The 72,089-nt window shown below is 37.4% G+C and overlaps 3 protein-coding genes across 5 annotated transcripts; 1 reads left to right on the top strand and 2 right to left on the bottom strand.

The window, feature by feature from the left end:
- Positions 1 to 13,654: 13,654 nt before the first annotated feature.
- Positions 13,655 to 14,536, bottom strand: LOC142180691 (uncharacterized). The gene is made up of 3 exons (XM_075252740.1): positions 14,113 to 14,536; positions 13,841 to 14,043; positions 13,655 to 13,726 (listed from the first exon to the last, which is right to left on the bottom strand). The coding sequence occupies exons 1-3, from the start codon at positions 14,534 to 14,536 to the stop codon at positions 13,655 to 13,657; spliced, it is 699 nt and encodes a 232-aa protein (XP_075108841.1).
- A 32,468-nt stretch (positions 14,537 to 47,004) lies between these two features.
- Positions 47,005 to 52,182, top strand: LOC107778083 (putative late blight resistance protein homolog R1A-3). Its single transcript, XM_016598269.2, has 4 exons — positions 47,005 to 49,979; positions 50,599 to 50,679; positions 50,767 to 50,832; positions 51,772 to 52,182. Exons 1-4 carry the CDS (start codon positions 47,348 to 47,350, stop codon positions 51,942 to 51,944), a joined length of 2,952 nt encoding a protein of 983 aa, XP_016453755.1. The 5' UTR covers positions 47,005 to 47,347; the 3' UTR covers positions 51,945 to 52,182.
- Positions 52,183 to 63,061: 10,879 nt separating this feature from the next.
- On the bottom strand, positions 63,062 to 70,344 carry LOC107778085 (putative late blight resistance protein homolog R1B-16). Of its 3 annotated transcripts, none has more exons than XM_016598271.2 (3): positions 68,810 to 70,344; positions 65,056 to 67,776; positions 63,062 to 64,292 (listed from the first exon to the last, which is right to left on the bottom strand). In XM_016598271.2, exons 2-3 carry the CDS (start codon positions 67,739 to 67,741, stop codon positions 64,276 to 64,278), a joined length of 2,703 nt encoding a protein of 900 aa, XP_016453757.2. In that variant the 5' UTR covers positions 67,742 to 67,776; positions 68,810 to 70,344; the 3' UTR covers positions 63,062 to 64,275. The 3 variants fall into 3 exon arrangements, with proteins under 3 accessions (XP_016453757.2, XP_016453758.2, XP_016453756.2); XM_016598272.2 differs by having other exon boundaries at positions 65,056 to 67,722; XM_016598270.2 differs by lacking the exon at positions 68,810 to 70,344 and having other exon boundaries at positions 63,068 to 64,292; positions 65,056 to 68,135.
- Between the last annotated feature and the right edge of the window lie 1,745 nt (positions 70,345 to 72,089).

Below are 72,089 nucleotides of genomic sequence, written 5' to 3'. Positions count from 1 at the left end.
AACGGGTGCGACATGTTTTAGAGGAAGACAACATTACATTCAATGACGCAGATGCAGATGGCGTATTAACCCCTCATAACGACGCACTGGTAATATCTTTAATTGTACATGATACTAATGTGAAACGAGTTTTGATTGATCCATGTAGTTTCGTGAACATTATTTTGCTAAGAGTATTACGTGAGATGCAAGCTGAAGATAAAGTGATACCAAAGGCGCATACTCTATCTGGATTTGATAATTCTAGTGTCCTCACGAAAGGAGAGGTAACACTCGCCACATTCGTTGAAGGAGTCGTCAAAGATACAAAGTTCCAGTGGTAGATATGGAGATGGCTTACAACATGATTCTTGGGAGACCATGGATCCACGAAATGGATGATGTTCCTTCAACCTTGCATCAAGTTATTAAATTTCCATCGCCATTGGGAATCTGTCAAATTCGCGGAGATCAACATACAGCCAGGGCTATCAACTCTGTTGCAGATACAAACACGAGAAATGAAGGTAAATAGGAATCACAGAAGGCAGTTGAGGACACCATAACACAAACCTCAACTGAACAAGGGCAAACAGATGTAGATTCAAGGCCCGATATCATTCAAGAACCAGAAGAGAATGAAAATATCAAAATAACAATAGAGGAATTAGAGTCTGTCGTGTTATTTGCTCAATAGCCTGATAAGAAAGTCTATGTTGGAGCCAATCTTAGCCAAGGTATGAGAGCTAAGTTAATTGAATTTTTGAAAACTAACGTGGACTGCTTTACTTGGTCCTACCCTGATATGACAAGAATACCACCGGAGGTGATGACTCATAAACTAAATGAAGATCCATCATACCCTCCTGTCAAGCAAAAGAAAAGAAAGCAAGGAACTTTTAAGAATCAGGTGATTCAAAAAGAAGTCCAAAAATTGCTAAAAATTGGTTCCATTCGTGAGGTAAAGTATTCTAACTGGTTAGCTAACACTGTTGTAGTTCAAAAGAAGAACGGTAAGAGACAGGTTTGTGTAGATTACACTGATCTTAATAAAGCCTGCCCTAAAGATTTTTTTCCACTACCACACATAGATCAATTGATTGATGCAACTGCAGGTCACACACTATTAAGTTTTTTAGATGCATATTCAGGTTATAATCAGATTAAAATGGATCCAGGAGATGAAGAAAAAACTTCATTCATAACAGACATGGGGACTTACTGTTATAAGGTAATGTCATTTGGTCTAAAGAATGCAGGTGCAACGTATCAGAGGTTAGTTACCAAAATGTTTCAAGAGCATTTAGGAAAGACTATGGAGGTATATATAGATGATATGCTTGTTAAAACTCAGTATTCAAAAGATCACATATCACATTTATCTGATACATTTTCAATTTTGCGCAAATTTAATATGAATTTATGTCTCGAAAATGTGCATTTGGCGTTGCATCAGGTAAGTTTTTGGGTTTTTTTGTTTCTAACCGTGGTATTGAAGTGAATTATGCACAGATTAAGGCCATTGAAGAAATCCCTGATATACTTTCAAACAAGAAAGAATTTCAAAGATTAACAGGGAGAATTACACCCTTGGGAAGATTCATTTCTAAATCATCAAAGAAGTGTTTTAAATTCTTCTCAACCCTTAAGAAGCAGTATCATTTTAAATGGAATAAGGAATGTCAATAGGCACTCAGGAATTTGAAAACGTATTTATCAAATCCACCTTTGCTGGCAAAACCAAAGGCTGGGGAAAGACTACTCATTTACCTTGTTGTTTCAGAAGTTGTGGTAAGTGTTGTTTTGGTCCGAGAAGAACAAGGTAAACAATCCTCTATCTATTATGTTAGTAAATCTTTGTTAGATGCGGATACGTGGTATCCTCAGTTAGAAAAACTTGCACTTGAATTAATCATGACATCTAGAAAGTTAAGACCTTACTTTCAATGTCATCCTATCGCTGTAGTAACTACCTACCCTTTACTTAATATATTACATAAGCATGAGTTATCAGGTAGGTTAGCTATGTAGGCAATAGAGTTAAGTGAATACGAAATCACATACCAACCTAGAACTGGTATAAAATCACAAATGTTAGCTGATTTCGTGGCTGATTTTAGCTAGGGGATGCAATTAGAAGCAGAAAAAGAATTATAGGTATTCAATGGAGCTAACCGGGGAACTTGGACTTTATTCACTGATGGCTCATCTAATGTAAAAGGTGCAGGTTTAGGGATTGTCTTGGTACCACCTACGGGTGAAACCATTCAACAAGCTATTAAATGTCACTCCATAACTAACAATGAAGCAGAGTATTAGGCTATGATTGCAGGTCTAGAATTGGCACGAGAGCTTGGCATAAATGAGATTATAATCAAGAGTGATTCACAAATCGTGGTTAATCAAATGTTGGGGACTTCTACAGCTAGGGAAGCAAGGATGCAACAATACTTAGAAAAGGTACGGGAATTGATAAAGCAATTTCAAACCTGGAAAGTTATACAAATACCAAGGGATGAAAATGTTGAAGCGGACGCCCTGGCTAATCGTGTATCTGCAGTTGATGTGGCAAGCGATGCAAATGCCTCAATTATATATTTATTTCATTAAGTTCTCGATCCTAATAAGAATGAGGTAAATTTTAATAATTTAACTTGGGATTGGAGGAACGAGATTGTTGTTTTTTTGCAGTATGGTACCGTCCCTGATGATAAGAAAAAAGCTCATGCTCTTTGAAAGAAGGCTGCTCGGTACTGCTTAAAGCAAGGCAATTTATATCGTAAAATGTTCGGTGGTCCCTTAGCAAGATGCATCGGACCTTCGCAAACGGAGTATGTAATGAAAGAAATACACGAGGGACATTGCGGGAATCATGCAGGAGGAAGGTCATTGGTAAGAACCTTAATTAGGACAGGTTATTACTGGCCTAAAATGGAAGAAGAAGCAGAAAGTTTTGTGGCCAAATGTGATAAATGTCAAAGGTACGGTAACAATATGCATAGACCTGCGAAGTTATTACATCCGGTCATTGCGCCATGACCATTTATGAAATGGGAAATGGATATCGTGGGTCCATTACCACAAGCAAAAGGACAGGTAAAGTTTTTGCTCGTACTCACTGATTATTTTACTAAATGGGTGGAGGCAGGAGCATTTAAACAGGTGCGAGAAAAGGAAGTCAAAGATTTATTTGGCGAAATATCATATGCCGATTCGGTATACCAAAGGAGATCGTGTTTGATAATGGCCCTCAATTTATTGGAGCTCAAATCACGGAATTCTTTCAAAGTTGGCAAATTAAAAGGATTACGTCTACACCTTATCATCCGGTGGGTAATGGGCAAGCAGAATCAATGAACAAGATTATTATCAATAATTTAAAGAAATGATTAGAGGAATCAAAAGGTAACTGTCCTGAAGTGTTACCTGGAGTTTTATGGGCATATCGCACAACTACAAAAATAAGTACAGGAGAAATACCGTTTTCATTAGTTTATGGAGCTGAGGCTTTAATTCCAGTTGAGATAGGGGAACCAAGTACACGGTTCACACAGTCGACACAAGAATCAAATGACGAGGAGATGTGGGTCAATCTAGATCTACTATAGGGGAGGAAAGAAGCTGCATTAATAAGAATGGCAACACAAAAGCAAGTCATAAAACGATATTACAATCGAAAAACACGCCTCAAATTCTTCAAAGTGGGGGACTTCGTGCTTAAAAAGGTTTTTCAATCTACAAAGGTAGCTAACGCGGGTAAATTAAGTCCAACATGGGAAGGACCCTATAGAGTTCGTGATATTGCAGGAAAGGGAGCATATGAACTGGAGACAATGGATGGCAAGATACTGCCTTCATATTGGAATGTTGTTCATTTGAAGAGATACTATTTCTAAGAAATACTCACGGTCAGGTATTACCATTTTAAATTTAATTTTTGAATTGTTAAAAATTTTCTAACGATTTTAGATGATAGGCAAAAAGCTAACCCGTACTAAATGATAAGTCACGACCTGTAAGGCACACGGAATAACCTAAAATTCCTGGCCTAGGGTTACAATTATTCTGATAGAAATTCAAACGGGTTAAGCAGTCTTCATCTATAACCGCACCTCCGAGTCCCATATGTTTTTCCTTTTCAGGAAAAGGACCAAATAAGAGAAACTATCAAGTGCTCGAGGCTTCATACTTCAACACTCAAACACTTGGGGGACTACATAATATACACAGATATATGTATAAATAAGGCAAAGAAGATTGAGGAAAAATCAAGCCTAAAAGAGTCAAGTGCAGAGTAAAAGTCACAAAGTCACGAGATGGAGCCACAAGCTAAGTCCAAAGAAAAACCTCACTATAGTTAGGGTAAAAGCTATGTACTAAAACGGGTTATAAGGAAAAACCCCGTGTCTATTATTCTTTTTTTGTAAAAATCTGTTACAAGAAAAACAGCTACGGGAAAGTTATAGATGCAATTCAAATACATGTAAAGTATTATTCAAAAATTGTCAAAGTTATTTCAAAGAAACATGTGTGTTCCTAATTCTTTTATCGTATGATAACACCATTATGAAGTTGAGACGTCTTCTTCATTAAGTGTCGAAATATAAAAGGGCCCTCTTTTATAAAACTCATGTTTAAATTAGTTAGTCATGAGATTAACAGAAGCATTTTCGAAGAACAAAAATGCAAATTATCCTATAAGTCCTTAAAAATAAAGGCAAGAATAAAGCAGACAGAAGTTTAAGATAATAACATGAAAAACTTCTTAACTTAGTCATAAAACTATGAAATTGTTTATACAAATTGCCCCATAAAAGACTTGGGGACTTGCGTTTCCAAAACCAACTCTCAAATGAAGCTAAGGGTTTGATTACAATTTTCCAAAATAAAACAAAAACAAAAATATTCAAATGATTAAAACTGGTCACTAAGAAGTTTGTGGAACTGAAGCATGAGCATCAATAGCAGCGGGATCAATTTGGGCAGGTGCATCAACAGATGCGGTTTCAACTTGGCTTGTAACAACAGGCTCGATTGGGCTTGAAAGAGTTGGGACACCCGTATCAGCTTCAACATTCACGGGAGCTTTAACCACGGGAGAAGGGAAGTCCTGAGTTTGCTGAACTTTTTCAATGGTTTTATTGATCTTAGCTAACTCCGACATTAGGTTGAAGTTTTCTTGGCCACCTTCAATTAGGGTATCACGACGTGAATTCAAAAATGTCCAACTTACCTCAACAACTTATTTTTCTTCAAGGATCTCATAATCCTTTTCCCAATCAGCAATCTCATTCTTTAGCTCTTCATTTTCAGCCAAGACGGAGTTATAAGAAGCTTGAAGAGAGGCATGGGAGCTCTCTAAAGCATGCACCTTATCATCAGAGACTCGAAGGTCTTCTTGTGATTGAGTTAATCTTTGCACGAGCTCCCCAGCGTAAACTTCTTTTTGACTCAAAAGAGCCTTCAAATCTCTGTTCTCTTCACTGGACTTAGATAGTTGCTCTGAGAAGAAGGATTCGAGACATTCTTTTTCTTTTTCTGTTTGGCTTGAAAAAGCTTTTACAACCGCTAACTCTGAAGTTAAAGCCCGCACCTGCTGCTCTAAGATACTCTTGCTCTCTTGTAAATCTTCCATATCAATTTGTGCACTCTCAAATTGTTCCTTCAAATTGATTGCCTCCAACTGAGAATCACTTGCTATCTTCTCTGAATCACGTGCTACTTTCTCCAAGAGGGGGATTCTGTTCATCATTTCTGTGCCGATAAGATTGGCCTAAAAAAGGAAGGGAAATAAGAATCCCAAAGATAAAAAAAAATTACAAAGTAAAGAAGGGAGAGAAGGAAAATACCTTCAAAGTGGCATGCACAATATCATTCATTAGAGTCAGGGAACTATGGCTCTCCAGCTTTGCTTTTTCAATTGGGCCAATTAAAGGCTCTAGCCATACATCTGCCTGACCTGACTTCCTCAAAAGGCTGCTATCAGCAGGAACTTCAATAGTTACCCTCCTCATAGCGACACTTCTACTTGAAGAGCCCACTTCCGTATAATGAACAATAGGAGGGGGAATTGTCAAAGGAGGAGCGATAGAAGAAGTGAAAACAGTAGAAGAAGGAACAAAAATAGCTGGGGCTGGTAAGGAAGGAATCATAGGCACGAGAGTTGAAAAAGAAGATAAGGGTATTTCATCTATATTTCATCTAAAACAGGCCCTAAACTTCCACTACCAAAACCACTTATGAAAAGTTGATCAATAGACTCACGGGTATCATGAGGAGTGACGTCATCGTCAGGAATTATTACTAGGGTTTCAACAGGTTTGGTAAGAGAAATAGAAAGACGAGGGGAAACTTCAGCTTCATCATCAGAGATGATGCGTCTCCTAGCTCATGGCCTCGTCACCAGGGAGCCCCCATCTTCCTCTTCTTTAGAGTCTTCCTCTTCAACAACTTTCCTTTTCGCAGAAGAAGAACCCAAGACTACTTCTCGGGCTTTTTCTAAAGAGATACGGGTCCCCGAAGGAGTACGGGTTCCCGAATAGACACGAGAGGCCGCAACTGCTTCAGCAAGTAACTCCTCGAATAGCAAATCCTGATAAAAAGAAGGATGAGAGTTAGAGCAATAAAGAAAAATATATATATATGCGTGAAAGATGAAATAAAAACTCCGTGAAAGATGAAATAAAAACTCTTACCATGAGTCTTTACTTTCCAACCGTAACAGTTAGAAAGTGTTCTCCAAGACCTACCATCTATTGGTGCGGTCTTTAGCAATTTATCTACCCAACCATGAAAATTGGGAATATCCTCCACAACTCCCATGGTTGCTAAAAAAAGGGGCAAAATTAGAGAAGTTGATAAACTTGAAGAAGAAAGGCACAAGAAGGATAAAAGACTTGTGTTCAAAATTCCACTTCTCAGGGAAGGGAACGTTATATTCACCCACTAAGCCAATAGTGGGGGTAGCCACAAACCGAGCATACCAGCCATGGTCCTTGTCATCTTCAGGGCTCACCAAAACCCTCTTACTCCTGGCCACTAGGGTAAAAACGCCATTACAGAAAAGCCTAGGGGAGTAAAGATGAATCAGGTGAGGGAAAGTAAAGCAAACGTCAGCCATATTGGTTAAATGCCTCAAACAGGCAACAACCCTCCATATAATTGGGCCCATTTGACCCAAACAGACATTAAAGAAACGGCAAAATTCAAGAATGACTGTGTCAATAGCTGGTTTGAACCCTAAAGTGAAATGGTATATATAAACAAAAGAGAACCCAGTCAAGTAAGAAGTAATTCTCTGATTTGGATTAGGGATAATAATGGTAAAATCATTACTTCAATGGCAGTCTTTGCAAACTACAGGAGTCAAAACTTTTGTAATTTGAGTGGGGTAAGCATCAACACGATCTAAAGCGAAAACCTGATTTCTAAGAGATTCCCTATCATGGTAAAAAGATAGTTCTGTAGGGACTATATCCTCTACTAAAGGATCACGTAATGGTTCAAAAGGTTCTTTAACCCTAGAAGAAGATTTGTGAGATAGGGAACCTCTGGTTCTAGAAGAAGGACCAGAACTAGGAGAAGGTATAGACGAACCACCACCACGAGTAGACCCTAAGCTACGAAGCCTACCTCCCCTTATATGCCTAATGGGAGCATTGGGGAAGGTATCAACAATGGAAGCTCTCCTAGGGTTAGAGTTTGGTGAAGACATGGCGAAGAAGAATAATGTGAGGAAGAAGTGAACTGAGATTTGAGGAATTAAGTGTTCAATAAGCTTTATGTGGTAAAAGACAAGGAAAGAAGTTATATTTATATTAATAAGCAACCGCCAAAGGTAAAAATGTTGTGATGGAAGGACCATAATAATGATAACTGGCACTTCGTGAATAATGGAGCCGTAAAAAAGCCTTGAAAAGGGCTGCAAACTGCAGAACCAACGGAAAAATGACATGGGTATGGAACATTAAATGGAAGCGACAATTAAAGCTTCAATTTTGTCATAGCATTGATGGTGACAAAAATTCTCTTTTAATGAAATCCACTTCCCAAATATTCAACTGATGAATAAATGGAAAGTGGAGGGACTATCTGTATTGAGAAAAATTGTATTTAAATATAAAGGTGACGTGTCGAGACACGTAGACTGGTCAAATGGTCAAAGAATTACAACTAGCCAAGAGGCACGAGTAGCAATAGATACAATCAAACGGTAGAGGAAGAGGCAAGGCAGTTATTCAAATAACTCAGCACCCGTACCTATCTAAGTCATTTATGTCCGAGAATCAAAAGGAATGAATCTGACAATAGAAAAGAGTGCAGATACGTCATTTAATAGGCATTAAATGTGGAATACGTTAGAGAATTTGTATTGAATGTAATGATTATGTAACGTAGCATTCAATGTCTTTAATTACTCATAATAGCCTCATTATGATTTGGGCAAAAGGTATATCTCCTAGATATCTATAAAAGGGAGATATCTGATCAATTGTAAGGACAGGAAACACTACTGGAATATACTTTGGTTTACTTGTTTTTCTCTTGATTATATTCTTGCTACCCAAATTACTCTCTTTTACATATTTTTTCGATTATCAGTAACTCGTGTTCTTCTAAATTTTAGCTTTGACTAAAATTCCATTTTTGGTTAAATAATAGTAACGACAGTCGGGTATTGTTGACTACTCGAGACATGAAGGTCGCTCAATATGCTAGTTTTCCGAAAGATCCTTTTCCAATGCGTTTTCTGGAGTTAGAGGAAAAGGCGTTTGGCCAAAAAGATTGTCCAACTGAATTTGAGAATATTACGAAGGCAATTATATATAGAAAGTTGCAAAGGACTACCACTGATGATTTCTGTGGTTGCAGGAACTCTCTCTAGCAAGAGGACACTGGACGAGTGGAGGAAAGTATCTCAAAGCGTGAACTCTTTGGTCGGCCTTGATGATTATCAATGTTGCTCAGGAGTGATCGCTTTGACCTACAATCATCTTCCTTCACATTTGAAAGCTTGCTTTCTGTATTTTGGAGTTTTCCCAAAAGCTAGTGAGATTTCTGTGAAGAGGTTGATTAGATTATAGCTTGCAGAAGGACTAGATCTTAGAGCTAAAAAGATTTGAGGGATCGGAAGTAATGGCTGCTAATCTTTTGCATGATCTTATTGATAAAAGTCTAGTTGCTGTTAGCAAGCGAAGCTTGGATCGCAAAATCCAGACGTGTAGGATCTCCTCCATGATTTATGCTTGAGAGAAGCTGAAATGTTAGGCAATGGGTATTAACCAAAATCAACACTGTTAAGGAAAAAACAAGAGAAAGAAGAAATAGAATATATAAACTATAAGAAATATTCCGAATCCACAATTTGCTTGTGCGTCCTTAAGGAATTTTAACCCCCTCACACGTTGCCAAGGTAATGGATTAAATCCTCCGAGGATGAAATGGAATAAACATTCCTGCAACAGTGGCAATACAAACTGCAGGATACCAACGAACTCAAAGAACAGAGCAAAATCACACTTACGAATTTGAAAGAGAGAGACTGCGAATTAGAATGTAGTATTTTCAGAAAGAAGGAAGTTCTGTAATGTTTTTGGTATATTAAAACCGAAGCCATGCCTTAGAATTTATAGGCAATTATTGGAAGAGGTGAGATGTTTGTTCTGGAAAAGGTGCCCGCGGCCAGACTATACTTCTGAATCTTCAGCAGTGATCTGGCATTTAATTAATTATTAAATAATTAAATAAATTTTGTCCAAAAAATAATCTTATCGATCGATCATTTGACAAATCCAAATCCAAATCCAAAGCCAAAGACGAGCTGAGCGAGCGACGACGACGGCGCGAGGGTTCATTCTCTTCAACTCCTTTTAAGAGCTGTAAGAAGTGATCCTATATTTATACACACAAGTGTAGTTGTCTTTCACCAATGTGGTACAAAGTTCATGACAAAAGCTCACTTGATTCAAATTTTCATTTCCCTCCATTTTATTTCCCACCATTTCCCAATTCACACTCTTAGACTTTAAAGCCCAATGCATAAAGTCTTTAAAGCCCAACAATCCCCCACATGAATGGGAATGACTGTAACAAGAATGATCATCGATGAAAGCTGTGTGATTTGCAAGTAAGGATTAATTGCATCTGGATAAGTAGGTTTCCCTTTGAACTTTTCATAGTGAACATATGTCGGATATACTCGGTCAATCGGTAAATTTGATATCTTTAAACCGTCAAACTTTAGTGTATACCTAGACAACCATATGTCACACAATCAACCCTTAACCGTCTTTTGGTTCTCATTGTTGTGTTCGTTTCAGCCATGAACACCTCCTGGTTTCATAAGTGCGTAGAGAATTGGCCTTACAGAATTCTCATTGAAGCGGCTTCCACTTCACACTTACATAGGTGATTCCTAAACATGTAATCCTCTAGATTGACACTATTTGATAAATACCACATCAAACTTAGGTAATCATTAAAGAATGTGTAAAGTTCTATCCTTGTTACTGAACATTGTCTTCATCACGAGAAGGGACCAAAGACTTTACTTTGACAATGTTGAACCGATCAATCACAACTTTGTTTGAGCTCCTTGAACCTAGATCTCGGAATATCCAAAATTCTAGGTAGAGTTACCGCCATGTTGACTTGTCCTCGGCCATAGTCCCATTCCCTTAGATGATTTCTCAACTCCCTCTCTAGTTAAGCCTTTTGTAAGCGGATCCGCCACATTATCCTTTGATCTTACATAATCAATAGTGATAATTCCACTAGAAAGTAGTTGTCTAACGGTGTTATGTCTTTGTCGTATATGACGTTACTTTCCGTTATACATAACGTTCCCTTCCCGTCCTATTGCAGCCTCACTATCGCAATGTATGCATATAGGAGCCAAAGGTTTTGGCCAGAACGGAATGTCTTCTAAAAAATTCGAAGCCATTCAGCTTCTTCGTCGGCCTTATCCAAAGCTATAAACTCTGATTCCATTGTAGAGCGAGTGATGCATGTCTGTTTGGAAGACTTCCAAGATACTGCTCCTCCACCAACAGTAAAAACATATCCACTTGTGGACTTTGTTTCTGTTGAGTCGGTTATCCAATTCGCATCACTATATCCTTCGATAACCACAGGATATTTATTATAATGTAAAGCGTAGTCTTAGGTATATTCCAAATATCCCAGAACTCGTTTCATTGCCACCCAGTGATGTTTGTTGGGATTACTTGTGAATCGACTAAGTTTACTTATTGCACAAGCTATATCAGGATGTGTACAGTTCATGATATACATTAAGCTTCCCAATACACGAGCATACTCCAATTGAGACGTGTTTTCACCTTTATTCTTTATAAGATGACGGTTTAAGTCAATTGGAGTTCTTGCACTTCTAAATTCCAAGTGTTTGAATTTTTCAAGTACCATTTTCACGTAATGTGATTGAGACAAAGCTAGACCTTGAGGATTCCACTGGATTTTAATTCCTAGAATTACATCGGCAACTCCTAAGTCTTTCATATCAAATTTACTAGCAAGCATACGCTTAGTAGCTTGAATGTCGGCAATGTCTTTGCTCATTATTAGCATATCATCAACATATAAGCAAACAATTACTATATGATTTGGAATGTTCTTAATGTAATCACACTTATCACATTCATTAATCTTAAAGCCATTTGACAACATTGTTTGGTCAAATTTTGCATGCCATTGCTTAGGTGCTTGTTTTAGTCCATAAAAGGGACTTAACAAGTCGACACACCTTCTTTTCTTTTTTCGGAACCACAAACCCTTCAGGTTGGTTCATGTAAATTTCTTCCTGTAGATCACCATTTAAGAAGGCTGTTTTTACATCCATTTGATGGATTTGAAGACCATACAAGGCGGCTAATTCTATTAGCATCCGAATGGATGTAATTCTTGTTACCGGTGAGTATGTTTCAAAATAGTCAAGACCTTCTCGCTGTCTAAATCCTTTGACAACAAGTCTTGCCTTGTATTTGTCAATAGTACCATTGTCTTTCATTTTCTTCTTGAAAATCCATTTAGAACCCAATGTTTTGTTACCTGGAGGAAGATCAACCAATTCCCAGGTATGGTTGCTCAATATGGATTCTATTTCACTATTGACAGCTTCTTTCCAATATTGTGCTTCTGAGGAAGACATTGCTTACTTGAAGGTACGAGGCTCATTTTCTAGCAGGAAAGTTAGAAAATCTGGACCGAATGAAGTAAATGTCCGTTGATGTTTACTTCTTCTCGGATTTTCCTCATTTGGCATACCATTTATTATTTCCTCTCGAGGTCGTTTTGACTTTTGGTAGGTCAATTCACTTTCCTTTTTATACGGATAAATAGTTTCAAAGAATTCAGCATTATCTGATTCTATTATTGTATTAACGTGAATCTCAAGATTTTCTGATTTATGAACCAGAAAACGAAATGCCTTGCTATTGGTTACATATCCAATAAATACACAATCAACCGTTTTTGGACCTATCTTAACCCTTTTAGGTTTAGGAAATTGTACCTTAGCTAAACACCCCCACACTTTGAAGTATTTCAAGCTGGTCTTCCTTCCTTTCCATTTTTCATAAGGAATGGACTATGTTTTACTATGAGGTACACGGTTGATTATTCGGTTAGTTGTAAGTATTGCTTCCCCCCACAAGTTCTGTGGTAAACCAGAGCTTATCAACAACGCATTCATCATCTCTTTCAACGTTTGATTCTTTCTCTTCGCAATTCCATTAGATTGTGGAGAGTAAGGGGCAGTTGTTTGGTGAATAATACCATTTTCCAAACATATTTCTTCAAAAGGAGATTCATATTCGTCACCCCTATCACTTCTTATCATTTTGATCTTTTTGTTTAGTTGTGTTTCAACTTCAATCTTGTATTTCTTGAAAGCATCAATTGCCTCATCTTTACTATTAAGTAAATAAACATAGCAATATCTCGTGCTATCGTCAATAAAAGTAATAAAATACTTTTTCCCACCGCGAGATGGTGTTGACTTCATATCGCAAATATCTGTGTGAATTAAGTCTAAAGGACTTGAATTCCTTTCAACGGACTTATAAGGATGCTTAACATACTTTGATTCCACACATATTTGACATTTAGAACTAATGCAATCAAATTTTGGCAATACTTCTAAATTTATCATTTTTTGCAATGTTTTGAAGTTGACGTGACCTAAGTGTGCATGCCATAAAGTATTTGACTCAAGTAAGTAAGAAGAAGCATTAACTTTATTGATAGGAACTGCTGTTACATTTAGCTTAAAAAGGCCCTCATTCAGGTAACCTTTTCTTACATACACATCATTCTTACTTAGTACAACACTATTAGAAACAAAAATACATTTGAATCCATTCTTTACAAGAAGTGAGGTAGACACAAGATTCTTGCGAATTTCTGGAACATGGAGAACTTGGTTTAGAGTCACAATTTTTCCCGACGTCATCTTCAACGCAATCTTGCCAACTCCTTCAATTTTGGCTGTAGACGAATTTCCCATGAAAATTGTCTCGTCGGGTCCTACGGAGGCATAGGAAGAAAATAACTCCTTGTTAACACAAACATGGCGGGTGGCTCCAGAATCAATCCACCATTCTTTAGGATTTCCTACCAAGTTGCTTTCAGACAACATTGCACACAAGTCCTCCATTTCTTAAGCATTTTCAACCATGTTAGCTTGATTTTTCTTCTTCTTATCATTCTTTGGTGCACGACAATCCACGACCTTATGCCCAGATTTTCCACAGATGTGGCAATTACCCTTGAACTTTTTCTTGCTTGGGTAATTCTTTGGTCCAGAAGCCTTCTTTCTCTTCTTATTTTGTGGCGCCTCCTCAACAATGTTAGCCCTTATTATTGTCGAGTTTCCACATGACTTCTTTTCAGCATTTTTATTGTCTTCTTCTATCCTCAAACGAACAATCAAGTCTTCAAGTGTCATCTCCTTCCGCTTGTGTTTTAGATAGTTCTTAAAGTCCTTCCATAATGGAGGTAACTTCTCAATGAAAGCGGCGACTTGAAATGCCTCATTTATGACCATACCTTCAATAATAAATTCATAATTAATAACACGATAAATCTTATTAATAAAATTATTGATTCGGGTCATACCTTCAGCAAGGAGATCATGCACAATGACTTGTAATTCTTGAACTTGAGTTATGACCGACCTAGTGTCAATCATTTTGAAATCCAAAAACCTTGCAGTCACAAACTTCTTAAGTCTGGCATCCTCAGTCTTGTACTTCTTCTCAAGCGCATTCCATAATGCTTTTGAAGTTTCCATGACACTATAGCTATTGTACAAGCTATCTTTCAAACAACTCAAAATGTAGTTTTTGCACAAGAAATTAGAATGTTTCCATGCTTCAGTTACCACAAATCGTTCGTCATCCGGAGTGCCTTCAGCCAGGACCGGAGGATCCTCCTTGATGAATCGCTGCAAACTCAACGTAGTCAGATAGAAGAGCATGTTCATTTGCCAACGTTTGAAGTCAATACCGGAAAACATTTCGGGTTTTTCTGCTGGTGCCATAGCATGAGCAGGAGTTGAACGACTTGACGAGGCAGCAACACTCGTAATAGTAGCACCCGTTCCCGCACCATTTCCATTAGTTTGGTTTCATTCGACATGTTTCTGTAGAGTTGGAAACAAAACAGAACTTTGTTAAATCAGTGAAGCGTTGATATCTTCAAACTGAATACCAAACCAAACACACAACACGTAACAATGGTGAAGTTTTTATATACTTCAAACCCGTACGTTTCTTATTCCGGTAAAGTTTTGTTATACTTTAAACCGGACAGAACAATTATTGGAGTAGAAAGCACGAAGGTTTTAGTCTCCAAACCAGTATACAAAATATAGATAATAGTTTTAACCAATCAGAAGCAAGAAACGATTGAAACCAAATTGGATAGAAGCAACAGTAAACGATTTTTTTTCCTTTTTCCTTTATTTTTAAACAAAATAAATTTCAAGGAACAACAAAATATGAAGCGGCAGTAAACAATGTTCCTTTTTCCTTTATTCCAAATCACAATTTTTTTCTCTTTTAAATCGTTTCAAAATTAGACAAACACCTGCAGAATTTAAACAAACACCTGCAGCAAACACAATTAAACACAAAGACACGCTGCAGTCCAGAAAATGCAGCAATAACAGTGCAAAAACCAACACAGGAATAATAGTGCAAAACCACGCTGCCGGATTTTTTTTTAAAATTCCTTAAGCTGTTAGGCAACGGGTATTAACCAAAATCAACACTGTTAAGGAAAAAACAAGAGGAAGAAGAAATAGAATATATAAACTATAAGAAATATTCCGAGTCCACAATTTGCTTGTGCGTCCGTAAGGAATTTTAACCCCCTCACACGTTGCCAAGGTAATGGATTAAATCCTCCGAGGATGAAACGGAATAAACATTCCTGCAACAGTGGCAATACAAACTGCAGGATACCAACGAACTCAAAGAACGGAGCAAAATCACACTTACAAATTTGAGAGAGAGAGACTGCAAATTAGAATGCAGTATTTTCAGAAAGAAGGAAGTTCTGTAATGTTTTTGGTATATTAAAACCGAAGCCATGCCTCAGAATTTATAGGTAATTATTGGAAGAGGCGTGATGTTTGTTCTGGAAAAGGTGCCTTTTCAGAAGTTTCTGCCGCCCGCCGCGGTCCTACCGCGGTTACGCCAGGACCGCGGCCAGAGTGGCCCTCTGAATCTGCAGAAGGGTTCTGGCGCGGTCCTACCGCGGTTACGCCGGGACCGCGGCCAGACTATACTTCTGAATCTTCAGCAGTGATCTGGCATTTAATTAATTATTAAATAATTAATTAAATAAATTTTGTCCAAAAAATAATCTTATCGATCATTTGACAAAGCCGAAAGCCGAAAGCCGAGCGAGCGACGACGACGGCGCGAGGGTTTATTCTCTTCAACTCCTTTTAAGAGTTGTAAGAAGTGATCCTATATTTATACACACAAGTGTAGTTGTCTTTCACCAATGTGGTACAAAGTTCATGACAAAAACTCACTTAATTCAAATTTTCATTTTCCCTCCATTTTATTTCCCACCATTTCCCAATTCACCCTCTTAGACTTTAAAGTCCAATGCTTAAAGTCTTTAAAGCCCAACAGCCGAAAGCGAGAGTCTTTTATATGTTGCAGAACTCCCAATTTCTAAGAGACACATAGGCTTTTGTCCTCAAGGTCGTAGGTGGGTGTCAGTTGTTCGTTCAAAACGAGGTTCGTTTTATCCCATTCTTTTTGATGATCTTACTTATAGCAAAACACGTTCTATTCATTACTCTTCCATAGAGACTAGGCCTCGCGATTTAGGACTAGTCCATTTTAAACTTGTTAGAGTGCTGGACTTGGTGACGATGAGATTAGGTTCATTCCCTATTATATTGAAGCGTTTTACCTTTAGCATTTTCATACTTTTGTCTCTCAAATCATTGTCTGAATTCGAAGAAATATCACCAATCTCATTAAGCTTTTGCGGATCAGACTTGAAAGAAAGTTGAGAATAAAATTTCCTTTCGTCTTTGTCATCACAAAGTCTTATGATCCCCGTTTTATGTGAACTGCCATGAGCAATGGACAATTTTCCATTACCATCAACTTTGTCACTCTCAATTAAACTTCTTTTCCTCTTGGAAAATAAAGTAAAGAATTCCCCTATAACCTCTTCTTTTATCTGTTTAGGAAATGTTAAATTCCTACCTACACCATCACTGTTTGAAACACATGTCATTGCCTTCTCATCATCATTGTCGCTAATGAGAACAACAATTAAAGACTCACTCTGTCAGGTACTGTATCTAAGTTATTCTTGGTGGAAGTTCCATTGCATGTCTAATAAGGTCATCAACCCCTTCTACAAAATCCTCCCGCAATCCTAAATTTCAATTCATATCCACAAAATATTAATTCATATCCTAAAGGCTCAATTCATATCTTAAAAGTTCAATTCATACACAAAAATTTCAATTCATATCTTAAAAGTTCAATTCATACACAAAAATTTCAATTCATATCCTAAAGGTTCAATTCATATCCTAAAGGTCCAACTCATATCCACAAAAGTTCAATTCATATCCTAAAATTTCAATTTATCTATATCTATATCTATCTATATTATAAATGTGGGAACCTCAAAAGTTAAAAGTTGAATTACTAAAATGCCCTTCTAAATAACTTAATACTATTCGTATAAAATAATTGTGACCTTATAAATAGTCCAAGCACTCATTCATTAACAGTCACATCCATTCAAGTTAAGTGTGAATTTTGGCTATTTAGTTATAGAATGAAGACTCATCTATCTCAATGGGAACCGGCCAGATCGTGCGAAAATGCTACAAGCAGAGAGATGCAGTCCAAAGTCAAGCAAAAGGAGATTAGTCACAGTTCTCTTGGAAATTGTCAAAAGACAATATAGAGAGTGAAAGAAAATCTTTTATTATAGTCGCCGATGTTTATATTGGGATGTTGTTGTTATTGTATAGTCGATGTTTGCAACGGTACTTTTTAAAAATAGTTTTCATCATTAAATATTTTATTTTGGTTAACATTTGTCTTTCATAAATAGTAAGAAACTTCTTAGGACAAAAAAAATAAAGAAAGCTTTTGCCAAAAAGTAGATAATTACCTTCTACCTGAAAGGCCAGAGCGTTGGGAAATTGACCTTTGAAGGATATTATCTCACACATTGCTTAGTCATCGACCAAACAGCCTTGGAAATAAGAAGATTAGAAAGGAAATCAAAAGACACGACTCTAAGGGAAAATAGTGTTCAGGTAAAATTACATTAAAGTAATATTATTACATGACCTTGGCAAGAATTCTCCTATGTCAGACCATTATTTGGAGAGGTTGAAACGGTATAAAACGGGTTCTATATCAACTTATCAACATGCATGAAATTATGTGAAATATTATATTTTTAAGGTTGCAAGATGTGAAGTAGGCTTACATTAATACTTGAAAATGCTCATAAAAATAAATAAAATTTATATTTAAATATTATATAAAGGTTGCTGATCTTTTATCATAAATTTTGATGTCTTTGTGAGAGAGCATAAAGTATTAACGTTATATACAGCATGCTTGACGACAAAAAATGTGAATAATATGAATTTTGGTGATTTCTCTAGACTTGTAGTTATATATTTATATTCAAGTGAGAATATTTACATTATAACCTAAGATCCATTTTTCTCCTGTATTGATGTGTTTTAGAACAAAATGTAAAGTATTTCTTTGATATCCAAAGAGGTTGAAAATATTAAAGGGTAAACTTTAACAAATAGGAAGAAATTAACGTTACCTTATAAGTTATGAGTTCTGGATTCTGAAAATATTATTTATGCATATTAAGTAAATTTTTAAACACAAATATATGACTAGGTACACTATGATTTAATTTGTACCTAATAAATTAAAACAAGTAAAAAAAAATCACATGTATCTAATTAAATCTTGATTGTTCATCTTTATAGGTTCAAATATCCAATTATCTTTGACCTCGATAAAAAAGTCAGTATACGACGATCTACATTATACATTCACAAAACTTTATAATTTATTTTCTCATGTACAATCAAACTTCTCTATAACAACCATCCTCGATAACAAGACTTCACTATAGCGGTTTTCTTTTGGAACGAAATTTTCTTCTTATATATATGCTCTATTATATATTTTTATAATAACACTTTGCTATAATGGCTAAAAATATTTAGATAATTATTTTTATTAATATTATTCTATGAGAATTATGTACAACATAACTCGGCATACACGTGCAATGCACGTGCCGAGGAACTAGTAATCTAAAATTCCAATACATAAACTAAAAGTCCAATTCATATCCTAAAGGTTCAATTCATATCCTAAAGGTTCAACTCATATCCACAAAAGTTCAATTCATATCCTAAAATTTCAATTTATAAACTAAAATTCCAATACATAAACTAAAAGTCCAATTCATATCCTAAAGGCTCAATTCATATCCTAAAAGTTCAATTCATACACAAAAATTTCAATTCATATCCTAAAGGTTCAATTCATATCCTAAAGGTTCAACTCATATCCACAAAAGTTCAATTAATACCCAAAAGGTCATCGCTTGCTTTTAAATTGAATTATGTATTCCGAGGCCTTGAAAACCTCATTTTGCATCACCTCGATTTGAGTGCACAGTACGGGCGTGTAGCCGGAAAGCCTAAATATGAAAATCTATGAAAAATGATAAGTTTTGACTATAAAATGAGTTAACTTGACTTCGGTCAACGTTTTGGGTAAACAGACCCGGACCGATGATGTGACGGTCCTAGAGGATCCGTAGGAAAATATGGGACTTGAGTGTATGCCCGGAATCAAATTTCGAGGTCCCAAGCCCGAGAAATAAATTTTTAAATAAAATTATTTTCTGAAACTGTTTAAAGGAATTTGAAATGAACTTTGATTAGAACATATTGGTATCGGGCCTGTATTTTGGTTTCGGTGCTCGATACAGGTCTTATAAGCGATTTAAGATAACTCTGTGAAGTTTGGTAAGAAACGGATGTCATTTGACGTGATTCGGACCTAAATTGCAAAATTTGATGTTTTAAGAAGTTTGAAATAATTCATTGATTTTGAGGTTTAATTCGATGTTAATTTGGCGATTTGATCGCACAGATAAGTTCATATGGTGTTTTTGAGTTAGTACGTATGTTTGGTTTGGATCCCCGAGGGCTCGGGTGAGTTTCGGATGTGTTTCGGAAGGTTTTAAACTCTTAAAAAGTTGCAGGTTTTCAGTTGTTGGTATTCTGATATTTCCTTCCTTGCGTTCGCGAGAGGACCCTTGCAAACGTGATGTGTTAATTATGCTGAAGGAAATTCCTTCTACGCAAAACCCAGGTCGCGAACCGAGGCGTTGGGGGTCTTTCCTTCGGGAACGCGGGTCTGGTAACGCGAACGCGAAGGCTAATTGAGGCTGGGCAGGGGGTGGGGCATTAAACCTACGCGAACGCGACCATATGGACGCGAACTCGAAGGCTCGAGGGGTCATTTCTCTGCGAACGCGAGAAGTCTTCCGCAAACGCGAAGGCCTAGCAGGCCTAACCCATTGCGAACGCGATGGACCTGTCGCGAACGCGATGAGTAATTTCGCCCAGTTATTTTAAGTTCCAAAAACAGAAAATATTACGGGATTTTCATTATTTTTCACAAACTTCATCTTCTCCACACCTCTTGGGCGATTTTTGAAGAACTTCTTCACCATAACCTCTTGGGTAAGTAATCTTTAACTTGTTTTCTTCCATTTTTATCAACACCCACTAGATTTCTAGGCCTAAAACATGTGATTAAGGGTAGAAAATTAGGGATTTGGATAGAGTTAGGGATTTTTGATTATTTGGGAATTTGACCTCATTTTGGGGTCGGATTTGAAAACAAATTATATATTTGGGTTCGTGGGGGAATAGGTAGTCGGGTTTTAATCCGAACCTCGTGTTTTGACCAAGCGGGCCTGGGGTCAATTTTTTATTTTTTGGGAAGAATGATCATAACGCTATAATTAAGCATTGGAATTGGATTGTTTAGCGCTTATTGATGTTATGAAGTCAATTATGTATAGATACAATTGATTTGGAGCCGAATTCGAAAGGAAAGGCGATGTTTGAGGCTTGAGTTGGTCGTGAAAGTTCGAGGTAAGTGTTCGGTCTAACCTTACCTTGAGGGATTAGGAGTTGTGTCCTATTTGCTATTTGCTTCTTGTTGAGTACGACGTATAGGCATGGTGACGAGTATCTATACGTTGGTGTCGAGCATGACCGTAAGTCTTAAATTGATATTTGTTGTGTTCTTTGTCACGACCCGGATTTCCCATCTCTCAGGAGTCGTGATGGAGCCTACTAATGAGAGCTAAGCAAGCCAATCCTTAACTACTTACTTCATTATCAAATTACTTCCTTTTAACAAATATAAGTCGATAACATGAAAACAGTGGAACTTTAAATAATTAAGCGGACGATAACAATTAAATGTCTGAAATCTACATCTATTACAAATACTTAAGTCTTAACCACCAAAACCCTAGTGTCACAGTATCACAAACGGTCTAAGATTTACTACATACAAAGTCTGAAGAAATAATAATACACTGTTTCTGAATGTAAGGAAAATGAAATAGGAAAGTAGGGATAGAGGGAGACGCCAGGGCCTGTGGACGCTTGCAGGTCTACCTTGGATCTCCACGTGGACTAAAGGTAGCCTCCACACTATGGTCTAAAAACTGCTCCGGAATTTGCACATAGTGCAGAGTGTAGTATCAGCACAACCGACCCCATGTGCTGGTAAGTGCCTAGCCTAACCTCGGTGAAGTAGTGACGAGGCTAGGACCAGACTACCAAATAAACCTATGCAGTTCAAATATATATAGCGAAAAAGAAATACAGAAATAACCAGTCAATATGGGAGGGGGAGCATGTTGTGAGGGAGATAACAATTCCGAATAGAAATACATCAAGTAATGAAAGAACAGCATAACTCAGATATCAACAAAGAATCAGAAATCCACAAATGCACGGCATTACCCTTCGTGCTTTTACTCTCATCCTCACCAAAGCAATTATATAATAAAAGTGTGTACGACATCACTCTTCGTGCTTTTACTCTCTTTCCTCACCATAGAATCAATAAAATCAGCACGGAATGTACATCGTACAACACGACATCACCCTTCGTGCTTTACTCTCTTTCCTCATAATTGTATACGGCATCACCCTTCGTGCTTACACTCTTCCTCACAACATAAACAATATACGACATCACCCTTCGTGTTTTAACACTCTTCCTCACCCAAACAACAATCACAAACAATGGGGCAAGCGAATAAATAAGATTATAACAAGAATCCCGGCAAGGGAACAACAATTTAACAATTAAGTCCCGACAAGGGAGCAACATCAATAATATCAACATCCCAGCAAGGGAGATAACCAATAAAGCAACAATATCCCGGCAAGGGAACAATTTTGTGACTTTTTTCTCTTATTCACTTTTACTTCACAACTCACTTTACCACTTGAGCCAATGCTCCAAAGGGTTCAATCAACTCATATACTTTCACAGTTCATAGTATAACTTGAGCCAATGCTCCTCGATGTTCAAAGGTCACAATTCCTTCCACAAACTTCTCACAACAAATAGAAATCAACTCTAAAGCATAAATAATACAACAAAGTCATGAAAATTACAATATAAGACTCACGGGCTTGCTTGACACCAACGTATAGATACTCGACACCATACCTATACGTCGTACTCAAAAATTATCACATAGAAAATAGGACTCGACTCCTAATCCCTCAAGCTAAGGTTAGACCAAACACTTACCCTGAACTAACACGACCAACTCAAGCCTCAAACACCACCTTTACTTTCGAATTCGGCTCCAAATCAATTGTATCTATACATAATCGACTTCATAACATCAATAAACGCTAAACAATCCAATTCCAATGCTTAATTATAGCTTTTTAATCATTCTTCCCAAAAAGTCAAAAATTGACCCCGGGCCCGCTTGGTCAAAACACGAGGTTCGGACCAAAACCCGATCACCCATTCACCCAAGAGTCCGAATATGTATATTGTTTTCAAATTCGACCCCAAAATGAGGTCTAAATCACAAATAATCAAAAAGCCCGAACTCTACCCAAATTCCTAATTTTCTACCCTTAATTACATGATTTAAGCCTAGAAATCTAATGGGTGTTAATGAAAATTGAAGAAAATGAGTCTAAGATTACATACCTATGAATTGGTGGTGGAATCCCCTTTCAAAAGCCGCCCAATTTGGAGTTAAGATGAAGAAATTATGAGTTTTGGTGTAAATCCCGTAATGGCTACTGTTCTGGTCTTTTAAAATAACTGGGCGAAATTACTCATCGCGTTTGCGATAAACTCAATGCGTTTGCAATGAGTTAGGCCTGATAAGCCTTCGCGTTGGCAGAAGCCAGCTCGCGTTCGCGAAGAAGAAACTCCTCGAGCCTCGCGTTCGCGTCCAATGGGTCGCGTTCGCGTAGGTAAAATGCCCATCCCCTTGCCCAGGCTCACTAGCCATCGCGTTCGTGTGAGGTGTGTCGTGTTCGCGAAAGGTATCCCTCCTTAGCCTCGCATTCGCGACTGCAGCTTCGTGTTCGCGAAGAAGAAGTTTGGCTCATGGGAAATTTTCCTTACGCATTCGTGAGTGAACCCACGCGAACGCGAAGAACAAAATCCCTAGGCACTGAACAGCAAAAACCTGCAACTTTTCATAAGTCCAAAACCTTCTGAAACACAATCGAGCCCTCGGGCCTCCTAACCAAACATACGTACTAACTCAACAACATAATACGAACTTATCTGTGCGATCAAATCGCCAAAATAACCTCAATAACAACGAATTAAACCTCAAACCAAAGAACTTCCTCAAACTTCTTAAAACATAAATTTTTGTAATTTAGGTCCGAATCACGTCAAATGACATCCGTTTTTCACCAAATTATACATAATCATCTTAAATCATATATAAGACTTGTACCGGGCACCGGAACCAAAATATGGGTCCGATACCATCATGTTCTAATCAAATTTTATTTCAATTCTTTTAAACAATTTCAGAAAATAATTTTCTTTAAAAATTCATTTCTCGGGCTTGGGACCTTGGAATTCGATTCCGGACATACGCCCAAGTCCCATATTTTTCTACGGACCCTCCGGGATCGTCAAATCATGGGTCCGGGTCCGTTTACCCAAAAACATTGACCGAAGTCAAATTAACTCATTTTATAGTCAAAATTTATCAATGTTTTTTACAGATTTTCAAATATAAGCTTTCATGCTACACGCCTGGACTGTGCACACAAATCGAGGTGATGCTAAATGGGGTTTTCAAGGCCTCAGAAACACAGAATTCAATTTAAAAGCAAGGTCATCACATTCTACACTTCTGAAAACAATCATTCGTCCTCGAACGGACATAAGAAGGAAGTACCTGAGTCAGGGAAAAGATGGGGATAACGGCACCGCATATCGGACTCGAACTCCCAGGTCGTTACCTTAGGAGGCTGACCTCTCCACTGAACACGAACAGAAGGAAAACTCTTCGACCTCAACTAACGAACCTGCCGGTCTAGAATAGCTAACGGCTCCTCCTCATATGACAAGTCCTTGTCCAACTGGACATTGTTGAAATCTAACACGTGGGATGGATCGCCGTGATATTTCCGAAGCATGGACACATGAAACACTGGATGCACGGCTGATAAGTTCGGTAGCAATGCAAGTCTATAAGCCACATCTCCCACTAGATCAAGAATCTCAAACGGGCCAATGAACCTAGGGCTAAGCTTGCCCTTCTTCCCAAATCTCATCACGCCCTTCATAGGAGACACTCGAAGCAATACCTGCTCACCGACCATGAAAGCCAAATCTCGAACCCTACGGTCGACACAACTCTTTTGCTTGGACTGAGCTGTACGAAGCCTATCCTGAATAATCCTAACCTTGTCCAAGGCATCTTGAACTAGTTCAGTACCTAATAACTGAGCCTCTCCCGGCAATCGGAGACCGACAATTCAAAGCCTTGTACTTATCCTCCTGACAATTCAAAAATCGAGACACATATGCAACGATACCCTTCTTCATTCTCCACCACCAATAATGCTGCTGCAAATCCTGATACATCTTCGTGGCGCCCGGATGAATAGAGCACCGAGAACTATGGGCCTCCTCTAAAATCAACTCTCGAAGCCCATCTACATTAGGCACACAAACTCGACCCTGCAATATCAAAACTCCATCATCAAGGTAACCTTCTTGGCACCTCCGTGCTGCATCGTGTCTCTGAGAACACACAAATGGGGATCATCATACTACCGATCTCGGATACGCTCCAATAATAAAGAGCGAGCGACTGTGCAAGCTAACACACGGCTGGGCTCAGAAACATCCAACCTCACGAACTGATTGGCCAAAGCCTAAACATCCAAAGTAAACGGTCTCTCACCGACCGGAATATAAGCAAGACTGCCCATACTGGCTGACTTCCTACTCAAAGCATCGGCCACCACATTGGCCTTTTATCAATGATATAAGATAGTGATATCATAATCTTTCAACAACTCCAACCACCTCTTCTATCTCAAATTCAACTCCTTTTGCTTGAACAAATATTGAAGACTTTTGTGATCCGTGAACACCTCACATGTCACGCCATATAGATAATGCCTCCAAATCTTCAACGCGTGAACAATGGCGGCTAACTCTAATTCATGAACCGGATAGTTCTTCTCATGAATCTTCAACTGCTGCGAAGCATAGGCAATGACCTTGCCATCCTGCATCAACACTGCACTGAGTCCAATACGAGATGCATCACATAAACTGTATAAGGCCTGAACCCGTGGGCAACACCAACACCGGTGCCGTAGTCAGAGCTGTCTTGAGCTTCTGAAAGTTTGCCTCACACTCGTCCGACCATCTGAACTGGGCACCCTTCTGGGTCAACCTGGTCATCGGGGCTGCGATAGATGAAAACCCCTCCACGAACCGACGATAGTAGCCTGCCAATCCCAAGAAACTCCGAATCTCTGTAGCTGATGCTGGTCTAGGCCAGTTCTTGACTGCCTCAATCTTCTTCGAATCAACCTGTATACCCTCTGCTGATACAATATGACCCAGGAATGCAACTGAACTCAACCATAACTCACACTTCAAAAACTTGGTATACAACTGACTATACAGCAAAAACCTGCAACTTTTCATAAGTTCAAAACCTTCCGAAACACATCCGAGCCCTCGGGGCTCCTAACCAAACATAGATACTAACTCAACAACATCATACGAACTTATCCATGCGATCAAATCGCCAAAATAACCTCAATAACAATGAATTAAACCTCAAAACCAAAGAACTTCCTCAAACTTCTTAAAATATAAATTTTTGCAATTTAGGTCCGAATCACGTCAAATGACATCCGTTTTTCACCAAATTCCACATAATCATCTTAAATCATATATAAGACCTGTACCGGGCACCAGAACCAAAATACGGGCCCGATACCATCATGTTCTAATCAAATTTCATTTCAAATTCCTTTAAATAATTTAAGATAATAATTTTCTTTAAAAATTTATTTCTCGGGCTTGGGACCTCGGAGTTCGATTCCGGGCATACGCCCAAGTCCCATATTTTTGGGTCCGGGTCCATTTATCCAAAACATTGACCGAAGTCAAATTAACTTATTTTATAGTCAAAATTTATCATTTTTATAGATTTTCACATATAAGCTTTTCGGCTACATGCCTGAACTGCGCACGTAAATCGAAGTGTTACTAAATGAGGTTTTCAAGGCCTCAGAAACACATAATTCAATTTAAAAAAAGGTCATCACATTCTTAAATGATACTACGGGATGCTTTAATTGGTGATTCTCGATATAGAGCAAGGATTTAGTTTATTTTCGTGGAAAGTAATTATGATTGAGTATTGGTGTTAGCTGAGATGAGTAGGGATTGAGTTAAGATTGGTTATAGATGATTCTCCCTTGCCAGGATGTATATACTTTTACTATTGAATTCCCTTGCCGGGATAGTGTAGTTTATTGTTGATCCCTTGCCGGGACTCGTGGTAGGGTTGAGTTTAAGATATATAAATATATTGGATCGGGTTGCGCACCACAAAATTATTATATATTGGAACGGGTTGCACACCGCAACATTATTATATATATTGGAACGAGTTGCACGCTACAACATTATTATATATTGGATCGGGTTGCACGCCGCAACAAAGTTATATTGAATCGGGTTGCACACCGTAACAATGTTATATTAGATCGGGTTGCATGCCGCAACAGTAATATAAATGGATCGGGTTGCACGTCGCAACAGTGTTAAATGAAAAGGGATCGGGTTGCGTGCCGCAATAGTGTTATTATTACTTGTTGTAGAACTTGAACTGTTCTCTCTTGTCACTCTTTAGCTTCTGTTGGATTTGATATGTTTCCCGTAGCATGTACCCCCTCCCATTTACATTGTTTATTCCTGTTTATTATTTTTTTGCTGTATATTATATAACCGCACAAGTTTATTTGAAGTCTGGTCCTAGCCTCGTCACTACCTCGCTGGGGTTAGGTCAGACACTTACCAACACATGGGGTCGGTTGTGCTGATGCTACACTCTGCACTATGTGCAGATACCGGAGCAGCATTTGGACAGTAGCACTTGGGGAGCCAGCCTTCAGTCTACTCAGAGATCCTGAGGTAGTCCTGCAGGCGTCCGCAAGCCCCGCATTCTCTTCTATCTATTTATATGTTCTGTTTCTATTTGTTTCCGAGACAGACTGTATTTCCTTGTTCAGACATTTGTATGTAGTATTCATAGACAGTCCGTGGATATTGTGGCACCGGTTTCTGGGTAGAGACGCATGTTGGCATTTTCGTACTGATTTTGATATTATATTAGTCTAAGTCTTCCGCTTAATTTCATCTTTCGCTATTATTTAAATGTTGATCACCTGTTAATTCAATTCGTTAAAAGGAGTTAAAAAGGAAAGAGATTGAATTTCTTTTATATTTCGTGGCTTGCCTAGCTTATACGAGTAGGCGTCATCACGACTCTCAATGGTGGAAAATTCGGGTAGTGACATCAACTCATATCCACAAAAGTTCAATTCATATCCTAAAATTTCAATTTATAAACTTAAATTCCAATACATAAACTAAAAGTCCAATTCATATCCTAAAAGTTCAATTCATACACAAAAATTACAATTCATATCCTAAACCCTAGATTCTAACTAAACTATCAAGACAATACAAAGTATAATTCAAATCTAACTAAACTAAATTCAACACTAATTAAACTAATTAGTTAATAAAACTAATTAACAAAGCTAACTAAAACAAGACCTAAACCCTAATCCTCAATAAAATACAATGTTCAAAGAATTTAAACACTACTTCATATCCTTAAACTACAATATTGAAATAATTGAAACAAAAACTAGAAATAATAAAGATTCAAGGTTATAATTCAAACCTAAGTTTTTTTTTAGGTGGAGAAGGAGAGAAAGGGGCAGCGACAGCGGTGGCAGCAGCAGCTCCGATGGTGGCTCAGGCGGTCACAGTGGTGGCGCGGGGTGGGGGAATTGATTTGTGTGAGGGAAATAGAGAAGGGGAGGGGAATGTGTTGAGAGAGAATTTGGGAAAATTTTGGGAAGAAAATAAGAGAATGGGAGGGGGAAACCCGTTTTTGAGTCTGGATTTACAAAAAAGCAACCAACATTGGTCGCTATTTTGGTAGCTAATTAGGTTTTGACTGTTTGACCAAAATAGCGAACAACGTTGGTCGCTATTTTTGACCGTTTGACCAAAATAGCGACCAAAGTTGGTCGCTATTTTTAAAAAAATTAAATAACTTTTTTTTTCTATTTTGGTTTTATACATTAAATATTGAATATTAAAATTTAGGATTTTAATTCAATTTAAAATTATGTACATATATAGTATAGTATAGTGTGTGGTATAGTATGTATACATATACATATACAAGCTATACTCGATATATATAGTATACATATTCTATACTATACATAGTATAATATACAATACTATATACTATACGATACTATATATATCGAATATAGCTTGTATACTATGCACTCAGTATATATAATACACTATATACACACACACACACACACAGAGACACTTCACTGCAATACTATAACGTTTATATAACTTGTTATAGTATATGTTAGTGTGTGTATATATATAACATGCACACTTCGTGTTACTTTAACTACATATATAGCATGTTATAGTACATGATATTGTATTCATTATTTGTATTGTAACAGAGTTAATGAATTACATTCATTCATCGCTAGGTTATAAGCCGATGAATCAATTATAACAGATTAATTGATATAAGTCGAGTCGTTTTATTTTTAATATTCAACGATGCATCTGAGTAGGTTATAAGTCGATGATTCAATTTTATATATATATATAAAACACGCTTCGTTGTACTACTTTAACTACATATATAGCATGTTAGAATATATTTTAGTGTATTTATCCCTTGTATTACAAAAGTATTAACAGATTACATTTGTATTATTTAGATAGTAAAAACAAAAATAATTTTTAATTTTGACCAATGTTGACCTGAAAAGAGACCAACTTTGATCGCTAATTATCCAGAAATTAAAATTAACGACCAAAGTTGGTCGCTAATTATCCAAACAATTAAAATTAGCGACCAAAGTTGGTCGCTAAATTTAAATAAGATTTATTTATATTTTATATAATATTTAAAATAATAATATAATTGTTAAACGTTAGAACTGGGTCCCAGATTAGCGACCAAAGTTGGTCTCTATCTGCTTCCCCTTTAGTAAGCGACCAACTTTGGTCGCTAACTTTGAATTATATTTATTTATATTTTATAATTTTTTAAAATAATAATATAATTATTAAAATTTTATAACTGGGTCCCAGATTAGCGACCAAAGTTGGTCTCTATCTGCTTCCCCTTTCGTAAGCGACCAACTTTGGTCGCTAATTTTAAATTATATTTTATAAAAAAATTTAAATAATAATATAATTATTAAAAATTTATAAGTGGGTCCCACTTTAGCCACCAAATTTGGTCGCTAATTTCGATATTTCTTTGACCAAGCAAGTGTGACAAGTCTGGTCAACATTTTGACCAAATTATCGACCAAAAAGCGACAACCTTTTAGAATAATTATTTAATTATATTCTCCAATTTAATGACCAACTTTAGTCGCTTTTTTTAAATTTTGGTTGCTTTTTTTTCGGATTTTTAGTAGTGGGTGACGGTGAGATTAGGTTCATTCCCTATTGAAGTAGTAAATCTAGTGTCTTTTAAGGTATTTGGCTGTGATGGCTCCTGAGATGCCTTATGATCTACCAATTTCCAAACTTTTATTTGCCGTCACTGTGCTCAAGAAAGCGGTGGGAGCTTCCATGTATCAGATGGAATATGGGAAATGTCTCAATTGAGGCATCTCCAAGCTACAACAATGAATTTTTATTCAGCTAATGAAGTTAAGTACCGGGTTTTGGAAAATGAGTCTTCATTGGTGCAGAAAAGAATTATTTGAAGGGATTAAAAAGGTGAAAAAGTTGGGGATTTTTAGCTATGAAATCAGTCCAGATGCCTAGTTAATCTTGCATATTTACATGAGCTTGAGGATCTCTAAGTATTGAAGCGTACTACATTGTCGTAACTGGTTTGAATGTTAGGCTTCCACGTCCAGATTCTTTCCCACCAAATCTCAAAAAGCTGACACTTTGTTCCACTTGGCTATCGTGGAAGCACATGATAATCATAAGAAAGCTTCCCAAACTCGAGGTGCTCCAATTGAAGAATTCAGCCTTTGTTGAAGTTGTGTGCGTAAAGGCCTCTATAGGAAGAGAATCTGTCTGGGAAGTAACACAGATGGGATTTCCTGAACTGAAATTCTTGCTCCTTGAGGAGTTGCTTCTTAGATATTGGAGAGCCACTGATGATTATTTCCCATGTCTTGAGCGCATAATTATCAGAAATTGCCGTCAATTAGAAGAGATTCCTCAAGGATTCGTAAATAGTGTGACATTACAGCTAATCGAGTTACATCGATGTTCTCCTTCCGTTGTGATTTCTGCTGAGCTGATCCAGAATGAGCAATTAGAGAGTTTTGGAAACAACATGCTTAAAGTTTATGCCTTTGACACAATTAGAGGTACGTAAAATCATTTTAGATTGAATCTTCAACATCCATTATAAGTTTAACTTCTAATAAATTGTTTTAAGTCATTAGATGAGATTCACGGGCAGTCCGAGCAGACTATTCAGATTTTGGAGGATATGCTCCGAGCTTGTGTCATTGACTTTGGAGGCTCGTGGGATAGCTTTTGCCTTTAGTGAGTTTGCCTACAACAACAGCTACCAGTGGAATATTCAGATGGCTCCATATGAGGCTTTGTATGGTAGGCGGTGTCGGTCGCTAGTTGGATGGTTTGAGCCGGGAGAGGCTCGGTTGTTGGGCACATATCTAGTTCAAGATGCCTTGGACAAGGTTAGGATTATTCAGGATAGGCTTCGTACAGCTCATTCCAGGAAAAAGAGTTATGCCAACCGCAAGGTTCATGATTTGGCATTCATGGTCGGTGAACGGGTATTACTTCGAGTGTCGCCTATGAAGGGCGCGATGAGATTTGGGAAGAAGGGCAAGCTTCGACCTAGGTTCATTGGCCCGTTTGAGATTCTTAATCGAGAGGGAGAAGTCGCTTATAGACTTGCATTGCCGCCGAGCTTATCAGCTGTGCATCCAGTGTTTCATGTGTCCATGCTTCGGAAGTATCACGGCGATGCATCCCACGTGTTAGATTTCAGCATTGTCCAGTTGGACAAGGACTTGTCTTATGAGGAGGAGACGATAGTTATTTTAGACCAGCAGGTTCGTCAGTTGAGATCAAAGAGTTTTCCTTTTGTTCGTGTTTAGTGGATAGGTCAGCCTGCTGAGGCATCGACCTAGGAGTCCGAGTCCGATATGCGGAGCCATTATCCCCATCTTTTCCCCGACTCAAGTACTTCCTTCTTCTGTTCGTTCGAGGATGAACGGTTGTTTTAGAGGTGGAGAATGTGATGACCCAAAAGGTCATCCCTTGTTTTAAAAGAAAATTCTATGTTTTGAGGCCTTAAAAACCTCTTTTCGCATCACCTCGATTTGCGTGCGCAGTTCGGGCGCGTAGCCGGAAAGCCTATATGTGAAATCTGTGAAAAATAATAAATTTGGACTATAAAATGAATTAATTTGACTTTGGTCAACGTTTTGGGTAAACGGACCCGAACCCGTGATTGTTTAAGAGCATCTAGAATGAACAGTTATATACAAGCCATCTACAACTACGAATGTGCTGAAAGTAAAAGAATATATACAAGTAATCCAACAGTCAATCAAAATAGTAGGGCCACACCCCCACGAATAAAAGCTAGCATTGTCCCCAATGCTAACTATCAAAATAAGCACCAAAATGAAAGAAAGGATATAGAAAGGCCCCTCAAGCCTCATCCGTCACCCTGTGCTGGTCAGTGGCTCCTAAGTCCTCTGTAGTGGTGGGGACCTCAGATTGGTCCCCGGCCTGCTGCTGTTGTGCTGTTGGGACAGGTGCCTGCTCAAGAACTGGCTCATCAACTGGTGGGGCAGTGGAGTGACTCTCCTGAACCGGTGCTACCTGATCGCAGCGGACTCAACCTAGGGAAGAGTGGGCGCTAATACTTTTTCCCAATAGCGGTATCGGGGTCAATTTTCCACAGGGAGCTTCAATTTGGAGTTGAGTGTTTTTATGGTCTAGGACTATGTTTTAGCTCCTAATTGATCTTCTAACATTTTTGGTTTTCTTTTGATTATCAACTACAATTTATCAACTACAAATTTAAAGCTAAGTGGCTAAGATATAAATTCTAAGTTGTATGCAATATAGAGAAAGGCACTAGGGTCGTGGCATGTACCTAGGTGGTCAACTAACGGGTAGAGATTCCTAATGCAAGAATGATGAATATGGGACTTATGCTATAACCGTTGCACTTTTGTACCCACTCTCACACCTCTCGGTAGAGAGAGTGATTTTGCCCAATTGCCTCTCTCGAGACCAATTGGGTAGGCCAATTTGCCCAAGCAACTTATGGTTCAAGTTGGGTAATTACTCTCTCGAGGTTTAACCCGTTAATTGGGACTACCATTCTCATGGGTCCATCCCAATTCCTTGTTGGAATTAATCTTGGGGTCATAGACTCTCTTTCTCAAGAAGAGTCAAAACTCACTAAGCTAGACTTAGTGTTTGCAACCACCAAATCTTAATGAAAACATAAGATTAATCCAAATAACAAATACCCAACATCATTCATGCACTAAACAATCACACCCATTAATTACCCACACTAGGGTTGAGCCATAATCCTAGCTAATGGGTTTAGCTAGCCATAATAGAAACAGAAATTGAAGAAATAGTAGATGAAATTGACATAATAATTAACTACAATGTTAATCTACTCAAATCCACGTTAATACTAGAAGAAATTGCCCAAAATAGGCTAAAACCATGAAGTCTCGAGTTCAGCTGCTATCTGATAAAAACCAAAACTGAAAAACTGCACCTAAAAAGTAAAATGTTCTATTTATACTACACAGAAAAAACCGGACAAAAATATCCCTGAGGGTCTGGCGCGGGACCGCGCACAAATGACGCGCGACCGTGTAGGGGTTTGGGTCGTCATATCTTGCTTCTGACACTAGGGACGCGGACCTCACAAATGTGACGCGCGGCCGCGTAAGGTGTTTCTGAACTTCATCCACGCGGACCGCACTGATTAAGTGTGCGGCCGCGTGGGCTTTTGCCTTGAATTTCTGAGTCTCTGAACTATCCTGTGCGGCCGCGTGGCAAAGCAGTGCGGAACGCGCAAGTTGAACTGGAAATTGTCCAGCCTCTGAACTCTCCTGTGCGGCCGCGTGACAAAACAGTGCGGACCGCACAGGTCATTTCGTTCCCCACTTCAGTTGTCTTTTGACACTTGGCAGTTTTCACTCCTTTTTTAGCCGATCTTTGGTATTTGTCATCTTGTCACTCAAACCTGCAATCAAGCACAACTTGTAAGCATTTTGGGACTAAGTTATGGCAGTTAATGCACAAAGCTTAGGTGAGAATGTGTATAAAACATGTAGAAATCAAAGTTATCAACTCCCCCAAACTTAAACCCTTGCTTGTCCTCAAGCAACTAAAATGAGACATACCCCTCAATGGATAACACCCAAGTAATTCTTGTTTATCCTAAAGTAACCTCAACAAACATCAATTGGGACTAACAATTGCCCTCAATGCGAATGCATCATTAACACATTTAAACTTTTGAAAACTTGTGTATCAAGTGTGACACAAGAGCATCAAGAGTTGACACATTTCATCAAAGAACCTTTCTCAGTTTCTTTGGTCATTGTGGAACCCAAACTCACACATCCTCGACTTTCCCTAAGTGAACCTCACCTTTTTAGAGTATTTGCAGACAAATCGAGGTGAATGGACTTCTCTCTCATCTCTCACAAAGAAAAGGCCCTAAGTCCAGCTCTAAGTACCATATGCTTGCCCCTTATGTAAGTATCTACTAATGTAGGTTTCCCTCAACTCAAGATCATATAGGGCTTTTGAGGATTCATAGTGAAGGCTTTGGGTAAAGGTAGGACATGTTTTTGTTCAAATGGGTTCAATCTTCCCTTAAACACTTCTTTTGATTTATTTTGGCACAATTTCTTGACTCAATTGAGTAATTCACTTCTTTCAAGGGGTTAGAGAGACACATTGTCACTCTTTCTTTTGCAATTCAAACCATTTTTCCTTTTTTACCACTTTTTCACACCTTTTTCACTTTTTTTTGCTGTCCTTGGTTTCCCTTTTTGGTTCTTATTCATTTTTGTCTTTCTTTTTGCCATTTTCTCTTTTTCATTGCCTTCCTTTTCTTTTGCTTTTGCGCCTTTTTACCACGTTGATGCCTTTCTTGTCTCCCCCTCCCCCAAACTTAGACATTTGCCATTTACTCAAGGGAAGATTTGGGTTCCAAGAGAGGGTCTCATTAAGAACGGGTATAGGCTTGTAGCTTGGTTCATGAAAGAAAAAGGTTTAAGGCTCAAAAGGGGTGAACTAGGGATTATTTCATTGGTAGGTCATGGGAGTTGTTCAAGTTTTGCATTTTGGATCAACGAGAGCCTATAATCACGTCTCAAGTCAAGTTCCACCTATGATTTCGCTTCAACAACATTCAGGGCAAGTTCTAGACCATCGGCTCGGTACTTGGGCTCACGATTCGAATTCTCACTACACACACTCAAGGATTGCCAAAGACGGAGTCGAGGGCCCACAACGACCTTAGATATGATTCAAGCGCACAATGGCCCAGAATGACCACATGATGATTGTTTGGTCAACACAAGAGTCTCAAGGCCAGAACTTTCACCATCCTAAACACAACATAATGTCTTTGACCATAGGATTAAAGGCAAATGTGCTAGGCCCAAGTGAAGGCCTGAGGTACCCTTAACTAGAAAAACTAGAAAATCAAAAAGAAAAATAAAAAACGGACTCAAACCCTTAAGAAGGTTGTCACGCCATCTATCATTGAGAAGAACCACCCGGTTCGTACAACACTCTACCCTTGGAAAGAACCGTGGCATTAAGAAAACCAAGGGCTTATTGCAAACGCCAAAACAAAACAAAAAAGCTACGAGCCTGACTTTGCAACTAAAACGAAAATTTTTAACAAAAAATAGAAAACCCAAAATGAAAACCGAATGAATATGTACAAAAGGGGAGTAGAATATACAACCAGGGGGAATGAATATGTACAGAGTTTAAGAGCATCTAGCATGAACAGTTATATACAAGCCATCTACAACTACGAATGTGCTGAAAGTAAAAGAATATATACAGTAATCCAACAGTCAATCAAAATAGTAGGGCCACACCCCACGAATAAAAGCTAGCATTATCCCCAATGCTAACTATCGGAGGTGCCAAGCAGTTTACCTTGGGTGATGATGGAGTTTTGAGATTGCAGGGTCTAGTTTGTGTGCCTAATGTTGATGGGCTTCGAGAGTTGATTTTAGAGGAGGACCATAGCTCCTTGTACTCTATTCATCCGGGTGCCGGGAAGATGTACCAGGATTTGCGGCAGCATTATTGGTGGAGAAGAATGAAGAAGGACATCGTTGCATATGTGGCTCAGTGTTTGAATTATCAGCAGGTTAAGTATGAGCATAAGAGACTTGGCGGTTTGTTCAAGAAGATTGAAATTCCTGAGTGGAAGTGGGAGCGGATCACTATAGATTTCGTTATTGGTCTCCCACAGACTCGGAGGAAGTTTGATGTAGTGTGGTTTATTATTGATAGGCTGACTAAGTCAACGTATTTCATTCCTATGGCAGTCTCCTATTCTTCTGAGAGGTTAGCTGAGATCTATATCTGGGAGATTGTTCGTCTTCATGGTGTGCCCGAGTCTATTATTTTGGACCGAGGTACGCAATTTTCCTCATGTTTCTGGAGAGCAGTTGCGCGAGAGTTGGGCATGCGGGTTGAGTTGAGCACAACATTTCATCCTCAGACATGATTCAGTAACGGAAAGAGCGAGATACCCGCAACGGCCCGGAGATCACGACATAAATTTAGGAATGGATTGGTATTCGGCAGTTAGACAACTGTCAAATATGATTTCTTACTGTAATTAGAAGTGTACCTTATTTAGGACTCCCCTATTATATAAATGGGAATCCCATTCATTTGTACAACAGAGTTCATTCATTAGAGTTGCCTTATAATTTGATGTTCTAGTGACCCACCTCGAGACTGTCATAGGTCGAGGTCAAGCTTTAGCTTGTATACTGGTTTGACTTATTTTACTCTCTAATTTATCTATTTAATTCCTTGTTTATCAATTGGTATTGGATTAAATCACATAATCCTTAAAACTACAATATAAGTTTAATTGTTACTCGAATTTTAGGGTAAACACCAACAAATTTAGATGTGTTGCCCATTAACCAAATCAAAAGGAAGCAACGTAACCCACATATCATCAGAACGTAAGTATAAACTCAGCTAAACAATGACTAAATATGTTGAATCTTTTTAAAGTATGTGAATATGTGTTATACTAAGTTTCCAACTCATAACAATCTCTCCCCTTAAACTTGCCAACGATTCACTGGTAATGTCATGATTCTACAGAGAGAAAGACACTCTGATAAAGATTACGGAGAAGCAGCAGCAGTAGTTATGTAAAAGGTTGAAGAAGATTCAGATGAAGAAACGGAGGAAGATTTAGCAAATGAGTTTTAAGGGAGACTTGTGGGGGAAAGGTATTTTGTATTATTTAAATGAGATTAATTGCTGAAGAATTTTAAGACAATACCAAACTGCAGCGCATTGATAATGACACTTGTAATGTGTGCTTGTTTTTTGTTCTGTTTTTTTTTCCTGTTCTTATTTCTAGTAAAAGAGGTTTGATTTTATCATCAAAACTTCTCCAGCAAACAAAAAACTAGAATATGTGTGGTACAACTATGTAATAATGGTCTGAGATTATATATTCGAATTTGGATGGTTATTTGAAGACTTTTGCACATATTGTTAAATTCCAAGGGTTTCATTATTCTTGGCCTTTTCAAGTTCATCACACTGACAAGTATTTATTTGAAATCCTTTCAAGTACTGGACTTGGAGTCTGTGGTACTCAACGATATCTCTACTTCAATATTGGACCTTGTTTGCTTAAGGCATGTGTCTTCAACCATTACGATTTCTAAATCTCTACAGATTTCCATTATATATTTACATGACCTCCAGACACTGATATTGCATTGTCTAAAACTGCATTTGACTGAATCATATTTTAAGCTTCCATGTCCGAGTCCTCAGGCGGTTATTAGTTTTCCACACTTATCTACAATATTAATGGGAGGACGTGAGGATCATTGACCAGTTGCTCGTGCCTTTGTACATGAAGAATGGGAAGTAACTTGAGACAGAATGAGAATTACCTGAAGTGAAGTTCTTGCTCCTTGAGAATTTGCATCTTCGTTACTGGAGAGCCGTTGTTGATTCTTTCCCATGCCTTGGGCGTGTGATTATCAGAAAATGCAGTTCCTTAGAAGACATTCCTAAAGGGTTTGCAGTGAGTAAGACTCTGCAGATAATTGAGTTACAGTATTGTTATCCTTCACTCATGACTTTTTCTGAGCAAATCCAAAAAGACCAGGAGAGTTTTGGAAACAACATCGTCAAAGTTCATGTTTTCGACACAAAAGGTAAGTAAACTAAATCACATTGAACTTTCAATACTGGTTGTATATTTGACTTCTCATGAACTGTGTTTAACCAGTATATGCGTAGTCTCCTAGAGACTGTGACACGACGTACGGAGTGGTATGTTGTTCGAGTGCGATTAGAAAGGTTAAATGAATAGATCATAAGATCTTTATTACATGTGATTGTCATGTCATGTCATGGCAGTGGGTCTGGAAAGGAAAAAAGAGAGAGAAGAAATGAAAAAGGAAAGGAAAAGGAAAAGGGAATAGATAAAAAGAGAAAAAATAACACTTGATGATAAAGAAAAAGTAATAAGAAAAGAGGCCTACCAAGATTGGCAATTGATACATCTACAATTGGTTGCTTTTAGCATTTTAAGAAGATGAGAATACTTTCTTTATAACGTCAGCCTCGTAGAGTAATGGCTAAATAGGTGATCTCAAAATTTAAGTGGGTAAGAGATTTTCTGAATCAGTAAAGATATCAAAATATTATTTTCTCTATGGGAAAATATCAAATGAAAATAGAGATACGATACTTCATTCCTGTTCTCTTCATCTCCTGCTATCATCAAATTCTCCTCTATTTTCTCGAGAAAATCCTTGAAGTTTTCTGTGTATGATGTTGATTTCCTTAACTGCCGGCATGATTTTGATGGCCTCAAACGATGAATCACGTGTCTTCGACATGAAGCTGGTGAATACTCGGAACAACGAGCATAATCGGATTATAAAATGATATACTGTAACTACACGAGGGAGAAGCTTTGTTTATCAAATTAATATATTGATATTATGAATCCTTTCAATTTGTTATCTTTGCTTGTGTAGATGGTCAATACTTCTAATTTTCCTCCAATTGCTACTTGCAATATGTACATATCTGTTTGTGTGTGAGTGCGCCTATATTTCAGTTAGCATGGGAATGCAGAAGGCCCAAAAGGTGCATTATGCTAGAAAGCGATGTACAGTGATGCATTCACGTAAAGATATGATTTTGTACTGATTACAGACAGTTTGAATAATGCACAATGAGCAGGACCTCTGTCCTACATTGTAAAGAAGTCCCCAGTCATGCAGATGGTATGTGATGTTTCTGTAACTGAATGTATCTTCCTGAGCATTTAACTCTGCTTGTGTGAGCTTTGCATCCTATGTGAGCTCACATTGCTAGTCCCAAGTCAAGACAATGGAGGAGAGTTGCAATAGTTTGAGTTGAGAAGCTAAAACTAGTCAATTATGCTGACTTCACACATATTCATAAAGCCAACCCTCAACTGTTGTGAGATTAGAGTGTCGTGGTTGTTGTTGTATTATTGTTCATCTTCCAAATACTGGATAGCATGTGCGTTCTCTAGAAAAGTTTTTCATGCCCTTAGTTAAGATGTTTTTTTAGTTAAAATATGTGTTCTTAACTCCTCTAGATAATGACTGAAGGAAATGAACTTTTTTGAGCTTCAATGGTTGAATGTTATCATTCGGACGTTCACATACAAGTAGCATGAGAATTCTCTATTACTTTGGCAGGTCAATCAATACAACTAGATGAGGTTAAAAAAATGTTTTTGTCATGTGTGAGTTTTGCATCCTATGTGAGCTCATATTGCTGGTCTCAAGCCAAGATAAAGGAGGAGAGTTGCAATAGGTTGATGGCCAGCTAAAACTAGTCAATAATGATGAACTTCTCACATCTTCATATAGCCAATTCCAAGTAGTGTGAGATTAAGGTGTATAGTTGTTGTTGTACTCTTTTGTTATTTCTTCCAAATATGGTAATTCTGGACTGCATGTGTGCTCTTTGGAAAACTTTTGCATGCCATTTTTTCAAATGTTTTTCTTGAAAACTTCTAGATCTACACTGAGATTTGTGTTCTTAACTCCGTTAGGTAGTTTCTGAAGAAAATGAAATGCTTTGAGCTTCACTGGTTGAATAATCATTTGCACAGTTGTTAGTCGTTACGAGTAGAATGGATTCTCGGTTACTTTGGCGGGCCAATCAATAAAACAAGGTGATGTTGACAGTAAATTCTTGTCATGTATATGTGGTTTTCTGCTGTGTAAGGATGTGGAGGATTTAGATTTTCTTTTCAGTTACATTTGCATGCTCCTTTGCGTCTGTAGTAATGTGCCATTGTTACTGCTTATTATTATTACTTTTTTCTCTATTTTTCTGGTTATTACGTTGTTGGTGTTATCTTTCTGGATTCCTTTGTTGTTACTGCTACACTGTCTCGTTCCTTTTTCTTGTGCTGAGGGTTTATTGGAAACAGCCTCTCTACTCCTCCGGAGCAGGGGTAAGGTCTGCATACACACTATACCCTCCCTAGATCCCACTTGTGGGATTTCACTGTGTTGTTGTTGTTACATTTGCATGCTCCTTCAGTAAGGATTGCCACTGTAAGTTTCTGGGTTGGCATTTTGGTCCTATGAGTGGCTCTCAAACTCAGTTTGTTGAAATTACACTCGATTTCATGTTGTAGAGAATAAAACAGGATAGTTATAGGCGTCTCTATAAATAGGATTCTCAAGATCTTTGGCTTAATTAGCAATCAGTGTTTAGAGCATTATAACTGTGCCTAAACTTTTCAAAAGCTAATTAAGTCGAAGAAGGAAGTAGCTCAAGTAACAAAATTATTTTCTTCTTCTAATTCACTTTAGAAAGGCGTCCAATCCGTCTCAGCTGTTGTATTGTTTCAGGACAGTGAGGTTGAAAATGAACAGCTTACCTCCTTTCTTCTTTTTCTTTTGGGTGAGGTGGGGATAGGATAGGCTAGTTGGTTTTCCTGCTAAATTAGAATTTTGTAAAATCATTTGCAATCAAAATCATGAGTTGTAATTAATGTGTCTGACGCAGTCCACTCGGTTTGGATTGAGCGAAATCTTAGAATTTTTGAAAGAAAAAGTCGGCATTCGGAATGTATAGCAAGAGAGATAGCTTATGTCTGTTATGTTTGAGCCTCACCAGGTAGGCATTGATTTTATGTTTGGATAGCTGGCTGTGTTGGCTTGCTATGGATTTATAACTGTTTCATTGGTGATTAATTCACCAAGTCTCTCACTGATCCTCGTATTAGTTATATATGTAACAATCTCGATACATATGATTTATATGCACCAACTTGAGGGGGAGTGTTAGTTTGATAGTTAAATTGTAGTAAATAACCCTAATCCCATATGTATTAAGAGTAGGACATGTATTATATATATAGGGATCATTGTATCATTGTTAATATTAATCAATAATATTTTCTCCCGTGCATTCTCACACCCTTGACCAAATTGACTCAAAAGGATGCTTTATTCAGGTGGTCAGATAAGTGTGAGGCGAGCTTTCAGAAGCTCAAGACTCGGTGACTTTCAGGCTCTTTTTTTGCGAAATCCCATTTTTTTACGAAAAATAACACCACCAGCAGGTGCGGGTTTCTCAGGCGACCAAATTCCAGAAAACCACACCGGTAGAACACGTCCACGCGCCTCCAGATCTTCTGACGCCGGCGGCACGTCAGACCCACGCGCCGGCGCGTGAACAGTGTTCCGGTCATCTTTTTGGAAAATTTCTTCAGAATAGTCCTATTTTCTAGTAATTTCGACTAGGCCCATACTGTTTTCTTTTTATTCCGAGGACTTTGAGATTTTTCCGGCATGAACAGTAAGTTTTCCGGCAAGAACAGTAATTCCTTGAAAAATTTTGCTTTTTTTCCGGCACAATATTATAATGGCATTCGTATCAGAAGCCTTTAACTCACAATATGTTGGATCCAATGCATTGAATCCAATCAAGATGGTTTCTTTACCGGATTATATTGAGTTCCTTCAGTACAAAGCACGTAAATAGACATCTCCAGGATTAGCCTCCGTTGTTCCAACAAATAGTAGCATGACTTGTGTCTCCCAATCTCCAACTTCTGAGTCTTGGGTCGTTGATTCAGGTGCATCTGATCATATTTCTGGTAACAAATCTCTTTCACTAGTATTTCATATTCTCAATCTCTTCCAACAGTCACAATGGCCAATGGGTCTCAAGCCATGGCAATTGCAGTAGGTCAAGCAATTCCACTTCCTTCCTTACCTTTAGACTCAGTTCTTTATGTTCTTGGTAGTCCTTTTAATCTCATAGCCATTAGTCGTTTATCCAAATTACTTAAATCTACTGTTTTATTTCTTGATGACCTTGTTTTTATACAGGAACGCAGTACATGGTGGATCATTGGTGCCGACCGTGAATCAGATGGACTTTATTACCTTATCCTCGCAAAATCACATGGACTCGCATCTTGTCTTCCTCCAATAACTTGTCCCGTTACTGATTCACCAGATTTATTACATAAACGATTAGGACATCCCAGTCTGTCAAAACTTCAGAAAATGGTACCTAGCTTATCTCACTTGTCCACTCTAGAGTGTGAGTCATGTCAGCTCAGTAAGCATACCCCCTCCCATTTTCCGCGGTGTCTTGATAATCGAGCAGAGTCACCTTTTACTTTAGTCCATTCAGATGTTTGGGGTCCTAGTCGGGTCAGTTCTACCTTGGGACTCCGCTACTTTGTCAGTTTCATTGATGATTATTCCAGGTGCATTTGGATGTTTCCGATGAAAAATCGATCTGAGTTATTTTCTATTTTCCAGACCTTCCACGCTGAAATTCAAAATCAATTTGGGGTTTCTATCCGCACATTTCGTAGTGATAATGCTCTAGAGTATTTGTCTTCCCCATTTCAGCAATTTATGAACTCCGATAGGATTATTCATCAAACATCTTGTCCGTACACATCCCAACAAAATGGGGTTGCTGAAAGAAAGAATAGACATCTTATTGAAACTGCTCGTACCCTACTCATACAATCTCATGTTCCGCTGCGTTTTTGGGGGATGCAGTTCTTACATCTTGTTATCTTATTAATCGTATGCCATCTTCAGCTATCCAAAATCAAGTTCCATTCTCTGTCCTGTTTCCCCACTTACCTTTGTTCTCTCTTCCATCCCGTATCTTTGGGAGTACGTGTTTTGTTCATGACCTTACTCCAAAAAAAGATAAGTTAGCTCCTCGTGCTCTTAAGTACATATTTCTGGGTTACTCAAGAACGCAAAAGGGATATCGATGTTATTCTCCTGACCTTCAGCGATTCTTATGTCTGCTGATGTTACCTTCTTTGAAACCCAATCATACTTCACAGGTCTAGTTAATCACTTAGATATTTCTGAGGTGCTACCAGTTCCTTCTTTTGGAGATTCAGTCCTTATCTCCCATTCATCTTCCTCCATAGCTCCACCACCTACAGTTCCAGTTGCAGCTCCACCACCTATAGCTCCAGTGCCACCACCTAGTCCAGTTCAACCTTCTACAGCTCTACCACTCCTGACTTATCATTGTCGTCCGCGTCCAACATCAGGCTCAGCTGATTCACGTCCTGCACCTGACCCTGCTAATACTGCGGACTTGTCTCTTATTAATCAACCGGTTGCACTACGAAAAGGTATACGATCCACACTTAATCCTAATCCTCATTATGTAGGTTTAAGTTACTGTCGTCTGTCATCATCCCATTGTGCATTTGTGTCATCTTTGTCCTCTGTTTCCATTCCTAAGTCTACAGGTGAAGCACTGTCTCATCCCAAATGGCGACAGGCTATGATTGACGATATGTCTGCTTTACATATGAGTGGTACTTGGGAGCTTGTTTCTCTTCCTTCGGGTAAATAGACTGTTGGTTGTCGTTGGGTGTATGCAGTCAAAGTTGGTCCAGATGGCCAGGTTGATCGACTTAAGGCTCGTCTTGTTGCCAAAGGATATACTCTGATATTTGGACTCGATTACAGTGATACTTTCTCTCCCGTGGCTAAAATTGCATCAGTCCGCTTTTTTCTATCCATGGCTGCTGTTCGCCATTGGCCTCTCTATCAGTTGGACATTAAGAATGTATTTCTTCACGGTGACCTTGAGATGAGGTTTATATGGAGCAACCACCTAGTTTTGTTGCTCATGGGGAGTCTAATGGCCTTGTATGTCGGTAGTGCCGGTCACTCTATGGTCTAGAGCAGTCCCCTCGAGCCTGGTTTGGTAAGTTCAACAGTTATTCAGGAGTTTGGCATGACTCGTAGTGAAGCTGATCATTCTGTATTTTATCGACATTCTGCTTCAAATCTCTGTATTTATCTGGTCGTTTATATTGACGATATTGTTATTACCGACAATGATCAGGATGGTATTAGTAAGTTGAAGCAACATCTCTTTCAGCACTTTCAGACTAAGGATCTGGGTAAATTAAAGTTTTTTTGGGTATTGAGGTCGCTCAGTCTAGCTCAGGTATTGTGATCTCACAACGGAAGTATGCCTTAGATATTCTTGGGGAGACAAGAATGACAGGTTGTAGACCTGTTGACACTCCGATGGATTCGAATTCTAAACTTCTGCCAGGACAGGGGAGCCTCTTAGCGATCCTGCAAGATATAGGCGGTTGGTTGGTAAATTAAATTACCTCACAATGACTGGACCTGACATTTCTGGTTGGTAAATTAAATTACCTCACAATGACTAGACCTGACATTTCCTTTCATGTGAGTGTTGTGAGTCAGTTTATGGATCTCCCTCCGATAGTCATTGGGATGCAGTTGTCCGCATTCTTCGGTGTATAAAATCAGCTCCAGGCAAAGGCTTATTATTTGAGGATCGAGGCCATAAGCATGTTGTTGGATACTCAGATGCTGATTGGACAGGATCACCTTTTGATAGACGTCCTACGTCTGGATATTGTGTCTTAGTAGGAGGAAATTTGGTGTCTTGGAAGAGCAAGAAATAGAATGTGATTGCTCGGTCTAGTGCAGAAGCAGAATATCGAGCAATGGCTATGGCCACATGTGAGCTAATTTGGATCAAACAGTTGCTCAAGGAGTTGAAATTTGGTGAGATTAGTCAGATGAGACTTGTGTGTGATAATCAAGCTGCTCTTCATATTGCTTCAAATCCAGTGTTCCATGAGAGAACTAAACACATCGAGATTGACTGTCACTTTGTTCGAGAAAAGATACTCCTGGGAGATATTGCTACAAAATTCGTGAAGTCGAATGATCAACTTGCTGATATTTTCACCAAGTCCCTCACTGATCCTCGTATTAGTTATATATGTAACAAGTTCGGTACATATGATTTATATGCACCAGCTTGAGGGGGAGTGTTAGTTTGATAGTTAAATAGTAGTAAATAACCCTAATCCCATATGTATTAGGAGTAGGACATGTATTATATATAAATAGGGCTCATTGTATCATTGTCATAATTAATCAATAATATATTTTCTATATATATATATATATATATATTATTGATAGAATATTAGATTAATTAGTATTTCATTTGATTCTCACCGTACTAGTAGAATATTTTATTTGTTGAGAGTTTATACACCTAGAGTTGACTTGACAAGAATGATTATGTAATTTGGGGTTTAGGTATGTTATAAGAAACTTCAGTAAAATGATAAATTGCCTAAAAGATGTATTCTCACTCAGCTCCTTAATTAATTTTACCAGTTGTTTTGTCTTTGTTAAATCTATAGTTAAATTATAAATTTTAAATCAGTTCTAAGAAGCGGATTCAGTTCATTAGTTACGGGTTCCCGTGAACCCAGTAGCTTTTGTCCAAAATATATTTTTGTATTGAAAAATTCATTAAATGTATAAGAATATTTAGCTTGGAACCCAGTCCGTTCATCCGGTTAATATTGTATATTAACTCTATTTTTGTAGGAACCCATAAACCTAAAATCCTAGATCTGCCTTTGGTTCTATTCAGTAGGATGACAATTGCCATAATTAAATTATAGATATGTTCTAGGATGGCTCGTTGGTTAAATATCATAATTCATATGCAATCAAAATCAGCAGTTGTAATGATATTGACTGCCCAACTCGTGCAGCTCCTTAATTAATGCTACAATTTGGTACAAATAAATATTTTAATTATTGAGTCTTTTTGTAAGATAGGAATTTTGTAAAATTAAATATTCTAATTATTGAGTCTTTTGTAAACCAAATAGTTGAACAAATTTTAAATCAGTAGGATGACAATTACCTTGTTAAAAATGCAATTTGCAATATAGCTGTGTTTTCTTTATTTTCCTGATAATGACAACCACTGTTGACCTTGATATACTTAACAGTAGTTCTCAAACTTGTCTATCATTTTTTAGCCAACTTTATGCAAGTTTTTTCATTCAAACACTTCTTGTATAGATCTCTGAAAGTCTTTGCTCTACCATCAAGGTTCATCATTTGCATTGCTTCTTATTGTTATTGTTTGATTGGATATATATTAAGACAAGTAAAAGCTAAAATTTGGTGAATGAAGAAAAACGCCATTTAAATAAAAAAGTCTAATGTATATTGACGACATTAATTATTTTTTGTTCATTTTAAAATTCCTTCGACACCTCTACTTTCATGTCCCCTTTATTAGATGACGGAAAATATATGCGACTAAGTGTGTTTGGTACAATGGAAGTTATTTGCTATAGAAAATATTTTTCTTGAATAATGTTTTCCATAAAAAAATATTTTTTGGTGTTTGGTTGGTGAGTGAAAAAAATTTGTTGGAAAAAATACATGTAAAAGATTAATGATAACATTAGAAAATCAGAGAGTGTTTTGTTAAATGTTTTAGTATCGAAGATTGGTAATAATGTCTAATTGGCGGTTAGAACAGTGATATGAAGTTAAGAGTTGAGATAGTTGTGATTGAAAATGACTCCGCTCTAAAGTGAGAGGTTATTTTTCCCCATTTGGGTTGACAACCAAACATGAAAAACATTTTCCTCGAAAATGACCTATTCCAAACACATCCTAATAACAAGATAAAGGGTCAAGAGTTTTCATGTTCGTGTCCTATTACACAATAATTCCTAGTTTCTTTCAATCACTGAAATTCTTTAATTCTTCTCTTTTGTAGTGATGATATCTTAATAGTGACCAAAAGGCGACATAGTCATCTTCTTGAGACCAAATGTTTGATTCCTGGCACAAATGAGGTTGAATGTGAAGGCGTTAGTTGATTTTTCAGCTAAAAAAGAAATGAAAAAAATCATGTGCAACCTAAATTATGAGTAGTAGTTAAAGTGTCTATCTAGCTGCCCTATGCCTGCTAATTGATGCTAAAATTTGGTACTAGTAAAATATTCTAGTTGTTGAGAATTCATGAAGGTGCAGTTGAATTAATATATTCTAAATCAGTATGAAAAGGCAATTGTCATATTTAAATTGCAACTTGCAGTTTAGCTAAGTTCTATAGGAAACTTCCTTAAAAATCTCAAGAAGTATATTTAACAAATGACCACCTCTTGATATATACTTATAAATAGGAGTTGTCAAGCTTGTCTCTCTGTCATTCTGAGTTCTAACTATTCTGAGAATTTCTTCATTCACAATTCTTGTATAAACACAAGAGAAACAGAGATGGCTGCTTATGCTGCTCTAACTTCTCTGATGGGAACTATACACCTTATTTCACAATCCACTTTAGACTTGCTGGAAGGTCATAAAGAACACTTGAAATTACTCTACGAGAAAGTTGGCTCAATGCTAGAGTTTCTTGACACTAATTCTGATGATGAACCAATGAAGGATTTGCTAAAAAAGGTCAAAGATGTAGCACATAAAGTAGAAGACGAAGTTGAATCACAGCTACGACTGGTCTCAGAGAAGGATGAACATGTTCGGACAGAGGCGGACGAGAGGCTTCTTGCGATTTTGCATCAAGCAATAGAAGGCGCTGATTCTGTCACCAAAGAGCTCGTCAAGCTGAAGGAGAATATTAATATGCAAGCAGCAAATCGTTCGCTTGAGGGTTCTAGTTCACCACGATCTCATGTTTCAATCCTTGAGAATGACATGGTGGGGTACAACATTGAACAAGAGTGCATGCGTGGTCAACTTATTGGCCGTTCATCTCAACTGGAAGTTATCTCTATTGCTGGAATGGGAGGTATAGGCAAGTCAACTTTTGCCAAAAAGATGTTTTATGATCCCTCAATTTTGAGCTTCTTTGATTTCCGTGGATGGATTACTGTGTCCAAGGACTACAGTTTAAGAAAGATGCTTCTATCCCTCCTTCAAGATACTATTGTGGAGAAAGAAAAGAAAGAAAAGCTCGATAAGAAAAGCAACGGAGATCTAGCAGATCTTTTGCAGAAAAGTTTAAAGGGTAGGAGGTATTTGATCGTTGTGGATGACATATGGAGCAGGGAAGCCTGGGATGATATTAGACTATGGTTTCCCGAAAACAGTAATGCAAGTCGGATATTGTTGACTACTCGGGATATGAAGGTTGCCGAATATGCAAGCTCTCCTGAGGATCCGTTTCCAATGCGTCCCCTGGAGCTAGAGGAAAGTTGGAATTTGTTTTGCCAAAAGGCGTTTGGCAAAAAAGATTGTCCAACTGAATTTGAGAATGTCGCGAAATTAGTCGTAGAAAATTGCAAAGGATTACCACTAATGATTTCTGTAGTTGCAGGGGCTCTTTCTAGCAAGAGGAGACTAGAGGAGTGGAGGGAAGTAGCTCAAAGTGTGAGCTCTTTAGTAAACCTTGACGATTATCAACGTTGCTCAGGAGTGCTTGCTTTGAGCTACAAGCATCTTCCTTCACATTTGAAAGCCTGCTATCTGTATTTTGGAGTTTTTCCAAAAGCTAGAGAGATTTCTGTGAAGAAGTTGATTAGATTATGGGCTGCAGAGGGACTCTTAGAGCTAAAGGGGCTTGAGGGATTGGAAAAGCTAGCTTCTAATCTTTTACATGATCTTATTGATAAAAATCTGGTTGTTGTTAGCACGCGAAGTTTGTGCGGAAGAATCAAGGCGTGTAGGATTCACGATCTTCTTCATGATTTATGCTTGAGAGAAGCTAAACGCGAGATGCTTTTGTATTCTTATGTTGTAGATCCCATAAGCTATGGAGCTGGAAAGATTCTTCCTGATGGTTGTCGCTGGGTGTCAGTTCATTCAAATGGTAATTTTCGGCGCATTCTTTTTGATGATCTTACTCACAGCAAAACACGTTCTCTTCATTTTTCTGCCAATGACTTATGGCAGGATTCATTATTGAGCCTAAATCATTTTAAACTTCTCCGAGTTTTGGACTTGGAGGCTGTTGAATTCAGTTATTTCCCTAGTGAAATACTACACCTAGTAGGTTTAAGGTACTTGGCCTTGGCTATTTATAAGATTCCTGAGGATGTACCAATTTCCAATCTTTGGAATTTGCAAACTCTCGTTGTTTCTCAATCTGAACTGGACGGGCGGATAAGCTTACCAATTGGAATTTGGGGATTGTCTCAGTTGAGGCATCTCCACTGTACAAGCATGTACGTTCATTCTCCTCAAAAGGTATCGGTTAATGAAGTTAATCACCCGATTTTGGAAAAGTTGCTTAGTGTCTCTGGATTGAGTCTTTCTTGTTGCACAAAGGAAATGTTTGAAGGGATTAAGAAAGTGAAAAAATTGGGAATTTTTGGCACTGGCAACGAATTTATTGATGTGCCCGAGTGTCTAGATAATCTGATACATTTGCATGAGCTTGAGACACTAAAAATTGCAGGGTTCAATATGGACTTGCTTGATTTCGATTTCAGGCTTCCACGTCTGGTTTCTTTCCCACCAAATCTCAAGAAGTTAACACTTTCCAAAACTTATCTTCCATGGGAGGACATGACGATCATTAGCAAGTTGCCCAAACTCGAGGTGCTCCAATTGAAGAATTCAGCCTTTGTTGAAGCATGGTCAGCAGAAAGGTGGGAAGTAACAGAGATGGGATTTCCTGAATTGAAATTCGTGCTCCTTGAGAAGTTGGATCTTAAATATTGGAGAGCCGCTGATATCGATGATAATTTCCCATGCCTCGAGCGTGTCGTTATCAGAAATTGCAGTTACTTAAAACAGATTCCTAAAGTATTTGCAGATAGTGGGACACTGCAGCGAATTGAGTTATGGGGATGTTCTCCTTCCCTTGTGACTTTTGCTAAGAAGATTCAAGAAAATCATGAGGATTTGGGAAACAACATGCTTAAAGTTTATGCCTTTGACACAATTGGAGGTAAGTAAAATAATTTAGTAGTTTAGTATTGACTTTGATGCAAAATTTTCCGTGCATAACTACTACTCCTATATTATATTCTTTGATTGTAATAAGATAGGTAAAACTAAGTTGTTCATTATGACTTGTGTGCAAAATTTGAGCTCATCCAGAATTGGTTTTATATAATTCGGAAATAGTTTTGGAAGCTGGAAGTTCCCTAGTTCATTAGGTTTGAATTGATGTGCGATTCGTGGTTTTGGTGTTGTTTGATGTGATTTGAGGCTTCGAGCGAGTTCAAATCACATCTACCCATACAAAAATCACGAATCGCACATTGATTCAAGCCTAATGGACTAATGAACTTCCAACGTTCAAAACTAATGCCGAATCATATTAAACAAATTCCGAATTACCTCAAATTTTGCACACAAGTCATAAATGACACAACGAAAGGGCGGCACGTCAACAGTTGGAAAGAAGAATTTGGCTTCCTAAATCAATTATATGTAGAGAAATGCTTTTTTAACTGATTGTTGTCTGGTTAAAGTTAGATAGGTTAAATCTTGCTATAAAGTATGTGATTATACCAAGTATCCAACTTTAATAATCTCTTACTCTTGTCATGGCCGTTGTACAGAGGTAAATTCAGATGAAGTTAATGAAGAAGCAGCGGAGGGAGATATGGAGAAGACTGTCAAATCTTTAGAGCAAGAAACTGGTGAGCGAAGGTGTTTTGGTTTTCTAAAAAACTAAGTTTCCAAGTCTAAAAATCTCTGACTCTTTTCACTAAACACTTACTGTACAGGGCTTGATTCAGATGAAGATTCTGAAGATTTAGCAATGAAAGCAGTGTTAGATATGCTTCAATCTGGTACCTAATGTTTCTATTGAACTCGCTAATTTGTGTATTTATTTTTTGTTAGGGCTGAAATTAATTGGATAAATACGTTGACATATTTCTCGCATCTTTAGAGGTCTAGTCCATTAATCAAATAGAAAAAGGAAGCAAACTAGATAATATCAGAACATTAGGGAAGTGCAGATTTAGCTCGATAATGACTAGTAGAGTTCACATTTAAAATTTAATAGCCCAAAGATACTCTTAGCATGGTGTGTATACGTTTTCAAGTCTATGGGTAAATGTCCGTAAGCCAGCCCGTAGACGCGTAAAGGCACTAGTTGGGCCCGCGCCAAGCGGCCCGAAGAAACTCTTGACTTTGGTGTGATATTGTCCGTTTTGCGTCAAGTTCGCATGATTTTTCTTCAAAGACCTTACACCATTAATTGGGCATTTGGACATAAGAATTGTGAAATTCAAGAAAAAAAACAAAAAAAAAATTCAAGTGAATATGGTATTTGAAATTAGGGTTGTATTTCGACATGAATACAATTTAGAGCTGTTTTTGAATTTTTGTGAGTGATTTTAAGTGAATTTTTTTGAGAAAAACAACTTTTTGGAACTTCTAAAATTTTCGAACAATTTCTAAATTCAACTTCAAGTGAAATTTGAAATTTTTTATGTCCAAATACTGATTCCGGAAAAAAGTAAAAATACTTTTTATGGCGAAACGGCGCTAAAAGTATTCAACTCCTTATAAATAACTTATTTTTCTTTCCAACTTTCCAAGTGAGACTTTGTTTACACACATGCAACACTTGCATCTTTGATTAGCACGGAAACACCTTTTAAAATGGTGATGTCTGGTTGAAGTTAGATATGTTAAATCTTGTAAAGTAGTAGTGTATATTATCTGTTATACTGAGTTTCCAACGCTAATAATCTCTTACGGTTGTAATGGCCATTGTACAGAGTTGGATTCAGATGAAGAAGCAGCAGACATAGATGCAGAGAAGGCCGGGCAAAGTTCTAGAGGAAGAGACCGATCAAAAGCTTACGTCTATAAGAATTATTTTGCTCCTTTATTAGTAGAATTTTTTCCTAATTTTCATCTAGAAGAAACAGAGGAAGAATCAAGCAAATGAGTTTTTAAGTTAGATTTGTGAGGGAAGGTGTTTTGGTTTACTTAAAAGGTGCCAAGGAATTTGCAGATAGAACAAAACTGCAGCCCTTTTAAATCAAATGCTAGTTTTTTCTTTTGGTTTTGTTCCTGTTCTTGTTTAGTAAAATGGGTTGTATTTTATTCTCAAAACTTCTCAAGAGAAAAATAAACAGAATACATAGAGTTGCTGTGTAATAGTGCTATGGGATTTTATACTCAAATTTAGCTTGTCTAAATGTTTATTTAAATTATTTTTTTTTGGGTTTAACCATAGGGTATTTGAAACTCACTGGCCTGACTAGCTCGGATTCGTGCCACTTTGGATCCATTAAACGGGGAAGTGCTCCTTACTAGGAGTTGCTTCATTTCCGACACTTGAACCTGAGGGGTAAGTCATGCTTTCAGTATAGTTGACGTTTTCAAGGTCATCGCACACTCAGAGAAATGTGTTTGATTAGAATAATAAGACTACTTTAATTAATCCATAACCAAAAAGTTATCATGATAAAACAAAATAATTGGACAAAATTATTGAAATAACTTTATTTCTGTTATGATAAAAAATCAAAATATGGTGGATGTCTACTCTTCCTCCATGATCTTTCTCTCAAATGGTTAATGACATATTCAATGACATATTTTCTATGTTCAATGACATATTCCATGACATATTTTCTTCACTTTTCATGCCTATATAAATGCCTTGTAATAGATAGGAAAATACACACAATTGAAGAAGAAAATCTCTTCCTTCTCTCTATCTCTATTTCTTGTTCATGTTTTACTAAATTGCTTTTATTTCTTGTTCATGTTTTACTAAATTACTTTTATTCCATAACACGTTATCAGCACGAGTCTCTAACCACTTGTATATATATATCTACAAAAAATTTCCTACATCCAGAAAGATTACAATTAGAAGTCATACATATCATCACATGGTTAAATATAAAGAGAAACTACATATGGTAAGTAATGAAATGTAAGAAGGTATGATTATCTTATACTTGTCATTCCTTTAAAATCTCATATACACACAACTTCGTACTACACCTGTATTGCATAAGCACATATTAATATTACATCTTTTATATCACATGAATGGAATAAATTTTTTGAAGTTCTATATGTTAAAATCATAGTAACAGTTAATTGTTGATATGATGCATGTCATGGTAACCAAGGATATTTTATATAAATTGTCTTATGCATATTTATGTGTTAACTATCTTCAATCTGTCCTGCCGTTTTTAACATTTTCTTTTACTTGGATGAATATTTTTTTTCTTTTGGATTTTTACACTTGCATATAGTACAAAAAAAAAGGAATAAAAAATAAAATAAAATTGGTCATACTGATTAAAAGCATAAATCATCTTGAAGAAAACAAGAAATACTTCACATCTTTATCTAGGTTGATTAATTACTTCAAAAGCTATTGAGAAAGTATACTTCATAATTTATGGTCGTATCATTTGAAAGCAAACAATGATTAGTATGACTACTGGAAGAGGTATTTTTGAGTATCCATGACCTACTTGATGCTTGCTACTGACTTACCATTTTTAAGTATTTTATATGAATAATGCACAAGCTACAACTGGTAAGTTGTTACCTATAATGTCACTTTTTAGGTAATATAAATGCTGAATTTATGTATTAGTACTATATATGTGTTGTTACCTATATGGTGTACTTTTGATAAATTTATTCACTAATTGCTTGGTTGAATTGAGTGAACGAAAGTCATGGCGTTAAATCAAATCCAATAGGTAGGGTATACCCCGAAAGCAACAATATTTTTGAGAGAGACTCAATAAATATTATGACAATGATTTTATGATCCTTTTAAACTCTAATAGAATTTAGAAGAAATATTCTGACCACAAACGATTGTATTTCATATAGATGCTACAAATAATTAATAAAGCTTTACGCTGATTTGAGATTTGTACACTTATTTAAGAAAGCAAATTTGATTTGCTAAGTTGCAAATTAGTTGTGTATAACTTTCTTGGCATGTGATTGAAATTAAGGCTTGAGAATGAATCTCAATATTGTTTAGCCTATTATGCCATTGATTGGGGATAAGACATCGGGATCAAGTCCTGATGCTCCATAATGATAAGAGTTGGGTTTGAGTCCCAATTTATTATGGCCTAACATGCCTTTATATTGGTAAGACATTGGGTTTGAGTCCCAATGTACCATATTGATGATATAATGATGACTAAAGAAAAATAATATATTTTTCATGAAAAGGCATGAAAAATGTCCCACTTGATTTGCTCCATTCTTGAAATGAATGTGATAGTAGTGCATAATAAGTTTCAATGAAGACAAGTGGTTGAACAATGAACGTGGGTGTTCCAAATATCAAAATAATAATAATAATCACTATGATTATAAAAGGAGAACAATAAGCGTTCTCAAAATAGTCCTTCAAAATGTGAAGGCAATGCTTACCATTAAATTGATATGAAAATAATAAAGCACGTCGCTGATTATGATCCATTCCTTGAAGAGAATGTGACTTGTGATAAGCATTGAGAATGCAAACCCATTCCTAAAATTGAATGTGGCAATATGTGATAAAAGCAATGAATAAAGACATGCAATTCATGATTATATGAATACCACACAACTCACCTCTAAGGGAGATTTGAGTAAAATAAAGAGAATAAATATTATTGTGTGGTTACATGAATATGTCATCGGTCGCGTACATGTGATACGCCAAATATTATTTTGTCATGCCTTATAAAAGTTATTAAAGGCAAAATTAAAGCAAGAAATAATTTTGCTTATGATGATTTTGACCATGACAATTTATTATGATATAATTTTCTCCGTGAAGGAGACATTTACCATATGAATGGTATGATAAAAGATCTTGTAGTACAAAAGTTGTTAAGAACTCTGGAAAAACTAATTTGTTACTACCCAGATGAATAAGCTTATTCATGACATTGATATTGTAAAGTCTCAAAAGAAACTTTTTGAGTTTCAAATATATAAGTCAAAGTGATTGGCATATTGAGACTATAAATGAAGGAATATTGAATATCTTCATATTTCTATAATCATACCGGGTAAATATGAAAGGTTACCCGATCTTCTTTCTATTTGTACTACACAAATATAAGCATGATGCTGGAATCATATGCCACAAGTAAACTAGAGATTTACTAAAATAAATATTAATTGGCATGACCGGTTGACCATATCGGTTCAATTATGATGCGAAAAATTAATTAAGAATTACATGACACATATTGAAGAATAGAATATTCTTCAAGAATTCTCTTGTGCTGCTTATTCTCATGATATACCAGTTAAAGGTTGGGATTGAATCCTTTGATTTCTGGAAGGAACAAAAGGTGATATATATATATGGGTCCAGTCACCTGCCATGTGAACCGTTTACTATTATATGATTTTAATAGATGCATCTATTTTATGATCACATGTGCATTTGTTATCAACTTGCAGTTTGGTTTTTGCAAGATTGCTTGCTCAAATTATTAGAGCACAATTCCAGAATATAAATTATGATGATTTATCATAATAATACTGGTTTAAATCCAAGTTGGTTTAGCAGAAATTTTATGCCTCCAACTATAGCTAAATCATTGGTTATGAGAACAAAACTCCCAGAAACGAAATTTGGTATGAGATTTATTATATACAGCAGCACGTGTACGCATCTAGCCAAGTTATAAAAATTTCTCCCTATTACAATCGATTCAGAGTCAGGAACCAAATAATTTCTATATAGAAATATGGATGTGCTATATGATTTAATTATGCCACCAAAATGCACAAAGATGAGTTCCCAAAGATGGTTGGGAAATGTGTTGGTGATCTCAACATCAGGGGGAGAAAATGGGCAGCTGAGAAAGTGATACGTGAAATGAATTATTATGAATACATATAGATCCTCGTACAAGAAAATATAAACTTGAAGTTCAAGTGATAATTCATTTACAAATTATTGCCAGACGCATTTGCTGACCCAAAGCTAAATATTATATTTCAGCTACTAATGCTCCAAATAGAATAAAGTCCATGAGGGACAGAGTCTATGGCACGCATGAAGTGTAACAGACCAATCGGTTCCAAAGATAAAACTCCTTGAAGAATGAGAGGGGCAAATATTCAAAATGGTCATAATAAGGAGGCAAGTGCTCTAGAAGAGCACCACGACATAACACTTCGTAAGACCTCATGTGAGAGGCTCAGGTACCTGAAAATAATGAAATAAAGAGATCTCAATAAGTTATGTCTTTATTGGGTAATAATGGAACCGACATAAAATGATTGTCGACGATATTGTTAATATAATGTAGCGCTCAATATGATTAATATTGACGAGGATCTTGAGATCAAATCTGTCATGAAATTTGGACGGATAAAAGATTGGCCAAATAAAAAATACGCAATGAAATTGACTTCACTTGAAAAATGTGAAGTTGGACGGATAGTCCAACACCTGAAAGTATAAAGTCAATTGAGGTATAAATGTGTTCTTGTGCGAAAGGTTCAAGTCGATAGACATAAAGACGACTTGTGGCACAAGAAAATTAATAAATATCCTCACATTGATTATATGGAGACATGTTCTCTTATAGTGGATATAGTCACTTCAGGTTTTAATGTGGCAATATATGAAAAACTTGATATGCGTATTGTGGATATCATTGAAAGATTTAAATTGTCTTGGAGCATATTAAGGTTTCCAAGAAATTTATTAAATAAGCTTCAAAAATCCTTATACGGATTGAAACAATCAGGGCCCATGTGGTATAATCGCCCGAGAGAATACTTGTTGAAAGAAGGGTATAAGAATAATTCAATTTGTCCTTGTGTCCTTATAAAAGGATATGGATTTGAATTTGTTATAATCGCCATGTATGTTGATGATTCAAATATCATTAAAACTCTCGGAGAGCTTCCTAAAGCAGTAGGCTGTTTAAAGAAAGAATTTGAAATGAAAGATCTTGGAAAGACAAAATTTTGTCTTGGTCTACAAATTGAATATATGAAAGATGGAATTTTTGTCCTTCAATCAGCATACACTGAAAAGATTTTAAAGAGCTTCTATGTGGATAAAGCACATCCACTAAGTACCCCGATGGTTGTGAGATTACTCGATATAAATAAAGATCCACTCCGACCTTATGAAAATAATGAAGAGCTTCTTGGTCCTAAAGTACCATATCTTAATGCAATTGGTGCGCTAATATATCTTGCTAACACTACAAGGCATGATATAACTTTTTCAGTTAATGTCTTAGCAAGATATAGCTCCGCTCAAGGAGAAATTGGAATGAAATCAAGCACATATTACATTATCTAAGGGGGATTACCTGTGTGGGCTTATTTTATGGCAATGATTGCAATACCGATCTTGTTGGTTATGTCGATGTGAGGTATTTATCTGATACACAGAAGGCTTGATCTCAAACATGTTATGTGTTTACATGTGTGGCACTGTCATATCTTGGTGATCGACTAAGCAATCAATCGTGGCTACTTCTTCTAATCATGCTGAGATAATTGCTATTCATGAAGCACGTCAAGAATGTGTATGGTTGAGGTCTACTATACATCTTATTCGAGATAAATGTGGTTTGAAGTGTGATAAACTACCACAGTTTTGTATGAAGAAAATACAACATGCATAGCCCAATTAAAGGGAGGATTCATAAAGGAGTTAGGATAAAGCACATTTCACCTAAATTATTGTTCACACATGATCTTCAAAAGAATGGTGATATTAATGTGCAACAGATCCGTTCAAGTAATAATATGGCTGATTTTTTCACCAAATATCTATCGGCGTCAACCTTCAAGAAACTAGTGTATAAGATTGGGATACGAAGGCTCAACGATGTGAACTAATGATCTCATCAGGGGGAGTTAATACGCGTTGTACTCTTTTTCCCTTACAAGGTTTTATCCCATTGGGTTTTCCCTGCAAGGTTTTTAACGAGGCAACCAAAAGGTGTATTTCTAAATATGTGTACTCTTTTTCCTTCATTAGGATTTTTTCCCATAGGGTTTTTTCCTAATAAGGTTTTAACGAGACACATTATTTATGGACATCCAAGGGGGAGTGTTATGATAAAAAATCAAAATATGGTGGATGTCTACTCTTCCTCCATGATCTTTCTCTCAAATGGTTAATGACATATTCAATGACATATTTTCTATGTTCAATGACATATTCCATGACATATTTTCTTCACTTTTCATGCCTATATAAATGTCTTGTAATAGATAGGAAAATACACACAATTGAAGAAGAAAATCTCTTCCTTCTCTCTATCTCTATTTCTTGTTCATGTTTTACTAAATTGCTTTTATTTCTTGTTCATGTTTTACTAAATTGCTTTTATTCCATAACAATTTCTGGTTTATTAGTTTCCTGAACTGCTTTAACTCATTAAATTAACTACTTTTGCGCTGATTGTCAACCTACCACTCTCCTTTATCTAGGTCTGGACCAAGCTCAAACAAGGAGAGTGTACAATGGAAACATGACTGCTTTTAAAATTAAGAACAACAGATTGATAGTAGAATATTTCATAAAGCATCCTCTAAACAATCAATAATCTTTAAATAATCTTTCAGACATTCTAAATTTTCAAAATATAGTCCCGGACCTAAAAGGATAGCCCGGTGCATTAAGCTCCCGCTATGGTGAGGTCCGGTGAAGAGACAAATCACAAGGGTATATTGTATGCAGCCTTAGTGTCTTACATTGCATTTCTGCAAGGGGCTATTTCCACATTGTTACAAAATTACTCAATATATTCTAATTTATTTAATTGAGAAATTTCGAGAATAAATTCACCCCCACATCTATCACTAGACACTGGAAACGTTGCGATAACAAAATAAAAACCAAGCATGTAACAAGCACAAGTTGTACTACTCTTGTCTTCTCTTGCTCTCGTTAGGTTTGCTCTCAGAAAAAGTGAGACAACATTTTGTGTCACTCATTGATCTGCAGTTTGGTACCATCTGCAAATTCCATAGCAGCTCACAATATTTATTTGCAACACTTTTTTTTATAAATTAAAATTTATTACCAAACTGGGAGAATTTACAGCTCAGAAAAAGAGAAAACAAAAATGTTCTAAGGTTAGACATGCATCCTCAACCTTTAGTAAATCAAGTATTTACTTCATCGTATGCCTTCAGACAGTAGAATACTTGTTCCTTCCTACAACTTTAACCACAGAAGCAACAATCTAGTCTTCTAAAATATGTTCAGGAAAATAGTTCAAATCTGCAAGTCTTCTAAGCAAACTTGGCATCATTCTCCCTCTGCTGAACAATTCCTGAATGATGACTCTTGTAATCACCTCAATATGCCTTTGTTTATGTTGGAACAGTCGCAAATTTCTCTCTTGCCAAACATAGTTAGACACATCCAGCTAATGCCGTTCTGTATACTTACACTGTTGAAGTTTGGCAAAATGTCAAAGTCCCACGTCGGTTGGGAGAAGAGTTGGGGGATTTTTCCCCTATAAAAGAAGGCCTAATATTTAGGATTTAAACACACCTCTCATTAGCCCTCTTACCTCATATGACATTGGTTCAATACGATTAAGGAAACATGATGGAATGATCAGAAAATTAACAGATGTTCGATATGTACCGGATTTGAAGAAGAATCTCATCTCTGTAGGAGCCCTAGAATCAAAAGGATTTAAAATCATTGCAGAAAATGGAGTGATGAGAGTATGTTCCGGTGCACTAGTGGTAATGAAGGCTAATCGGAAGAACAATAATATGCACCGGTATCGTGGTAGTACAGTTATTGGGACAGCGACAGTGACATCCAGTGACGACAAAGAGGCAGAAGCAACCAAGCTATGGCACATGCGCTTGGGACATGCTGGAGGAAAATCCTTGAAAACTTTATCAGATCAAGGATTGTTAAAAGGAGTCAAGGCTTGCAACTTGGAGTTTTGCGAGCATTGTGTTAAAGGGAAACAGACAAGGGTTAAATTTGGTACAGCGATCCATAATACTAAAGGCATTTTGGATTATGTACACTCTGATGTTTGGGGTCCTTCCAAAACACCTTCATTGGGTGGGAAGCACTATTTTGTAACCTTTGTTGATGATTTTTCCCGAAGAGTATGGGTGTATACAATGAAGAGCAAAGATGAAGTGTTGGGAATTTTTCTCAAATGGAAGACGATGGTGGAGAATCAAACAGGCAAGAGGATCAAGTGTATTCGCACAGACAATGGAGGTGAATACAAAAATGATCATTTCAATAAGGTCTGTCAAAATGATGGCATCGTCCGACACTTCACTGTCAGACATACACCACAACAGAATGGATTGGCAGAACGTATGAACCAGACCTTGTTGGAGAAGGTACGGTGTATGTTGTCCAATGCTGGCTTGGGCAAAGAATTTTGGGCTGAGGCAGTTACATATGCATGACACCTCATTAATCGCTTACCATCTGCTGCTATTGATGGCAAGACACCATTTGAAAAATGGTATGGAAAGCCTGCTGTAGATTATGACTCTTTGCACGTGTTTGGCTCAACTGCATATTATCATGTGACAGAGTCAAAATTGGATCCAAGGGCAAAGAAGGCTATTTTTATGGGAATTACTTCTGGAGTCAAAGGATATCGCTTATGGTGTCCTATGACAAAGAAAGTAATATTCAGTAGGGATGTTACCTTTGATGAATCTGCTATGGTAAATACGGTAACAGAAGATACCAAACAAAATGAAGGTGCTTCTAAGTAGGTGGAGTTTGAGGGAAAATTTATTTTTCCTACACAAGAAGCAGAGTAGGAAACAAATGAAGATTACCCTCTGGAAGGAGAGCCAGTAGAGGAGATTCCAACTCAGGAACCTCAACAACAACTTGAATCAATAGCAACCAGCAGGCCAAAAAGAACAATAACGAAACATGTTCGTCTCATAGAAACATGTAGCTGATGATGTTCCTACCACTTATAAAAACGAAGTCCAAAGTTCAGAAGAAGATAAGTGGAGGATTGTCATGAATGATGAAATACAGTCCCTTCATCAGAATCATACATGAAGATTGGCCAATCTCCTGTGCAAATAGGTATTTGCAAAGAATGAAGGATTTCCTAACCAAGTAGATGTTCGCTACAAAGCAAGATTGGTGGCCAAAGGATATGCTCAAAAGGAGGGAATTGATTACAATGAAGTGTTTTCTCCAGTTGTAAAACATTCCTCCATTAGAATTATGTTGGCTTTGGTAGCACAATTGGATTTGGAACTAGTTCAGATGGATGTAAAAACTGCATTTTTACATGGAAACTTGGAGGAGAAAATCTACATGACTCAGCCAGAAGGATTCAAAGTTGCTGGAAAAGAAAATATGGTATGCAAACTTGAAAAATCATTGTACGGATTGAAACAATCTTCTAGACAATGGTACAAGCGATTTGACGAGTTTATGTTGCGGCAATGGTACAAGAGAAGCAAATACGATCATTGTGTGTATTTGTGCAAGCTTAAAGATGGTTCCTTTGTATATCTTCTCCTATATGTTGATGATATGTTGATAGCTTCCAAGAATTCGGAAGAAATTGATAAGTTGAAGATTCAACTGAAGAAGGAGTTCGAGATGAAGGATCTGGGTGAGGCAAAGAAAATTCTTGGCATGGAGATAATAAGAGATAGACGTTCAAAGAAACTCTATTTATCTCAGAAAGAATATTTGAAGAGAGTACTACAACGTTTTGGCATAGATGACAAGACTAAGCCAGTTAGTACTCCACGTGCTCCCCATTTTAAGCTGAGTACTACTATGTCGCCAAAGGATGAAGCTGAACGAGAGTATATGTCAAAGGTACCATACGCAAATGTTGTTGGTAGCTTGATGTATGCAGTGGTCTGTACGAGACCTGACATTTCACAAGCTGTTGGAGTTATTAGCAGATATATGCATAATCCAGGAAAGGAGCATTGGCAAGCTGTGAAGTGGATTCTACGGTATATTCATAATATTGTAGATGTTGGGTTAGTTTTTGAGTAGGAAGACAATCAGTCTGTAGTTGGATATTGTGATTCAGATTTTGCGGGTGATCTGGACAAACGAAGATCAACTACTGGTTATGTGTTTACTTTTGCAAAGGCACCAGTTAGTTGGAAGTCTACTTTGCAGTCAACAGTTGCTTTGTCTACACAGAGGCAGAGTATATGGCTATTACAGAGGCTGTGAATGAGACAATTTGGCTTCAAGGATTGCTAAAGGAGCTTGGTGTTGAACAAAAAGGTATCACAATTTTTTGTGATAGTCAAAGTGTTATTCAATTAGCGAAGAACCAAGTTTATCATGCAAGGACGAAGCACATTGATGTTCGGTATCATTTTGTACGAGAAATCATAGAAGAAGGTGGAGTCACGATGAAGAAAATTCATATTACATTGAATCCTACTGATATGCTGACAAAAGTGGTGACTACGATCAAGTTTCAACATTGTTTGGATTTGATCAACATTGTTGAACATTGAAGATGAAGACACAACCAAAATTTGTTATTGAGAGAGAATTGAAGATGTGGAATTTTGTCAAGGTGGAGATTTGTTGAAGTTTGGAAAAATGTCAAAGTCCCACATCGGTTGGGAGAAGAGTTGGGGGGATTTTTCCCCCTATAAAAGAAGGTCTAATGTTTAGGATTTAAACACACTTCTCATTTGCCTTCATATCTTCTTAAGGCATTTGTATCTTCTCTCTTTAGTATTATTTCACTTGTATTTTTGGAGTGGAATAAAATATTGGTTGTATCCGAGGAGTAGGCAAAATTAGCCGAATCTCGTAAATTCTGGTGTTCCTTTTATTGTTGTTTTATTGTCTTATTTATTATTTGATGGCTGTCATAATTTTTGGTATAGTAGTTGTGACTTATTCACACTATATACATTTGGCTTCCGCAACATACGCCCTAAAATCTGGAGATTAACCGCACAATCTCATTATTCCATTCCATCGCCACTCTTGAAATGCTCGTCTTCCTCTTTCTTCCTTGGAATCTGTCTCTAAATCTTGTCTGTATCTTCCTGCGTTGCTTCTCACTAATCTTTTTTTTTTTTTTTTTGAAAAGGCAACATATTGAATATTATTAAAAAAAATCAGTACAAGGTCTGTAGTGGCGCCATATTTACAAGTGGAATACCCAAGTAAAGAAAACTTTCTCCTCGGCCCTAACAAGATCCTAGGACATCTAGAATTGAAACTATATCTTCTGTGAAGATTTGTTTACACCAAAAGCAAAAAAGCAAAAAAGCAAAAAAGCAAAACACAATTAAGCTTGATCTTAGTTACTTCTCTCATCAAAACATCTGGAGTTCCTCTCTTTCCATATCATCCACCAAATACATGCTAGGACTGTTCACCATCTGTCTCTGTCTCTTGCTCCAGTTCCCGCTTCATCCCAACTGAAAAGAACTTCAGTAATCTTACTAGGCATTGTCCAAGCTATGCCCCTGAGGTTAATAAATATCTTCCATAACTGGTCAGTTATCTTACAATGTAAAAATAGATGCCTAACTGTCTCAACATCTTCTCCACATAAGTGACATCTGGAGCACAATTGAATTCCTCTCTTTATAAGAGTGTCTTGCGTCAGAACAGCCTCCTTTGCTAGTAACCAAGAAAAACACGCTACCTTATATGGAATCTTTGTTTTCCATATATGCTTCCAAGGCTAGTTGTTAATCTGCATGTTAGCTTGGTTCGGTATCTTGTATGCTGCATTCGCCTTATAAAAACCACTTTTATGTCCTTGCCACATTAGTGTGTCCACCCCACTCTGTAAATCTATGAATCTTTCCAGGTGTTTGTAGAATTCCATCATTCTGTCCACCTCCCAATCATTTAAGCTTCTTCTAAAAACAAGTGCCCATCCTTGAGGGGACCACATTTCAGCCACAGTGTTATGTTGATGTTGTGCCAGAACAAACATATGGGAAAGAGATCCTTTAAGCAACCATCTCCCAGCCAGTTATCTTTCCAGAAGGAGGTTTTATTGCCATCTTGCACTTTAATGGATGAGTTGTTCTTTAGAATAGGCCAGAGTGACCTGATGGATCTCCATAAGCTAACTCCATATGCTGTATTTACTTCCTTTGTTGTCCAATTGTCTTCCTCACCATATTTGGCTTTGATCACATTACCCCATAATGCTTGAGGCTCTTGTGAATACCTCCATAGCCATTTCATCTTGAGGGCCTTGCTATGATCCTTCAAATTCCTGATGCCTAGTCCACCATGAACTCTGCCAACTTGCTTCTCACTAATCTTGATCTGAATCTGTGTACAATTGCCATTACAAGTGAATCTTCAGTTAAGTGTAAAGTGAATACAGTAAGGGATTGTTAGATTTGAAAACTCAATACTTATTACACATATTTCACAGATTTAACATATATAACATCAAACACACAACCATTGTTTAAAATATCAGCTGCTTATGACAGATGCAAGGAGCGAATTTCTATTTCATTTACCTAATTTGGCAACAGATTCTATAACCAACTGTCCCAAAATTTTGAATTGAGACCTCATCGCCACATTATTTGGCTGAAGTACACAAGGTACACTCAAACATTAAGTTACAATTGTGGAAAGCCCTTGAAAGTGAATATAACAAAAATGAATTATTTCATTTCTACTTCAGTAAAGGTGCAGAATATTCTTTGTTTCACACTAACAGTACAAAAAATTTCACAATAAGTATTGTTTCACATTGCTTCTCTTACATAAGTGGATCTTGAACTTTACTAGCCATTTTTTAGTCTGCACTTCCAGGTTGCGTCCTTTTCTATTTGGCTAATGATTCATGCATTGCAAAATGAAAATATGAATGAACGAGTTCAATACAAATACTAAGATGTAATAGACCTTATGAACTTTGCGAGTTGCATATCTTATTATACTCGAACAATATAGCAGTTATGCACAAAACTAATATCACACTCCACATGACAATTCTCATCTAATGGTTTAACACAGTTCATAGATTAGCCAAACATATAATGGATGTTGAAATTTCATTGTAGATTATTTTACTTACCCCTTGTATCAACGGCATAAACTTTAAGCATGTCGCTTCCTGAACACTCTAATTGCTCTCTCTGGATCCGGTCAGCAGATGTCACAACGGAAGGAGAACATCCCTGTAACATAATTAGTTTCAGAGTCATACTATCTGCAAATCCTTGAGGAATCTCTTTTAAGTGACGGCAATTTTTGATAATTACATGCTCAAGGCATGGGAAATAATCATCAGTGGCTCTCCAATAATCAAGAATCAACTTCTCAAGGAGCAAGAATTTCAATTCGGGAAATCCCATCTCTGTTACTTCCCAGACTCTCTCTCCCACAGACAAACTACGTGCAAAGTCATCTTCCTTCAATTGGAGCACCTCGAGTTTGGGCAACTTGCTAATGATCGTCATGTCCTCCCATGAGAGCCGAGTACCACAAAGTGTCAACTTCTTGAGATTTGGTGGGAAAGAACCTGGACATGGAAGCCTGAAATCTGAATAAACATAACCATAGTAGGATGACGACGCAATACTTAGTGTCTCAAGCTCATGTAAATAGTTAAGATTAGCTAGCCATTCAGACTCGGTATAACTGTTGCAAGAAATCCCCAATTTTTTCACTTTCTTAATCCCTTTAAATATTCCTTTCGTGCAACAAGAAGAACTCAACCCACAAACACTTTGCAAGTTTTCCAAAATCGGGTACTCAACTTCATTAGGAGATACATTCCGAGGAGGGTACAAAAAGATCCTTGAACAATTGAGATTCCTTAATTGAGACAGGTCCCAAATTCCATCACGTAAATTTATAAACCCCTTCCGCGATGTAGTAAATATAACAAGAGTTTGTAAATTCTGAAGATTGGAAATCGGTATATGTTCAGAGATCTCATCGATCTTCATAACCAAATACCTTAAACAAACTAGGCGTAATATTTCACCAGGGAAACCATATTGGAATTCCGTGGCCTCCAAGTCCAATACTCTAAGAAGTTTGAAATGCTCCAGTTGTAGATTATAAACTGGATCAGCATAAAAATGAATGGAACGCGTTTTGTTATAACTAAGAGCACTGAAAAGGGTAGGATAATAACCTCCCGCTAAATGAAGTGACACCCACCTACGACCTTGAGGAAAATACCTTCTTGGTCCTCCATAAGGTACGTCATTTACAACGTACAAAATACTATTGCTTTCAGCTTCTCTCCAGCATAGATCATGAAGAAGATCGTGAATCCTACAAGTCTTGATTTTGCCATCAATACTTCGCCTGCTAACAATGATTAGACTTTTATCAATAAGATCATGTAAAAGATAAGCAGCCACTTTTTCCAATCCCTCAAGCCCCTTTAGCTCGAAGAGTCCTTCCGCAGCCCATAATCTCATCAACTTTTTCACAGAAATGTCGCTAGCTTTCGGGAAAACTCCAAAATACAGAAAGCACGCTTTCAAATGTGAAGGAAGATGATTGTAGCTCAAAGCGAGCACTCCTGAGCAACGTTGATAATCGTCAAGGTTTACTAAGGAGCTCACACTTTCAGCTACTTTCCTCCACTCGCCCAGTGTCCTCTTGCTAGAGAGAGTCCCTGCAATCACAGAAATCATTAGTGGTAACCCTTTGCAGTTTTTTACAACTTCCTTTGCAACATTCTTAAGTTCAATCGGGCAAGTTTTTTTGTCAAATGCCTTTTGGCAAAACAAATTCCAACTTTCCTCTGGATCCAGGAAACGCATCGGAAAAGGATCCTCAGGAAAGCTAGCATATTGAGCAACCTTCATGTCTCGAGTAGTCAATAATATCCGACTTCTATTATTGTATTCTGGAAACCATAGTTTAATCTCATCCCAGGCATCCGTGCTCCATATGTCATCCACAACAATCAAATATCTCCTACCTTTTAAACTTTTTTGCAAGCGATCTGCAAGTGCATTATTGATTTTCTGCACGTGATCTAGTTCTTCATCGCTTTCCTGCAAGTCGTCTGCTTGTTCTTCATCGCTTACCTTATCAAGCTCCACCCCGGCATCTTGAAGGAGGGATAGAAGCATCTTTCTTATACTATAGTCCTTGGACACAGTAACCCATCCACGAACATCAAAGAAGCCCACAACTGAGGGATCAGAAAACACTCTTTTAGCAAAAGTTGACTTGCCTATGCCTCCCATACCAACAATGGAAATGACTTCCAGTTGACGTGAGTCTCCAGTAAGTTGACGCAGCATGCTCGCTTGTTCATCATTGTACCCCACCATGTTATTCTCAAGTGTAGAAACATGAGATTCTGGTGAATTAGAACCACCAAGTGAACTATTTCCTGCTTGCATATTATTATTCTCCCTCTGCTTGAAAAGCTCTTCTTTGATAGAATCAATGGCTTCTATAGCTCGTTGCAAAATCTTAAGAAGCCTTTCATGTGCCTTTGTTGGAAGATGAAAGACTCGTTGCAACATCTTAAGAAGCTTCTTCTGCGCCTCTCTTTGAATGTGTGATTCAACTTTGTCTTCTACTTCATGTGCAAGATCTTTTACCTTTTCTTGCAAATCCTTCATTGATCCGTCATCAGAATTAGTGTCAAGAAACTCTAGCAGAGAGCCAACCTTCTCGTAGAGTAATTTTAAGTGTTCTTTATGACCGTCCTGCAGGTCTAAGTTGGATTGTGAAATCAGGTGTATCGTTCCCATCAGAGAAGTTACTGCAGCATAAGCAGCCATTTCTCTTGTTACTTCTGCAAAGTTTCTTCAGAGATCTATACAGGATTTGCGATTGAAGAAATTTGTTGAAAGTTATCAAAATGATAGAATAGTTTGACAACTACTACTAAGTATATCAATTGAAGTGGTCATTTATTAAATACTACTAATTGTTAATTTTACTGACATAGCATCCTAGAACTTAGCTACATAGCAGTTTTCAATAAAGTTGATACTCCACAGTCCACATAATAAAATAAAATATGACAAATAGTAGTACAAAGTACATAACAGACAATATGGGTGGTCTTTTAAAACAATTGTTTCCTAGGACTTAATTAAATTGCAAGTTGCCATTTAAATATGGCAATGGTCTCCACCTACTGATTTATAATATGCCAAATCAACTTCACCTTTATAACCTACTGAAACAAGCAGGGACAGGCCCTGCTCTAGTAAAGATTTATCCAGTAATAGTCAAAAGTACATTTGATGATTTCCATGTGTTATCTTATGCACCTATACGACACAAGACGAGGGTGAATTAGGTGTAAAAACTACAATATTCAACTCAATTCCACTATAACAAAGAGCATTAAAGCAAAAAATACGAGATTTTTACGTGAAAAAACACTCGACTCAAAAGTGTAAAAACCAAGATCTTGTAAGATTCAACTCAACTCCACTATAACAGCAAGCAAATTCAGATTACAACTCTGTTATGTAAGACTGACTCTAAGCCTCACCCCAACAATCACTCGACTGTTGCACCCCTTCAAGTCAACTCTAACTTGAGGTAAGACGAAGTTAACCCTAAGCCCTTCACCTCTTCAAACTAACTCTAGCTCGAACAGTGTTCTCTACATATTACAACTTCAAATCAAGCTAACGACACTATTGGGAATAGTAGTAACCCATATTTCATCCAAGAGTCACTATTCATCGTCATTTCCAATTATTTATTTCACTTCAAGAACACCAGTTTCTAGGGCTTTCTCAACGATATGATTAAATACATTTTCTACACCAAAATCATCATCCCACAAATGTATTTATACAAAAATAACAAGGTTTGGGTTGTGCGGTTACCTCTTGTAGACCAATCTTGAAAAATCACAACTTTGGTGATTTTGAGTTCTTAAAGATTTGATGACTAAATCTTGGTTTGATGACACACTTGGAGCTAATTTGTGCTATAAATTAGACCCTCTCCCATAAGTTTGCAGAATCCAATAAAAAAGAAGGTGATCTGATCAGCTCTAGTCGACTTCGATCTCAGAAGGTGAAGTTCTTTTTGCTATAACTCTCTTGTCCTGAAGGATTTAGGATTATCAATGTCAAAAATATTACTACTACTATTTTTTCGTTTAACCTCAAACATGAAATAAAACACCATTTTTTCCTTTATAAGGTAAATACTCTATTAATGTTGGGAACAACTCTTGTATGCAAGTAGTATACTGAACACCTATAGCACATCTAACTTGAGCATTCAAATGTTAATTGCATAGTCACATGCTCAAAACAGTACTATTACTTTAAAGGAAAAAGGGTCAAATTGCCTTTTTACTATGTGGAAAGCTCTAGATTTACCCTCCATTATACTGTTCGCATATACCCCTCCTCCATTAGAACTGTCTAATATGGAAGCCCAATCCCACGTTCTGGTGAGGTGAATATCACATGGCATGCCACCTCACTGCACCCAACCCATTTTACCTCCTCCCCTCCCCTACTTCTTCCATAACCAATATCTCCACCCTCTCCTCCACCGGTGCCACCATCTACACCACATAATCAGACCCATGTACATATATAGCAATCTTCATAAGATGAAGACTTCAGAAACAGCCTCTCTACCTACACAAGGTAGGGGTAAGGTCCGAGTACACTGTACCCCTCCCAAACCCCACTTTGTCGGATTACACTGAATTTGTTGTTGTTGTACTTATGACCAGTGGCGAAGCCACATGGTCCTAACGGTGGTCAACTAACCACCTTTCGTCGAAAATTTACACTGTCTATATAGGTAAAATATTACGTTTTAGAGGTATATAACACGTACTGAACACCTTTTGTCGCAAATTTTTTTCACTTCTTTTAAATTTGAAAGCCCTTGAGAAAATTCCTAGTGTCGCCACTGCTTATGACAATCCATTTTGTTGCCATAAGATGAAGACACAATCTCAAAGCAAGAGTAGGCCATATTTCTCTATATATCAGTGTATACGGTCAAAATCAAGAAGTCTGATTTCGAAGCCTTAAATTGGTCTATGAGTCCAAGTCCGGGCGACTCGAGGTAAAGGTCAGACCCGGTTGGAAGACACGCACCTCGGGAAGCAAATCGAAGACCTGGTGCGACCTTCATCGAGGGCAGTACATTCTCGAGGGCAATCAAGAAAGAGCGGGAATTTCTCTAGGACACATGGATCAGGGCATAAATTAAAGGATAAGATTTGTATGAAATTGTACAAGTCCGTACTAGATTATTATACACCTGTACCAATAGAATTCTATACCTCAATTAGGAATGTACTATCTTGGGGTTTTCTCCTCCTATATAAAGGGGACCTCAATCATTATCATTTCACATTATTCATTGCAATAGAATATTCTACTATATTTTTCTTGTTTAACGTGCTCAACAAGTGTTCTTCAGCTTTATTGTTTTTACTTTGTTATTCGTACTTCATTGTTCTTAGCTAACCTCGAGGTCCTCAAGAAAGCCAAGCTCGAGGTCTCCATCGTTATAGCAAGACTGGTTTGGTTCATCAATTCTTCTTATTTAAACTTAATACTACTTGTATATTCACTAGTATTAGAATAAAACATATATCTTTAAAATCACAAACTACATTTAATTGTTACCCTCATTTTTCGAGGTAAACAATTTGGCGCCCTCCGTGGGGCTAAAGATAATAGTGATTGTTTTAGTGCTAGTTTTCTGATAACACACGTTATTCTTTACACTTTTTCTTGTCAAAGATTCTTTGGTTTCAGGCTTAAACATGTCTAGCACATAGAATGCACCTATTCACGAGGACGAAGGTCTTGGAGAAAATAGCGGTATAGGGGTCGGTGTACCACCTATAAACTCTGAAGGAGTGTCAAACGTGGAGCCAGTTAATATCAGTTCGCACAACGCTCTGAACAGGGACACATGCACAGACCCCGCAAGGAACGCACATAGGGAAGCCCGAGCAGGAGGCCAGGAAACGTGAGGGATGGAAGAAGGAGGAGTCAGCCTCCAAGTGATATTCGAGATGCTGCAAGCTCAGCAAGTCGTCATCGCTCAACTTCAGAGTCAGAATAGAACTCCTAATACTGCTGAACCAGTAAACGCCCGGCACGAGCCAGCGCTAGAAAGGCCCGACGAAAGCGGCTCGGGGACTAACACCACAATCATGAAAATGCTCGAAGAACTAACTAAAAGAATCGAGTCAGGAGAAAAGAAGATAGAAGACAACGATAAAAAGGTGGAAACTTATAACTCCCGGGTAGACCAAATACCGGGAGCACCTCTAGTTTTGAAAGGTCTAAATGCCAAAAAATTCATACAAAAACCTTTCCCCTAAGTGCGGCTCTGATGTCCATTCCCAAGAAACTTTGCATGGCTGATATACCAAAATGCAACGGAACAACTGACCCTAACGAACATATTACTTCATACACTTGTGGAATCAAAGGAAATGACTTGAATGACGATGAAATCGAGTCAGTATTATTGAAAATGTTTGGGGAAATACTATCAAAAAAGGCTATGATATGGTATTACAACTTAGCTCCTAACTCAATAGATTCATTTGCTATGTTGGCGGATGCGCTCATGAAAGCACATGTCAGGGTTATAAAGGTGGCCACAAGAAAATCGAACGTCTTCAAAATAAAACAAAGGGATGACGAGATACTAAGGGAGTTCATGTCCCGGTTTCAGATGGAAAGGATGGAATTACCACCGGTCTCCGATGACTGGGCAGTTCAGGCCTTTATGCAAGGTTTTGAACGAAAAAAGCTTGATTGCATCTCGACAGCTGAAGTAGAACTTTATTGAATATCTCGTTGTGATATGGTTAGATGTGCACAATCATTATCAGTCAAAAATTAGGGTCGAGGATGACCAGTTGGGAGCCCCTTCGGGCTCAATTCATCCTAACAGATTTGCAGCCAAGCCCCCCAGGGACTCAAACACAGGGACCAAGATTCAACAAGGAAAGATATCAATTGTACGTCGAAGATAGAAGGAACATATCAAGGCATAATACACCTCAGAATGATCGAAGAGTAGATCGAGGCCAAAATACATGAGGGCTCATGAGAAAAACCGGGTTCGACAGGCGCTCGGGACCTATAGAGGAACTCAAATTGTCAA

This window comes from Nicotiana tabacum, chromosome 5, assembly GCF_000715075.1.
Source record: "Nicotiana tabacum cultivar K326 chromosome 5, ASM71507v2, whole genome shotgun sequence".
Lineage (NCBI taxonomy): Eukaryota > Viridiplantae > Streptophyta > Magnoliopsida > Solanales > Solanaceae > Nicotiana > Nicotiana tabacum.
The sequence above is the reverse complement of the archived record's forward strand: the minus strand, read 5'-3'. Positions and strand labels throughout refer to the sequence as shown.

What these genes read in the sequence shown, in the direction of transcription:
- LOC107778085 (XM_016598271.2), bottom strand. Translation starts at nt 67,741, where the DNA reads ATGGCTGCTTATGCTGCAGTAACTTCTCTGATGGGAACGATACACCTG.
- LOC107778083 (XM_016598269.2), top strand. Translation starts at nt 47,348, where the DNA reads ATGGCTGCTTATGCTGCTCTAACTTCTCTGATGGGAACTATACACCTT. An exon ending in TGCCTTTGACACAATTGGAG is followed by an intron (nt 49,980 to 50,598) that starts GTAAGTAAAATA and finishes GCCGTTGTACAG; the next exon opens with AGGTAAATTCAGATGAAGTT. An exon ending in ATCTTTAGAGCAAGAAACTG is followed by an intron (nt 50,680 to 50,766) that starts GTGAGCGAAGGT and finishes CTTACTGTACAG; the next exon opens with GGCTTGATTCAGATGAAGAT.
- LOC142180691 (XM_075252740.1), bottom strand. Translation starts at nt 14,536, where the DNA reads ATGGCACCAGCAGAAAAACCCGAAATGTTTTCCGGTATTGACTTCAAA. An exon ending in GCATGATCTCCTTGCTGAAG is followed by an intron (nt 14,044 to 14,112) that starts GTATGACCCGAA and finishes TTATTATTGAAG; the next exon opens with GTATGGTCATAAATGAGGCA. An exon ending in CAATAATAAGGGCTAACATT is followed by an intron (nt 13,727 to 13,840) that starts GTTGAGGAGGCG and finishes TCTGGGCATAAG; the next exon opens with GTCGTGGATTGTCGTGCACC.